The sequence below is a fragment of the Ipomoea triloba genome, chromosome 2, assembly GCF_003576645.1.
Source record: "Ipomoea triloba cultivar NCNSP0323 chromosome 2, ASM357664v1".
NCBI classification, from domain to species: Eukaryota; Viridiplantae; Streptophyta; class Magnoliopsida; order Solanales; family Convolvulaceae; genus Ipomoea; species Ipomoea triloba.
The window spans coordinates 8932245-9002982 of NC_044917.1; the positions used below are offsets into that span (position 1 = coordinate 8932245).

Consider the following 70738-nt stretch of genomic DNA (forward strand, 5'->3'; position numbering starts at 1 on the left):
GCTGTTTTTTTTTTTTTTTTTTTTTTNGTTTTTTTTTTTTTTTTTTTTTTACATATGGGTTGACTTGGTGGTTGACTTTGGAAAGGTTTGTGAATTGTGATGCAGGGCGATTAGGGATATGGTGGGTGTTTGTAAGCTGAGGATGATTGTGATTGCCTTTCTACAGCATTTTGTTCGTAGCGATGATTGGGTGAGTGCAGATTTTACCTGTATTATTAATTTTGAACTAATTAATTAAACTGCCCAAGCTTATCTTTGCTTGCCTGTGCAATAATACTTCTCCAGCACAATTTGTGATTTTTTCAACATGTTTTGTTCTGAATATCGCTGTTTATTTGAAGTAATTACAGTGTCTTTATGTTGGGCGGAGGCCCGTGAAGGCCAAGTCCAGCATTAAGTGGCTAGGGGATTGTTGGGTCGAAGTCTAAGGGCCAAGTCCAACATGAAGTTCCTGGAGATTGTTGGGTCGAGGCCTGAAGGGCCAAATCTAGCGCCCTGCCTCTCGAAAATGCGGCGATAGGTGTTTGAGAAACTGTTGGGCGGAAGCCGGTGAAGAACTAAGTCCAAGCACTCTGCCTCTCGAATATGTGACGGTATAAGGAAATGTGCTATTATTTCTTTTCCCAAATTACTGATTTAGTTTATAAGATTTGCTCCTGGATGCTCATAGACTCTGAAAAGTTCCTCAACTTTGTGAAGAAAGATGCAGTCACATAAACCATAAAGTGGATTTTGTCTTTGCTAGTGAAGATTTGTTACTAAACTTTTCTCAATTCTTTTTAACCTGATTTAGTAAAACAAGCATAAGTTGCCGCTCCTGCCTTGATTGATTGTTTACAAGTGTGTATATATTGAAAATTTGTTATTTATAGGTGAAATTTTACGGTGTGCTAGAAACGACTTTAACTACTCTCAGGAGGTAACAATCAAACATTTATGTATAGTTATTGCTGTTATTGTTGTAAGATTCACAGTGGGAGATCAGACAGTCTTATTCAATTTCTTTTTACTATATGGAAAGCTTTAAGTTTTATAGCAATTTTAGATGCTACTCATCATGTGTTTGCGTGTTTATTTACAACAAGAACAGCCATAACAGAGCTGCATCAAGAAGTTTACGATTGAAGTTCTCCCAAGAAATGCCTGGGGAGGTTTATACTGGAGAATGGATTGTTGCGAAAGGCGATGGGAGGTTAGAAGTAGCATTAGTTGATGGTGCTACGGGGGATACAGTCATACATGGACCTGGGACCTCGGGGAAAATTGAAATTGTTCCGGTTGAGGGAAATTTCAATCCCAGCTGTGAAGATTTCAACACCAATATTGTGGTAGGTGAAGATGGAAGAAAATCATTGCTCGGTAAAAACCCATACTTGGAAATGAAAGAAGGCAATGCACGTGTGTCTGGGATTAAATTCAAACACGCAGGGAAATGGATGAAAAAACGGAAGTTCAGGCTAGGAGCAAGGTTTGTTCATCAACCCAATGCCATTAGAATTCGAGAGGCGGTGTCAGAGCCCTTCGTTGTCAAGGATCAGCGTTTAAGTCAGTATTTTAGTTTATCCAAGAAATCTTTTAATATTTCTTATGTAGTTAGCATAGAAAAACTCTAGTCACAGTAAAGATATTTGCTAAGGATTAAGTAAGTAGTATGTGCTTGATTATGATTTAATTGCTTGCTTGCTTGCTTTTCTATGGTCTTTTGCATTGGCTTCCATTTGTAGAACCGAAGAAGCGTTATCCCCCATCACCAACTGATGAAGTATGGCGGCTAAAAAACATTGGCAAAGATGGTCCTTTCCACGAGTGTTTGGTTGAAAAGAAAATTCTCACTGTGGAGGATTTTCTAGTTGAATTCCAGAAGAATCGTGAAAGACTACGAGATGTAAGAATTATTAACTTATAGTTAAGAATTGAAACATATTAAAAAACTTTGCATGAGGTGTTTTGTTTTATTTTGCAATTTAAAGATGCTATAATCTTGTGAATGGCCACACATCTGAAGTGATGAAACAAGTGGTATTGGTATGTCTACAGGTACTTGGAAATATGTCGAATGCCAAGTGGAAAGCGACTTTAGATCATGCCCTGACATGCAAGCTGAATGCAAGTAAGTAGTTTTATACTCACGAGAGTTAACAGGAATTTACAGTGGTCTTTAATTCATTCCACTAAAGAAGTAATTTGGCGGGTTATATACAGGGAATAATTTTACTTGTATTGACAAAAACCTCTCCGAGCATCAACAGGTACACGATATGCTTGTATTTTCAATGTCATCATCTATCTGATCTATTTCCTTGCATTGCCTTTCTAACCTCTTATCCTACCTAACTGCAGGTTTTTGCAAATTGGGAAAATGTTTCAAAAACCTATGATGGTGCTTCGTGCTCTTCCATTAACCCTTGCCTCTTATCCCCATCTAATGATTTGGCTGCACTTTCCGTTGATTTTGGCAACTCCGGGCTGCAACATGACAAGAACAATGATGTCTTGAGCATTCTGACTTCTCAGCCCGATGACCTTTCCCAAGATATGCAATTGAGGGTTTTTGGTTCTGGTAATCAGCAGAGCCATGGGAGTGAATTGTCACCAACTAGTGCTGCAGATATTGTGTCTGATGCAATTGCTAGTTTAAAAGCTCTGAATCCATCTAATACTGATGATTTCTCTCGGCTTTTGAGTAAAATTTTTGAATTGTTAAGTTCTGATGATATCCTTGAGAACTCTGAGCAGAATTCACGTGTTGAACATGAACAGCAATTTGCTTCCCCCAATAACTCGGAAGCTCCACATTCTGCTGAATTCTGGTCTGATATGGTTAATGAATACATCAGATGCAATGGTATTCATTCCCTCACTCTTACTGATGCAGGTCCAAGTTCTTCGACTTGCCATCAGATGCAGCATAACGAAGATGTGAATTCTGACCCGGGAAACCTCATTAATGGTACGAAGGCTCCCAAAAATACTTTTTCTCGGAGTTATCAGCATGAGGAACTTGATATTGATGATGAGCTAAGTGCAGGAGTGACAAACAAGTCTCTTCGAGTTGCTGCTATTCCCAAATGCAGCATTGGTTGGGCAAAAATGTCTAGCTACGTAAGATGGTTCTTACTGATGAAGGCTATCACATTGCATGTTGCGAAGAAGCGAAGATTGTGCTAATTAATAAGCTTCCAAAAAAGGTCCGCTAGCTGTACTTTTCGTGTAAGTTAATTTCGCCTTTTAGCATGTTTTGCGACTTGTTAGATTGGAGGGAGCACTACCCCCCAAGTGTGGAAATTATATATATTGCTTCAAAGCACTATCTAGGTTGTGATATGTGTCTTGAAAGTCGAAACATACATTGTATTTTGTGGTTTCACTTCTCCTGTTTTGTATGATTACCCATCCATCCGATCAATCTACTGTTTATTGAATTGTGTGGTTCTGAAACGATATGATTGTTCTTAGAAATTAGATGGTAATTTGCAGCTAGCGTTCAATATGTTCGTTTTTATTTTCTTACTAGCTAGCATGTGCATCACCAGCAGTCTTGTGTTAAGTTATGTTGTCTGATAATAGTGCGGATACCGTATGTGTACTGCAAGGAAATTCCTTGTGATAAAAGGAGTTGAAACGATGCACTTGAGCGTTCCAACAACATCCCGTAAACAATGTACATTACGCATAAATTTGCTTTTGTTTGCGTTATATGCTTGTACATATGTTCCTTGAGTACCATGGCATGTAATGTTGGTTAAAAGGTTTGTGATTTGGGTCATTAACATGGGTGATAGTTCTCGGTTTTGCAGGCTCTGGATAGCTAGCTTTTTGTGTGCTAGCTTAATTGGATTAATGAACACACACAAATAGACAATGGGTGATTCCTTTAATTTGCACCAGATAATCAGTCAGGTTTTGGTATGCTTTCTTTTCCCCCCTTTAAACTTCAAATTTCCCATTGATAGCTTTTGTTGGGCGGAGGCCTGAAAAGTCAGTCCAGCACTTTGCTTTTCGAAAATGTGGCACTACCGCTATGCAGGTATAAGGAGATAAAGAAGCGATTGATCCTTAACAGTTTTTATAAGCACATTTACAGTGAGATACTGAGATCTTCAAAATTTGAGTTATTTGCTGTCATTCAAGTGCTTCCATTTGCAATGATTTTTTTTGGAGTTCTTTTTGTAGGGTCAATGTTGAGATGAAAGAAATAGAAGATCATGATGCTCTGATCTTCTGGTTCTTTTTTGAATAGAGCTAACTCTATTAGCTAGTCAATATCGCCTCCACCAAGGCTCGAACTCATGACCTCCCATATGGGAGAGTTACTACTCTGCCATTTGTCATCTGAACACAAGGTACTTGTCACTGAAGAACAACGACCTCTGGATGGGAGTAGCATGGAGCTCCAATATTTGATTATTTACAAAAGCAGATATTTGATTATTAATTATTTCTTTTGTTGCTTTAATGGGTTTTAATTTAAACATACATACCTAGCTAGAATGAGAAAGCCTAGCCTCCATGAGATTTGAATTTAATTGCTCCATTTTGCAGGATGATGATGAAAGTTCTTTTAACGAGGTTTTCTCCTCGCCCTGTGAAGTTTGTAGCAGGCCTGCATGTGTGGTAACAATGTGGCCTTTGGACTAAGGGATGCCAATGGGAAACATCCTAATTAAACATCACTCACCATACTTCATTAACATGCCAAATTATAATACCGACCGTAACGCGGTCTACATTGCAATGTAATCATTAATAAATGTTATTTATAATATATTGAATGTTCATTATTAATATATTATAAGTTTATTTTTAAATAATATACCAAAAAAATAAACTCTCAATATATTAAAAATTAACCTTAAAATAATGAACATTCAATTTACTAAAAATTAAACATTTATGTCAAAAGATGAACCCGGTATAATGATACCATTAACATACATCTCCACCTTAGCTAATATGATTACTATTAGGACTCTCTGAGTTTGAGTCACGTTAGGACTAACTATTCTACTCTACCTGAGACTCCCCTTGTATATATATCTCCTATTCCTCATCATTGTAATTGTTCAATTGAATCAATACAATATTCAGTTCTCATCTGGTATCAGCTAGCCTAGGTTTATTTTCCAATGGCTGACGACTCTGTTAATTCTTCCGAACGGAGCGTTTCTGATGCAGCTATTTCTTCTGCGGTTTCTTTAGCAGCCGCTTCTCTGTCTGCTGCGCATCACTATGTTAGCATTAAGCTAACGAACAAGAATTTCTTGTTTTGGAGGACACAGGTTATTCTGTTTCTTCGTGGGCACGACCTCATGGGTTTCGTTGATGGCACGAACTCTTGCCCTAATCGTTTTCTTCCCGTTTCTAAAGGCTCCTCCGCTGCTGCTGCTCTACCCAACCCGCTGCATGCTCCATGGGTGCGCCAAGATTAGGCGGTCCTTAGCATGTTAATCTCTTCACTTTCGTCGGAAGTCATGTACCTCGCAATTGGTTGCACTACGTCGTGTGATCTCTGGTTGGCGCTTGAGCAGGCTCTCGCCTCTTCCAGTCAAGCTCGGATTATGCATATTCTTGGACAGCTGCAAATAATACGCCAAGGTGATGCCTCCGTCGTCGACTACATTGCTCGTGCGCAAGTTATGGTGGAAGATCTAGCTCTTGCTGGCCGTGCGGTTCCTTTGGAGGATCAAAATATGTATATTTTCAGGGGTTTACGTCCAGAATATCACTCTGTCGTAGCCTCTTTGAGTGTTCGAGGTCAGCCGGTGCGTCTTCCCGAACTCGCCGATCTCTTTGGCTCGCATGAGTTCGCTACCGGTGATAGCTATGGCGGTGTTCCAGCCCCTGCAGCTGCGGCTTTTGTTGGCCAGCGTGGTAGTGGAGGTCGGTCGCGGTCTTGGCGAGGCGGATCGAATCATCGCGGTGGGACTCCGTCGCGTGGCGGTGCTGCTTTCGCCGACCAGCAGCAGCAGCAGGGCGGTGGTGTGCAGCGTGGACGTGGCTCGCATGGTGGTGGCAGGTCATGTGGGCGATGTGGTGGTAATTGGCAGCCTCAATTCCAATTATGTGGCAATTATGGCTATCTTGCACCAGCCTGCTTTTTTTTAATTGGCCGTGGACTCCAAGCTCATTTAACATATGCTGAGGATGCGCCGAATCTTGTGTCTGACTCGCATCTTTGGATTCCAGACACTGGGGCGACAAATCACGCGACCCCTGATATTGCTGCGCTCTCTACATCTGAAGAGTACACTAGTGGTGATGCTCTTCGAGTTGGTGATGGTACAGGTTTGCTTATTAGTCATACTGGTCATGCTTCTTTTTCTACCCCGTCTAAAGTATTTAGGATGTCTGATATTTTACATGTTCCTGGTTTGTCTTCCTCTCTTTTATCTGTGCAACGCTTTGCAAAAGATAATAAAGTCTTTTTTGAGTTTCATCCATCCTTTTTTGTTGTGAAGGATATAGCAACCAAGGCAATTCTTCTTCGCGGCAATAGTTGCGGTGGTCTCTACACGCTGCCCATTCCGAAAAACAGTCCTCGTGCGTTTATCTCGTCCCGTGCTTCCTCTTCCGTATGGCATGATCGTTTGGGACATCCTCATCAACGAGTCTTAGATCGTATTCTTCCTTTTTGTTCTGTTAGTGGTTCTAGTCGCAATAATCGTTGTACTTCTTCTTTGTGTTCTGCGTGTCAATTGGGCAAGTCTGCTCGTTTCCCTTTGCCACGTGTAGACTCTGTTAGTTCGAATATTCTTGATTTGATTTATACTGATATTTGGGGACCAGCTCCTGTTTTGTCTTCTTCTGGTTATCGTTATTTTGTTCTTTTTGTTGATGACCATTCTCGTTACACGTGGTATTATCCTATGAAATTGAAGTCTGACTTGTATGCCATTTTTGACAAGTTTCGTGCCTTAGTTGAACGGTCATTTAATCGCAAAATTAAGGCTATTCAGTCTGACTTAGGAGCTGAATACAAAAAGTTACATACTGTTCTTCTTCAGTTAGGGATTAATCATAGACAATCCTGTGCCTACACTCATGAACAGAATGGTCGTGTTGAGAGGAAGCACAGGCATATTGTCGAAACTGGTCTTACTCTTATAGCTCATGCGTCTGTTCCATCTCGTTTTTGGGACATTGCTTTTGAAACTGCTGTTTACTTGATTAATAGAATGCCATCTAATGTTTTGCAGAATTCTAGTCCTCATTTATTGTTGCATAAATCTTCTCCCTCATACTCTTTTCTTCATGTGTTTGGTTGTCTTTGTTATCCTCACTTGCGTCCTTATAATCGTCACAAAATGTCATATCGGTCATCTCCTTGTGTCTTCTTAGGTTATCCTGAGTCTTTTAGGGGGTACAGATGCATGGACTTAACGACTAATAAGATTTATATCTGCAGACATGTACACTTTGACGAGAATGTGTTTCCCTTTGTTAGTAGGGTTGCTGTGCCATCTCCTCCCTCTGTGCAGAAGCCGTGGGCTGAATCGGTTTTACAGGTATTGCCATCTTCTCTTGCTGATTCTGCTCAGGCTGATTCTCCTGTCACCACCACTGCTGCTCCTACTCGTCAAAGAGGATGACCCCGTGGCAAGTCCACACGTCCGACTGTTCGCTCCCATGCAATGGCTACGAGGAGTCGGTCTGTGGCTCCACTTTTGGCTCTCTCTGCTCAGGCATGTCCTACCGAGCCCACTTGCTACACTCAGGCAGTTAAATTTTCTGAATGGCGAAAGGCAATGGATCTGGAGTTCAATGCGCTTTTGCACAATCAGACTTGGGTTCTAGTTCCTCCTCGCCCAAGTATGAATGTGATTGGGTGTAAGTGGGTTTTTCGTACTAAACGTAAAGCTGATGGTTCAATAGAGAGGCATAAGGCGAGACTTGTGGCGAAAGGGTTTAATCAAGTTCCTGGTCAGGACTTTTTTGACACCTTTAGTCCGGTTGTGAAACCCACTACAGTCAGATTGCTTTTGAGTTTGGCTATTTCCTCAGGTTGGGTGGTTAGGCAGCTTGACGTACACAATGCATTTTTGAATGGTGATTTGGCTGAGACTGTTTATATGCGTCAACCACCCGGGTATGTTGATGCTCAATTGCCTGATCACGTTTGTCTGTTGAAGCGTTCCTTATATGGCTTAAAGCAAGTTCCACGAGCTTGGTTTAATCGGCTGCATACTTTTTTACTCTCTATTGGGTTTATAGCTTCAAAGACTGATGTGTCATTATTCTATTACTCTCGTGGTTCTGCATGTGTGTATCTTTTAGTATATGTTGATGACATTTTGGTAATATGGACTGATGAGCTACTAGTGTCTGATTTACTCTCTAAACTGTCTACTGCTTTCAAAATTAGAGATCTTGGTGAACCTGGTTTCTTTCTTGGAATTGAGCTAGTCAAAACTAGCAATGGTGTTATTCTTTCTCAGCAACGGTACATGTCAGACATCTTGAAACGGGCTGGAATGACTGATTGTAAACCTCTCGCAACTCCTATTTCTGCATCGAAAACTCCATCTCTTAATTCAGATTCATATGAAGATCCAACGAAATACAGGAGTTTGGCTGGTGCTCTCCAGTATCTCACAATTACACGGCCAGACTTATCCTTTGCGGTCAATCAATTGTGTCAACATATGCATGCTCCAACATTGTCTCACTGGGAGCAGCTAAAACGAGTGCTCAGGTATGTCAAAGGCACCCTCTCATTCGGCTTGCGTATAACTCAGTCAAATTCTAGAGAGCTTCATGCTTTCTCTGATTCTGACTAGGCTGGTTGTCCTGAGGACTGTAAATCTACTAGTGGGTATGCAGTGTTTCTTGGCACCAATCTTATCTCTTGGGTGTGCAAGAAACAGAAGACAGTTGCAATATTATCCACGGAAGCTGAGTATAAAGCCTTGGCTGATGTTTGTGCTGAGGTAATATGGATCATGTCCTTGCTGCGTGAGATCAAAATTGATGGCATCCCTACTCCCAAATTATGGTGTGACAATCTTGGTGCTACTTATATGTGTGCGAATCCAATTTTTCATGCAAGAACTAAGCACGTGGAGATTGACTACCACTTTGTTAGAGATAGGGTTGCCAATGGAGATATTCAGGTTAACTTTATTTCCACAAAAGATCAATTAGCTGATATCTTTACAAAAGCTTTGCTTAGTCCTATATTTTCTTTTCTTAGGGACAAGCTTCAGGTTAGTAGTTTACCCTGCGCTTGAGGGGGAGTATTAGGACTCTCTGAGTTTGAGTCACGTTAGGACTAGCTATTCTACTCTACCTGAGACTCCCCTGGTATATATATCTCCTATTCCTCATCATTGTAATTGTTCAATTGAATCAATACAATATTCAGTTCTCATCATTACCACTACCTTCTAATCATTGTAATTGTTTAATTTGGGTTATATTTTAGATTACATTACACAGTTTATTTAATCTCTCCGTATAAATAAATAAAAATACACATATATATTATTATTATTTTTTTTGGGTGTAACCCAGGGTGTCCATTGTCGGACACAGTGGCTAATTCCTCGCTGGATTGTAGGCACCTCTATTGGGTGGGACAGCTGGCCTGGAGATTTAAGGCTGCATATATTATTATTATTATTAGTATTTTCGCCCGTGCGTTGCACGGAATGGGTTTGTTATAATATTTAAAGAATATTTGGATCAATATACAATTATATATATTATAACATCGAATATTATATAGCGCAATTGATGAAATTGATTGGATCGATTATGTTTTCTGATGTTTTCCTTTGAATTAGAACAAATAATTGTCCAATTACCCGGGCGTGGATACATTTTTTTTTTATTATACATTGAGATAATAAAAATAAAGATGAAATTATAAAAAATTCTAATATTGAACGTGTATATTTATTTGATTATAAGATTAGTACAAAAATATTACTCAATTAATTGAATAATATATGACTTGTTTGTCTAAAATTATCTTTAAAAAATCTATAAGTAATATGACTTATATAATTATATTATGACTTATATAATTATATTATTACTAAAATAAATATGAGAAAATGAGAAATAAATTAATTGTAATTATTATAAAAATAAATTTAACGACCAATGCTTAACTTAATTATCATAATAATTATTAGGTAATTATTATTAGTCAATTACACTAATATATGTGTAATTATACTTTTATACTTTAAGTATATTCATTTTCCCCATATTGCATTTAGTTTTATCTTCCTCCTCCATATTTGAATGAATTAATTTTGATTATTATAAAAATCTAACAACCCATGTTCAATTAATTTTTTTAAAGTTTAAATAACTTAGAGTTTTCAAAAGGAAAGTATAATTAACTATTAAAGTTTTTAAATAATTTTCAGTCAATTAGTAATATCCTTTTCTTTCCCGATAAATGATTTTACTTTTATTAATATTGTTGATACGTGAGTATACATATTATCAATTTATAGATATTAGTTAATTTCTATTTTACATTTTCTTAACAAATAAGCTTTATTAATTATTTGACCAATAAAATATTTCATTAATTGACTACAAAAGTTTAGGCGGGGAATGAAATAGGAGGATTTTACTTTTATATATAGTATAGAATATAGATTACGATCTTTTTATATTTTAAATCAATTAGTAATATCATTTTTCTCGTAATAATGGTCAAATAAACCATTGAACTACACACAAAACTGCAATTAGGCCATCGAACTCAAAAAGAATGCAATTGGATTCCTGAACTATATAAACTCATGCAATTAAGTACAAATTGACATGTTTTCAAAAAAAAAAAAAAGTCCAAATTGACCTGTTTGCCTACAATTGTGATGACATGGTGGTTACTAATTTTAAAATAAATTTTTTAAATAATTTTAATTAAAATAATTAAATAATAATAATAATAATAAAATTAAAAAAAAACAGACGTCACCGGCAGTTCTTCTATATTTTTAATTTTTTTTTAATTATTAGTGCCGATTGTTATGTGTAAATTAATATCAGGCAACCTTATCTAGGAAAAATGAAAAGAATTACGTAGTAATATTTACCTAATTTTCGTTCCATTTTTAATTGATGATGTAGAATATTATTATTGAAATATTTCCGTTTCATTTTTAATTTCCGTTCCTTTTTTAATTTATCTTTAATATTGTTTATAATATGCATTTTTTATTTATGATGTAGAATGTTTTCCTTTTTTAATTAAATTGCAATGATATGACCATTTCCTTTTTCATTTTAGTTAATTATGGATATTTTTTTTATTTACAGTCAATTATTAATATTCATTTCCTTTTATATATTCAATCAATTAGTAACATCAGATTCATTTTTAGTCGATTTTTTTTTTATTTTCAGTTAATTAGTCAATTAGAATAATAGATCCACTGGTATTTTTACCTAATTTCTGTTCTATTTTTAATTAATGATGTAGAATATTATTATTGAAATATTTTCATTCTATTTTTAATTTACCTTTACTATTTACTATTGTTTAAAATTTAAAATATGCCTTTACTATTCTTATGTTTTTATATATAGTATAGATTAATATTATGCTAATTATGACGTTTATGTATTATGAATAAGTATAGTAATTAAGGAGTATATATTATAATTAAAAAATAATGTATATTTTAATTTCGTTTAATTATGGACGTAATATGTGTATGTTTAATTTTCTTTAATTTTATCTGTAATATATATGTGTATGTTTAATTTTCTTTAATTATGTCCGTAATATGTGTACCATTAATTTCTTTAATTGATTAGATAAAATTACGGCAAGTATAAAAAACCGTTTAATAAAAGTATAATGTTTGAACTAATTTCTCAATGACCATAATTATTAAGATTTTATTCCAAAGTAACCATTAGCATAATTTTATATTTGTAATAATTTGTGAATTGAAATAATTTACATAATTGTATGGACGTAATAATATGTGAATTAGCATAATAATACGTGAATTGAAATAATTATCATAGTTTTGTTAATCTCCTCTTATTATGGATGTAATATGTGTATTATCAATTTCGTTAACTGATTTGATAAAATTTATATTACGAACAACAATATTAATTCATTAGTTGTCATAATTTTTAAGATTTTATTCAAAAGTAATCAAATGAAATGCACGGGTAATTGACATTATCTGAAGTAAAAATATATAAAATTATCGTAAGAATGAAATCTCTATGTTTAACGACCATAATAAATTTAGATGTTAAATATAGTGTAATTACCACGGATTATTTAGATGGTAAATAGTATATGGTAATTACCTATATAGATTAGCATATTAAACGGATTAACATATGGAACAATGTTATAAAAAAGGAAAGAAGCCTTTTAGATAAAATATATTAGGAATAATATCAATTAAATAAAATATCATAGGAATTTCTCAATTCTATATTGATATTACCTTTATAAACAGATTTAATAGGAAAATTTAGTTACAAACTTATATTAAGAGTTATGGATTATTATTATTATATTATTATTATTATTAGGAAAATTATATTAAGAATTTTAGATTATTGTTACTACGGAGTATTATATTATTATTATTATTATTATTATTATTATTATTATATTAACATAATAGATTTTAAATTGAGGTTACAAAATTTAATATTATTATTTCATTTATTCAAGTATAGTAATCACCATTTTTTAACTAATAAGTGTGAATTAGTATTGTGCAATTAATGATAAAGATTAATAATAATTGGAATCAACAATCAATGATACAATGACCCATGTTTAGCTTCCAATGCACCATTTTTTATAAAATGAAGAATTGGAATGGTAAAATGAACAATTGGAATGAATAATTGAGGATTTATTCAAGTATAGTAACCATCATTTTTACCAAATTACATAAGCATCCGTAAATGGAGAAGATCACGATTGCAAATTCTACAATATATAGATGAGCATCCGTAGATTGCTAGTTATTTTGCACAGTACAACTAAAAAGATAGATAGTTAAATAAGGTATTATCATTCAAAATCTTGTAATACAAAGTTACAATACAATGTTTTTCCATTAGAAATTACCAATCAAAGTAATGTGATTAAAATATATAATTATAGAAAACATTTGATTGTTCACTACAATCACTCTGAAAATTGTAATTTTACATGCGTGATACGCCCATGGCAAAATTGGCCTAGCTACTTGAAACCTTATCAGCAAAAATTAAAGCATATTGAGCTGTTAAAATCAAACTAAATCACAATAGTACAAAATACTCTATGGAATGCAGACTACACCATAAGGATCTCCAACATGCAGAATGAATCAACTAAAAATTAAATCATACCGCATACCATAACAATTCTACGCGTGTTAAAGTTCGATCTTCGACTTCATAGAATTACATATTATAGATCTCTAACTAATAGTGAGAGCACATATATTGGTATGTTGTGAGAGAAGAGTCATTTCTCATCATTATATAGTGGAGGATAAACATAATATGGAAGATTTTTCAAAAGGAAAGTATAATTAATTTTAATTTTATGTAAATATAGATGATTGACATGTAAAAATTTTACTACAATATTATATAATTTTTCATTCTAATATAGTTAATTACATGTCAATTATATAAATATATATAGATATATAGATATAGATATAGATTATCATATCACTAATCACCAATCACCAATTAATTAATTAATATTAATATATAACAATATTACCATATCACTAATCGCCAATCACCAATTAATTAATTAATATTAATATATAACAATATTACCATATCACTAATCACCAATCACCAATTAATTAATTAATATTAATATATAACAATATTACCATATCACTAATCACCAATTAATTATTCTTTTTTAAAATAATCACCAATTAATTTTATATTAGTACCAATCACCCATCACTCATTAATATTAACAATATTACCATATTATCATATTATCATTATCATATATTACCATAATAATATTATAGGATGGATAATTAATAAAATAATAAAATAATAAATAAATAAAATAAATGATTTTACCAAAATACCCCTAAGTTTTGGGGGGAAAATTTGGGAGGAGGAAATTGTTTTTATATATAGTATAGATTATTATTATTATTATTATTATTATTATTATTATTATTATTATTATTATTATTATTATTATTATTATAGTATAAATCGTGAAGACGCTTGAACCAGGCCCGAGGCGCTTGTTTCAACCCATATAAAGACCGCTTTAAATGACAAACGTGGTCAGGATGAAGTGGATCTTCGTAGCCAGGTGGCTGCTTCATATACACGGTTTCGGCCAAATGTCCATTCAAGAATGCAATGAACGTCTAGTTGGCGGAGAGTCTAGGAGTTAGAGACTGCAAGTGAAAAAAGCAGCCGAACTGTTGTTGGCTTGACTACTAGACTGAACGTGTCGAAAAAGTCCTCTCCGGCAACCTGATTATACCCTTTCGCGACGAGGCGTGCTTTGTAACGCTCTACTGAACCATCTGCTTTGCGCTTAGTGCGAAAAACCCACTTACATCCGACAATGTTCATAGAGGGAGTAGCCGGTATTAAGTTCCAAGTGTTGTTGTGTAAAAGCGCATTGAATTCTTGGTCCATGGCGTCACGCCAATGTGGATGACCAACTGCTTGGGAATAACAGGTAGGATCGGTGGTGGTATTGAGAGCATAGAATTGCTCCCCCGTGCCTTTCGTCTTGCGCCGGGTCCTCATAGTATGTCCTCCTCCTTGGACTCTTCCTGTGTCGAATTGAGTCTGTGAGGATGTGGACGTGTTAGCCCTAGTGGTGGCTTGGGCCGGAGAACCGAATGAGGGTGGCGGCTCAATAAGTAGCGGATCAGGTTCCACAGCTAGCGGTGGAGCTGTGGGCAGCGGAACAGGCTGTGAGTTAACAGGCGCAACAACCCATGGTAAGTGTGCCGGTGAGAGAGTATCCTGTGTAGCAGTCTGCAAAGCAAAAGGAAAAATACTTTCGTCAAACCGCACATGACGGCAGATAAAGACCTTCCCCGTGTCAAGGTCCAAACATCAGTATCCCCTATAAGAAACTGGGTAACCTAAGAAGACACAAAGTGTTGATTTGTATTCAATTTTATGACGATTGTATGATCTTAGGTAAGGGAAACACCGACACCCGAAGACCCGGAAAAAGGTATAAGGTGGGTGACTGCGATGCACACGATAGTATGGCGTGTCAAAGTTAATAGCGGACGAGGGTAGGCAATTTATTAAATACGTGGCTGACTCAAAGGCAAAGTCCCAATATTTTAGGGGAGTGGAACTTGTGGCTAGAAGGGCAAGACCCGTTTCAACTACGTGCCTATTTCGGCGTTCTACCCTCCCATTTTGCTCGTGGGTATAGGCGCACGACTGACGGTGAATAATACCAAGGGACTCAATGGTGCTATGCAGGCGGCGGTATTCGCCTCCTAAGTCGGACTGAATGGCTTTGATAGAACGTGAAAATTGCCGTTCTACCATCGCCCGAAAAACATCAAAAGTTTTATATATATATATATGATTTTAACCTTAATGGATAAAACCAGCAAAAACGTGAGTAGTCATCTACAAATAAAACAAAATAACGACTACCAGAAACTGAAACAATTGGTGACGGACCCCAAATATCCGTATAGATTAAATCTAATACATTATTGCTACTGCGAGAAACCCTATCTAAAGGAAATCGGGCCGATTTGGCCATTTGACAAGCAGTACAAAGATGAGCTGGATTGACTTTATTTGAGGTGACTGGACAGTGTTTGAGGACCCGATCCAAAGCTTGAGTGTGCGGGTGGCCTAGACGCTGATGCCATACACTAGAGGATGCTCTCGCGGAAAGAAAAGCGGAGTGAGTACGAGGGACGAGAAGCTTGTATAGACCTCCCGCAGTAGACCCTTTAAGAAGAACCGCCTGCGTTTTGGAATCCTTCACAAGAAACAAACTCTTATGAAACTCAAAAAACACATCGTTTTCATTTGTGAATTTGTAAACGGACAGTAATGGTAACGACAATTGAGGCACACATAGAATATTAGACATTTTTAATTGATGGGAATTAGAATAGATAACCGATCGGCCCACACGGGAAACGTCCAAACCTGCGCCGTTGCCAACCTTCAAGACGTCACCACCGGAATAGGCGGTCGAATGATCCACCATCTGATCATCAGGAGTTGTGTGTGACGTCGCCCCAGTGTCCGGGTACCACGCATCAACGCCGGTCTGAGCTGCACCATCAGTGGAGTACGCCACATTGGCATGGGGTTCAGGCCGATCAGTGTAACGCCTGAAGCAGGTCACGGCAGTGTGACCGTGTGATCTGCATATTTGACATCGGGGATTGCCGCCTCGTCCACGGCCCTGGCCACCTCCATTTCGACCTCGACCATGCCTGCCGCGACCATTAGAGGAATTCCGACCGCCATTGCTGCTTCGACCACGGCCAGCGAAGAACGCCTGCGAACCTGTCGTTGCCGATGTGTCTCCAGGCAGCAGCTCGTCGGAGTAAATGAACTCCTGAGACTGCAGATGATCGACAAGCTGAGGAATCGTCACCGGAGTACCAGCGACGGTGAGGGATCCGGCCATCTGTCTGTACTCCGGTCGAAGGCCGCGCAGCACATACAGTATCTGCTCCTCCGCCGACAACGGCCGCCCGGCGAGAGACAAGGCCTCGACTAGCATCTGGGCTTTGCCCAGGTATTCCGACGGCGTGGTGTTGCCCTGACGCAGCGTTTGGAATTGCCCTAGAAGGCTGAGGCAGCGCGATCGAGTGGAGGCGGTAATGGATTCCCATACCTCACGCGACGTTTCGCGCCCTACCGCTAAGTACATAACCTCATCGGACAATGAGGAAACTATCAGCGATAAAATGAGCTGATCTTGCTGAATCCAAGCGTGGTACGCGGGATTCGTGGGAGCAGTCATCAGAGCGACGGAGGTGCCCGTCGGCGTCGGCGATCCGAGGTTGGCCGGCGGACACGGCAAGCTGCCATCTAGGTAGCCCAAAAGACCCTGACCTTTAAGAAAGGGATAGATTTGGGTACGCCAGTAGAGGTAGTTGCGGGAATTCAATCGTTGAGAGACAAGATGGTGGCCGGCCGTGAGGGGGTTTGGGGTGGCCAGAGGTGGCGCTGCGGTGGAAACTGTAACAGCGGTGGTGGTGGGAGGATTAGCCATTGGTTTAGGAAGATTTTGAGAGAAAATCGCCTAACACTGCTGATACCAGATGAACGAATGATTTCTGATTCAACTGACAAAGAGAGAGATACAGTCCTATAAGAAGGAGGACACAAAACTCTCCTATTCTATAGCTGTTACAATATTGACTGAGTACTAATATAATAATAAAACTATACACAATATTATAAAGAGTACTTAGACTATGGTTAATATCTCCAAATGATGAATTGCAATGGGGTACCCCCCATGAATTGCAATTCGGTGGAGAGGAGGGGCAATTGTGTTGGTATAAAGACAATTTTGCATCTCCTCCCATACCCTTTGTATTTTTTTTAAATTAAAAAAAAATTACAACCTCCGTTCCATTTTGTTTGTCTGATTCGATTAACGAGGCTTGACTGAAGTTATTTTTAATTCAAATTTTCCTAATATTACGTTTAGTATTAGTATATAAAATTTATATATTTAGAAACTACATTAAAAGTACTATTAAAAACAAAAAATCAAATTTAAAAATAATTAAAAATTATTAAAGAAAATAAGCAATGAAGAAAGAGTTGGTTTGACTAATGAATAGTAAACATGACAGGTAAAATGGGACAGAGGGAGTATTATTCTTTTTTTTTTAAATAATAATAATAATTATTATTATTATTATTATTTTTGAAAGAATTATTATTATTATTATTATTATTATTATTATTATTACTACTACTACTACTACTAGTACTACAACATATACTACAACATAAGGACATTTTAGTCATTTTATGCTTCTTACATTTCAATTCCCTGTACTCCTATTCTTGCATACCAAACACTGTAATTTCAATTCCTACTTTATTCATCGAATTGCAATTCCACCGAATTACCATTCTTTTCCCCCTTAATTCCTTCCTCTCAACCAAAAGCCCCGTAAAAGTTTTATATGAGGTAGGAGTTGTGTTAACTAAGTAGTGGGAGGATTTTGAAAAATTTTATACAGATATCCTATCAATATAGATAACACAATATTGCTTAGTTATGTTGACCAAATTCTTATTACTTAAAACCTAGTCAAATGTTGCATCAGATAAATATTTAATATAATTATAACCATAAACATAATGATATATAATATATATAGGGAAAACATTATAGATGGTTGCTACAAGCGAGGGTCTAACAAAGCCACTTGTGGTAAACTCATGATGATACATGACAAATTGGCTAAGGCATAAGCAGAACAGAAGCCTAGGCTCATGTTTTTCATGGAATTCATACGGCCTTGAGTAGCAGCTTTTACCAAGTCATCCGCCTAGCTAGTTTTTCTCGAGTCATCGTCGTTGAGAGTGATTTAGAAGTAATCATTCGGTGTATGAGAGGAACCAAAATTCTCAAAGGAGTTGCAACTTGCAAGTAATATAATATTACCGAAGCATGCAAAAGAGAGAGAGAGAGATTTATGAATTTTCAACTCTCCCATGTGTTAAAGGAGCAAAATAAATTCTTGTCACGAGCTGGACTTGAACTAGTGAACTACCTTTGAATCCATTTAATACTGATGATTCTTCTCAGCTTTTGAGTGAAAATTTAAGTTGTTAAGTTCTAATGATATCTTTGAGAATGAACTTTAAGCAGATTTCACATGTTGAAGGAGCAAAATAAATTATTTTTCATGAGTTGGACTTGAACAGAGAACTACCTCACATTTCATTTTGATCGTGATAGAGCACTATTTGATTAACTTCTCTCTTCACCATATTCGGGATGTCTAGATTCTTGAGCACCCCATATTGCCTTTTAGTGCAGCCTAGAGGCTGTTTGGCTCAGGATCCCAAAATTGCGTCACGTCTAATTGTACGGGTGCTCTCCCATCATTTTCCATCAAAAAAAAATTATACTTTTAAAATGAATAATGTTATATCGTAGTTCTCATAAAAAAATGTTATAACGTAGTAATACGAAACACTTAGTAAGCAGTAGAGTGATAATAGCGGAGTTTTGACTTGAAAATCAACTAATCATATGTTAGTTTGATGATTTGATTAGTTACTCATTCTATCCCATTTTATGTGTCTGGTTCGATTAACGAGCTAAGAGTTGATTGAAGTTATTTTTAATCTAAATTTTCCTAATATCAAGTTTAATATTAATATACAAAATTTATATATTTAGAAACTACACTAAAATACTATTAAACACACAAAAAATCAAATTTAAATATAAGTAAAAATACTAAAGAAAAAAATAGTTGAGTTGAAGTATGATAGATAAAATAGGAGAGAGTGAGAGTATCAGTTTTATTGAAAATCAACGAATCATCTGTTAGTTTAATTAGTTACTCCGTATTAGTTATCAACAAATGATGTAGTAGCACAGAGGCCACATGAGGTGGACAACCACACGAGTAGTGTTGAAATGTACAAATTGTCTTCCCAAAAATGTGTACAGAACAGTGAGAACACGCATTGGCGTGGGACCGATCTACACTATAAAACAACGAAGCCGAGGAATGCGTCTCCATATCTTTGCAGTTAGTTTGCTTTCAAAATCTTTGCTTTTTGTCTCAGTTCCACAACTAAAATCTTTGCTTTTGTCTCAGTTCCACAACTAACTAACTGCGCCAAAAAAGGCTTCAATTCGCTACCGGTCACCATGTCCAGCGTTATGCAGTCGGAGGAACTCGCGAACTTTGGATCACTGGCACAAACCGGCGGCTCAGATGATGGTGGACTTTTGAATATAGCTAAGTAAGTCAACCCCCACCCTTCCCCATAAGATTTTTTTTTTATCCTCACATTTCTTTCTGTTTGGTTCAATCTCTTTGTAAGCAGTCTAGAAAGGGTTATTGAAGTGTTGGTGATTCGCACCATTAACCGCGTTTTGGAGCCGACCATGGCGGACTTGTTCCGTAGAGTTGTAAGTCTACTATACATTACATTTTGCCAACCACAAATTTTGTAACATAGTTTTAGTTCATGTACTGTTGTTATATCTTCAATTTGTGGTTGTTCTGGGATAGGCAAGTTTCATCCCTTTGGTGATAGATGGAGATTTGTGTTAATTACACTATTTGCTCAAGAGTGTCTTGTGATTTCTGGGAGGAAATATATCTCCCATTTTTGCTATTCAGATGATTAATTACTTGTGTGATTTGTCACTTGAGAAAACCACAATTGTCACTGCCTTTCAGATTCACTAATTCTTGCTCAGCATATGATTATATAATTTGCCTAGGGAAAGTTATGAATTTTAGGAATTGTTTGAATACAAAAATGATTGTGTATCAATTGCTTTAGTTTGATCAATTCCAATACATGTGAGATCCTTTTTATATATCTTGTAATTTTAGTTCTTCAACTTTTTTTGAGTGACAAGGGAAACTCGCAATCACTACCAAAGGTGTGCAATGAATAAAATCTGACTTGTGACCCTAGCTGATAAAGGACCCCTGTAAACCAGCTTAGGTTGCACCTAGCTGATCTGCTCAAATCAAGAAGCCCAATAGGCTGCTCCTACTGGGAGTTTAACTTGTAATCTCGTGGTTATCAAGTCAATAGCCCAATCAACTTGGCTGGGGTTTCCCTCATAATTCATGAACTTTGATAGGTTTGCTGTCAAACACTCAAACTCCATGTTTATGGAACCAGACACCAAGTTAGAACATTGTTCGTATGTTTGTTGCATATGAGACTTGAAGCTAACCTATATCAACTCACCCCCACTTAATGTTGATACCCTAAATACTGGTCCTTGGTATACTGTGGATCTTGTGCACGAGGTTACTTGGTGTACCTTTGATTTGAGTGAACATTTGCACCCCAAGGCAATGAACATTTATTCCAAACTAATGAGTCATGAGTGTTGCTGCTCACAACCCAAAGCATAGTGGACTAGGGAGGGTCCGCTATATTATTCGCTAACTATTCAGTCTACTGGTTGTATTGTTTTTCCAGGTAAGAAAGGAACTTGAGGAGGCACAGTTGAAGCTTATGGGTAGTTTTAAAGGGTAATGACACTCTGGGCTGGGCTGACTAGGATTTCATATCATTATTGAGCTTTCTCTCAAACCATTAGATGAATTTTTGGTCTCAGGAATCCAGAGAATGAAAATCACACTTCCAATCCAATTCCAAGGTGCCTGAAGCTAAAGTTCCTGCAAACAGTTTCTGATCTTGTCCTCACAGGCAAGGAAATCAAGGGTGAAGGAGGCTGTGTTCTAAAGGTGGCTTTACTCGATGACCTTACTGAAGAGGTCATTGAAACTGGGAGTGAGGCCTCTGCCGAGATAGAAATTGTTGCTCTTCAAAGGGAGTTGGATGATGCTGTCGAAGATAACTGGACATCTCAAGTGTTCAACGAATCTATCATAACAGTGAATCGTGCTAACAAATCTCTTCTTCAAGGAAACGTGCGCTTGAAGCTGAATAAAGGCATTGGAATTTTGCAAAACTTTAAGTTCAGGCAGTGCTCAGGTTGGACGAGCAACTGCAAGTACATGCTGGGAGCAAGAGTTGTTGGCGGTGCATCCAGTGGAACCGTAGTAAAAGAAGCAAAAACGAAATCCTTCACAGTGAAGGATAGCCGTGCCCAATGTAAGTAGTCTGCAACTATACAATACCTCTTCTGGTGAGAAACAATCTAGAAATAAATTGCTGATTTACTCATATGAACCTGAAAGCTACTTGAAACTGTGAAATAAAAATAGTATACAGAATAGTACGTGACTCTAACATCTCTGTTCGTTCTTGCCTGAATTGAACAAGATAAACGCAAGAAGATCAGGATAGCTAATTAATGTGATTTAAAGGTAACTATTGCTTGTTTATTGCAGTGTACAAGAAGCATGAGTTCCCAGATTTATCTGATGATGTATGGCGATTAAAAAATATTGACAGAAAGGGCAAAATTTATGATCGCTTAAAGAGGGAACAAGTTGAAACTGTTGAGAAGTTCCTTGTTCGACTCCTCAGTGACTCTGAGCACCTTAAAGAAGTAATTGCTTTCTTCTCATTCTTTTGAGCTCACTCTGTTAAAATGCTTTTTCATATATGAACATGTTTTTTTATAGCTCAAAGGAATATATAATCTGCTTCTAACAATTTGCTGAATCAATGGATGGTGATATTATGCTCATGTGTTTTAGTATACATGGTAAGCGACAATAGGTATATCTGTAATGGAAAAACATCAGTACATCCCTTTTCTGTTTTCTTTGTCCTTAAGTTTTTCTGTTTTGAAATTTTCCAACTTTTACTGGAAAATGAAGATTCCATGCCTCATTAATTTAGAGTTCAAAACCACAAGGTATGTTTCAGACAATAAGAAAGTTAATGTTGTCCAAAATAGTAACCAGGTGTTGGAAGTCTTGAATTTTTTATGTTTCTCCCTGCTTACAGTCCTAAGCCGTCAAACTGCTGCAATATCTGCAGATACTTCACATGCCACCAAAATGTTGGACGGAGACGGTGAGCCATGCTCGAAGATGCAAAATTGATGAAAGGTTGTATTGCTATGCTGATTCTCAAGATACCCGGGTGGTTTTTGACCTTTTTGGAGAAGTGCTTGGACTTGTTCTGCAAGGCCAGTACAGAAGAACAGAAGTGTTATCCCCGGATGATAAGGCATGCTATTCTACTTGTTATGAATTCCTTCTTTTCTTTCTGTGCTATATTTGACTGTTTGCACTTGGCAATCAGTACAGGATAATGCTCTCAAGTTGAAGGAATCTGCATGCAGACACTGGAACGATATAGTCAGATACAGTGATGAGAAAGAATTCATTCAACAACTGAACCCTTCAGATTCTATGGACATGGAGTGTCATAATGATAGGGAAGTAATAAATGAAAGTAGTTACTGTCCACGCGAAGCCACTTGTCTGAGCATTGGACGTAGTGGGCAAGATTTTGGTTCAATGAGCCCTATTAATGAAGATTTCTCTTATTATCCAATTCATAGTCCTTCTTGGAGCAGTTGGGGGATGTCGAACAACTTCATGCTTGGACACGCCCCTTTTGAGTTAGTTGATAATCAGCAAAGTTATGGAAACAGTTCCACGTCCATACCCCCACTGGATGGTTCTTTAACAGAAGGGCACGCACTGAAGCACGCACTGAAGCGTTTGAGAATGGTGTTTCTTAAAGTGCATGCACTGAAGCGTTTAAGAATGGTGTACCGTAAAGAGCATGCATTGAAGCATTGGAGAATGGCGTTCAGTGTTGTGAAGTCGTCTAAAAGAAAAGGAGGTGAACCTTTGGGATTGCCAAATATTCATGCTCAGAAGAGGCTAAAAATCTTTTGATCAAGATCATGCCATGAAATGACTCCATGGGTAAAACCAAACTTGGCTTCTCACTTCTCAGCCCATTGGTGATTGGACGTTACGCACTTGATTGTCTGAAATTGGTACATCGCTACTCTGCTCCTGATCTGATGGTCCTGTCTGTATGTTCACATATTACCCTGATTATTCCTCAACAATGCATTGGTATTTACCTACTGGATATCACTCTTTCTGCCATCGATTTGCTTTGTGGTTATATCAAGTTTCAATCCAGATTCCAATCTTCGCACTAATGAGAAACTTGATCTGTGTCAATTACTGCATTTGATCAAAAACATTTCTTGGTGATTCTACAAGAGGTGTTTAAGCATGCAATTCAAGAGGAGAAGATGGCTTCGCGTTTGAACATGGGTTCAAGCAAGGATTGTTGAAACCATGACAGGAGGATGCTGAAAACATGGCTTAGCTTGTCAGTGTAATTCTACTCGTTTCGTGAACCAACCTTAGGTGTGGTTTAAATGCGAAAAACTCCATGTTGTGTTCCTGGGGCTCTGTAAATAATATGTATGATTCTCTTTCTCTTCTTGTTTATCAAATGTGAATTTAGCCATTGTATGTCTGTATTGTTGCTGGTGGAAATAAGGTTAATAAAAAATAAATCATTTGTTAGTCTTTAAGACACAGAAAGATCATATATTTTCTCAAATATTCAGTCTGTAACCATATGTACATTATTACATGTAATTTCTGCTAAAGGTACCGAGAAAAAGAAAGCGTGGTATCTTGTACATTGGGGCACATTCTACACATGAAATGCAGGTAAAAACATAAGACTTTAATTTTCTGCAGTTCAGCATGCCTGAAATGTTTACATCTTGCAGCTCTTGCTGTCCTTACATAGTTCCTCCTGTTGTGATAGAGATGAACAGTGGTTTTTTATGTTCTGCAACTTACTTTGTACCTAAGAACACATAATGATCAATGAAAATTTTAAGTGCAGTTGTGTTTTCTTACCTTCTTCCTCCGCGCCTCCAAAACTTCCTCTAGAGGTGGTCGACCTGTAATGAGAGATAATTAAGTGAATGCAGATCAAAACGCATACACTTCTGTAGTGTTGTAAAAATCGGCCTAGGTAGCTCCCTAGGTGTCAACTAGGTGCTAGGCTCCCCTAGGCCGAGGGGATTTCACCCCAAGGCGCCTTTTAGTCAGCCGGCCGACTAGTCGGCTAACTAGGTGCCCGGCTCGGCCAAGTGTTTTTTTTAAGGGTTTAGGGTGGGTACATCTTATTATTATTGTTATTTTATTCACCGCCTAGGCGCTAGGTGACCCCAGTTGCCTGACTAGTGTCTAGCACATTCTGCAACCTTGCACTTCTATATAGAAACACGCCTACCCGTCTTTATGCGAGATAAAAATATTGTTTCTTGAAGCATATGTAGAACAGTCATATTTCAGACCAGCATCAAATCCAGGAATTATTTGATCAATTAGGAAAATCATTCCTTTAAATATCCAATAATGTTAGACAATGATACATAACCTAATAGTCTAATGTGATAAGTTGAAGACAATGTCCAAACATTGGAATGAACTTAATGGAGCTTAAGACATTCGAAAAGAAACTAGTATAGGTGGACCTGTAATTTGAAGGCGATATTTAGCCCAAACGCCATAAACAGCATCTGCAATGGTTGCAACCTGCCAAATGCCAATAATCAGCATCTCAATGAAAATCAGTAAGCCATTCTTACATCGAACCAAACATTGTAATGACTTACAGGCTCGTATTTGGTAATTGCGTAGACCCATCCTAAATCAACTGCTTCATAGAGTTTTCTAAATGCCTAAAACATTGCCAATGGTGTCGAACGTTATTCTAAATTGTGAAACTTTAGGTATGTAACTGTCAAGTATAAACAACTCACGTATAATTTCACATGTATCTCGAAATTGTTATGTAGGAAAAGGAACTTGAGTATCTTAAAAGGACATACCTCAATATCTGTAACAACAGTGCCGTCAGATAAAATCGCATGTATTCTTCCCATAACCTGAAACAGTTGGTACCAAAATATCATTTCTGCTACCAGGCACTGGTCCTCCCACCTAATGGGCCGCTAAATCACCCTGATTTTCCCCTCCACTATCCTGTTAGAGCGGGTGTGGGAGCCTGAGGGCGAGGAAATTTTGTCTTTTCTAGGCAAAATATTGTTTTTGCTCAACAAGATGCAACAAGAAATAAAAATGCTACTCTTAGCTAGTCATTGAAACGTGATGAGTTTGACATTACAATCATACTAAAGATACTAGCTTTGATTAGTTCCATTTTCCCATTTTGTTGCTATGAAATTTGGTGCAATGCCAATGCCCAATGCATAAACAGGTGAAGCTGAAAGATGTTCTGATGCAAAATAAAAAATAAAAAATTCTGGATAAGTCCTTAGCAGGAACTTTCTAAACTGCAATGAAGTTTTGTATATAGCTTCAATTGTTCAGAAACTTCATTTCTATGACACCATGAAACTTTTCAGATATAGCGAGGAACATACTGTTTTATAATCAAGGCCTTGATTATCCTCTGGGAGGTATTCATCTGAGCTTATATCAACAAATTTGATTGTTCCATAACTTGTGTTTCTCTCTCTAAGCATATCAACCTAACAACACCATCGTATGAAACATGAGTTTCGTTTCGCCCATCAGCTAACAAATCAACCAAGAAACAGAACAGAACATTTACATAGGAAGGAAAAACAAAATTGAAAAACAGGGAATTGTACATAGAGAGAGAGACCTCACGCATACAAAGGGGGCACTCCCCATCATAGAGCATCTTAATTTTCCAATTCTTTGAAGATTGATCTTCATTCTCCTTCTTGGGAGCCACAGCACCCACAGTTGTTCCACTTGTAGCCCTAACTGAAAATCTTGATTCTGAAATTACATTACAACTATCATCAATGTAATACTCTTTGGCCTTTTTGGTATCATAGTTAGATTATCAGCCAATTTTAACTTGTCCGACCATTATTAGCTGTTTGACTTGGTTAAACAGCCAATATGAGTGTTTGATAAATTAGCTTTTTGTAACAGCTTATTGTTCCAAAAACGCTAAAATTCAAAAATATCAGTTTTTTGAAAAAATCATTTTGTATATAATTACCTATAAACTGACATCTAATTTACCAATCAACTAATGCTATATAATTACCTATAAACTGACATCTAATTTACCAATCAACTAATGCTATCAACTAGTGAAACTCACTGACCCAATCCACTAACAGCTATTTACCAAGCATCCATTTATGATTTTCAGAAACAGGAAACATTCTATTCAGAGTTTAGTCCACAAGTTGTTTGGCCATTGATGAAATACAAAGAGACCCAGAATATGAAAACAGAAAATTGTTCATTTACAAATCATAAATATCGCTACGTTAATAGAATGAGAGGGATAAAAGAGTACCAGGAAGATAATGGATTGTTGGGATTGGGGAGTGAAGAGGAAGAAACCCAAAGCCAAGGGCAGCATGAGATCTAAATCTGGTTCTTGGTGTAACAGAGAGAAGAGCGCCTGCTTGCCTTCCAACACCCAACCTCAGAGCCATTGTTTTCTTTTGCGTTTGATTCAGTTTACGATTGTTCGTTCGTTAGTCCTAAGAATGTTCTTTAGTTTTTCCATGTTTACGTGGCGCCAGCGTTTTCATCAAAATGGCTCGGCTTTTTGTGGTTTGTGAACCGATTCAAAACGGTGACGTTTCTGCTCACCAAATCTAGTCCCAAACCAATGGGGTTAAGGTGAAATGTATAAAACATTAGATAAAGTGTTAAATAGGAGACTGGACTTTTTGATTTTGTGCTGAACTTAAAAAATATGTCGTCGAGCCATCAAATAAGCAAAATATGTGTAATTGAAATATATTTGTATTTTTTCTCAGTAGAATTTGGTCATATTGCTTATATTGTAAGTATTAAGAGTTGTCTTTCTTTCTACCATACATGTTGAGAATAAAAATTAAAATATTTTTAACTTAAATTGCGTTAAAAGAAATTAGAAAAAAATGTTTCAATTGCACATATTTTTATTGTTTGATAGTTCGATTACATACTTTTTAGCTTATTTAACATAACTCAGTGGGGTAGCTCAAGTGGCAAGTGAGCTCTCTTTGTGGGGAGGAATTTCCGGAGAACTCGGGTTCAATTCCCACAAGTGACGAGAGGAATTTCCGGAGAACCCGGGTTCAATTCCCACAAGTGACGATTCCCCCTGGACCAGCTCCCGTGCCTCCCGTCCCGGAGCGAACGTGGGTACGGACGGAGCTGTAAATTTACCAAAAAAAAAATGACTTATTTAACATTTTTCCATAAAATATTTGTAAAACTCTTTAAAATAGTGACATCTCTAATGACCGAAACTAGTCCAAAATCAATGGGGGTTAAAGTGAAATGTATAAATATTTGGGGCGATTTTATAAAACATTTCTGAAACTCTTCAAAACGACGACGTTGCTGATCACCGAATCCAAAATCAACGGGGGTTAAAGTGAAATGTATAGAAAATTTGGGGCGAGTTTATAAAACATGTGAACATTCAACTCTCTCTTTCTCGTCTTTTTTTTTTTTTTTTTTTCAGTTTTTCTTTGTGCTCGCCACACTCTCTACGAAAATCATTTCTGTCAAGGGTTTTGGTTTGTTCGGAAAAGATGGCGTTCTCCGTCGGCAAATCGGCTCTCTCTCAGCTCCGACTTTACTCACAGGTTCTCTCTTTGCGTATGTGTATACGTATAGACAATTAGTCTCGTAGCTGAGTCTTTGATGTTTTGATTGAATGTGAATTTTCTTCGTCTTTCTACGAAAATCATACTGCAGAAGGCTGATGATTCATCATCGGTGGCACCTAGACGTGGATTGCATATCGAACCTGGTGCTCGCGAGAAGGCTGTGAGTAACTACCTCCCTCTTCCCAGACTTTGCATTGATTATGATGTTATTTCAAAAGGATCTGATTTACTCTTGATAGCAGCTGTTTGACATGTCATAAATTTGGAGATCATAAGCTAAAGTTTAAATATATTGATATGTTATAAATGGCAGATCTTAATTAATAAATTTAATGCTATTTGCTTAAATACAGAGGAAAGATCTGGAGATGAATCTTGGATGGTCAATAGATGCTTTTACCCTAATCCTTTTATTTTATTTTATTAATTTTTTTACAAATTTTTTTGGTGGAGGTGTTGAGCTGGCTGCGGGCTCTAGTTGATGGAACAAGGCCTGTGTTTATTTGAGTATTAGGCTAGTTAATCTGAGAATAGCTTATGGATCTTAAGAGAGATTTTTAGTGAAAGATTGGAGGTGAACTCTGTTTAGTCTTCAGCAATTGTTCTTATTTCTTTTCTGTTCATCTCTTGTAAGAATATAGTTCACTATTTCTTATTGCTTATATTTTATATCTTGTAAGAATATACTTCACTAGTTAATCTTCTCTCCCGAACAAAGGTACAATGAAATCAACTTTTTTTTCAGTTTCTTAAAGACTTATTTGTTGGTTTAGATTGAGAAGCAATGTGTTACATGCTGCAGCATAACTAGTTCCTGTATTTTGGGTAAGATAATGCTTTGGAAATGTGAATGTCAAGTTTCACTAACTATGAGTCTCTTTATAGAATTAGTCTGAATTGTGGAGTTTTAAAGCACTTCCCACTTAGCGGGAGTTCTTGGGAGTGTGCTTAGTTCAATTTTTATTTCAGATCTAGATTTTTTTGGGCAGTGGAGAAGGAAGGGGGAGGAGGAAATCTCTCTCTCTCTCTCTCTTCTCCCATTTGTGTTTTGTGTATTGATAAACATATGCAAGTAATTTAGTCATTTGGTTTTCATGATATACAAGATAGTATCATGCAGAATGAATGATTGTTTCTATTAAGGTGATTGTATAGTCCTCTATTTAATTAACATTCTGTAATCTAATTGATGGTGTATAATAGTAGATTGATGAAGCGTGGGCTTCTTGTTTTATATTAAAACCATTTTCATTCTTTCAATCATTATGATAGTTTTCATTGCTTTTTCCACATAAGTGTACCAAGGGCTGTTCTTTTATTAGCACTTGTTATCGTTCACATGCATTTGTGCCATTGCTTTTCCTGTTAAGAAATTTAGAAAAGGATTTGTTAGCAACTCAGCAAATGCTATACTCCAACCTCTTCTTAGCCTTTTGAGATGTTCAGGGTCTTTCATAAATCACTGGGTTGATTTACCATTGTATTTGATAATTTGGAAAAAGTTAAATAAAATAATCAAGTCCTTTTGCTGGAATGGATAATTTGGTAAAACTCTATATGTATCGTATTTTTTACTTTTCTTTAGTTATTTCCTCCCAAACCAAGTAACAACTCCTTTTCTATAAGTTTGGAATAGTTTGGCTCCATTATAACTTTGTTTTTCAAGGATAACTTGTGTTATTAAAGGCTTCTATATAGGTTGAGGGAGATTGACCTCATTGACATAGAAACTTAGTAAATCTAAGTGCTTTGAAATTTTAGTTATGAAATGAAAATAGAAGTGATGCATTTCTGGAGTGAATGGTAATGCTTTTCTAGTTTCTGTTAACCTAGAAATAACATAAGAATGGTAGCAGAAGGATGTTAAATGGCATTATACACTAAAAAGACATGACCTTGTCCATGGAGGTTTTCCATCTATAGGCAAGCACCAAAAGCATTTTTGCATACATTTCATGAAAAGCATTTATTTAATTCTTTTAAAGATAAACTCAGTATTAGTAATTTGCCTTTGGAGTTCATCCATCCAAAGCGTTGATATCCTTTTTTTATACATGACATATTTCTCACGTGTGATTGTGGGCCTTTTAGTTTGGACACTTAGATTTCATTTGCTTGAGCAATTCTAGTCTTTGCATTAGAATTGTTTGCTTCCCCTTCATATTGCACCTAGTAATGCTATTTATTGATTGTTGCCTGCTGCAATTGGAGGCATGTATTGGATGACAGTCTAAAAGGAGCATTTTCCTCTGCTGAGTTGTATAATTTCATCTCATTTGTTCTGGAATCATTAATCAAAATTATTATTTGGCAGCTACTAGCAGACGACTCGTCACTGAGACGCTTTAAATCAAATACAAAGAGTGTACGAACCCTCAAGAGGGTGGGAGATGTTCTCACTGTTGTTGTTGTAGCAGGTACTTCATTGTCTTTGCCTTTAATTGGTTGATTTCTTTTTATTTTATTTTCCTGTTGGCTAAAATTCTATTGAATCAGTTTGTAAAAGTTAGAGGATTAGATATAAGATATTTTCCTGATGATTTTCTTCTAAAATCACACAAGTGTTTGTTATCCAGCTAATATTTTTTTTCTCTGGATATATTGACTTCAAGATTTGGGATTGTTGTTTACTGATGACTTTACTATGAAGTATGAACCCTATAAAATGTACTTGAAATCCCCATCGTATTTGTCATTACATATTTGTGTAATGATCACAACAGTAGAAAGTATGTCTGGTCTTCTGCTCTTAGTTACACATAAAGAGCATTAAGTTCTGAGGCTATTTTGTTACAAGTTGTACTCCATGAGTTCTTGGACACTAGTTGCCCAGCTCTGTATTATGAAAACCTTTTGTTGATTATAGTTGATACTCTTAATGTCTTTCACGGGCATTTGTTGATCAAGTTTTCTTGATTGAATACTTTCAGGATGTTGTTATGAAATTTATGTGAAAGCCGTTATGAGGGAAGAAGCTAGGAAGAAGGCAAGTGGAAGCACCTAGTGGTGGCTCATGATTCTATTCTGCATATTTGCAATCCCTTCATTCTCTGAAGCGTATAGGGAATAAGTCAAGGGAACAGCTGTTTGAATATTTAGTGCAAGAAACTCATGGCTTAAGGCCCCGCTGTATGCTCATAGCAAAGCTGAGAACTTGATGCACCAATTTTTCCTTTTAAGAAACTCATGTTTTAAGTAGGTGAAAATAGAAATAAGGTTGGGTGGCTCTTTGAACCCAAAAAGCCTAAATGTGATTCCATTTGTTTTATAGTTTGCTGATACTTATGATTGAGTTTTGCCTTTGTATTCTGTTGATAGCCCCAGTGTGGTTCGGGCCTCTGGCACTATTTGAAAAGAGCTAATTTCACTTAAAAAGGTTTTGAAAGTGAGAATCACTTGTCTTAACCCAACTTTTCTAGTCTAGCTTAATAAGATTTGGCAATACCTTACCTTTTCAATTGATGTTGAGTTCTTGCAAACATGCTTCAATCTTTGCTGCTCGTCCAATTTAGCAGAAAGTTGACCAAAACAAAACTATAAATTCTGTGCCTAGCTTAACCATCTAGGAACTAGATGTCAATACCTCATCAGCTGCTCTTTAATTTGTGAGGTCGTGTAAAGGGAAATAATAATTCTAAATAATGTTTTCCAAAGATATAATCACACAAAATTCAAGCCTTTATCATAAACAACTTCTTTAAAACTGATTTCCTTCCTCTCGAGAATGCTAGGAACATTAAAACGTCAACTTCTCATGATACAATAGATTATCTATATATTTAAGCTCTCAAATATATAATTTTACCCGTTGATCAAACCAATTAACACAATCAACCAACAATTAACTGTTAACACAATCAACTAATTGCTAATTGTTAACAACTAGGGGTAATTGCCAAACAAGGCTCAAGTATGGTGAAATACTGAAATGGAACTTGGTTATATTACCATTTCACTCAATTGCATTACAAATTATAGGTAAAACCGAATTTGGTAATTGCTTTTGAAGATCCTGTTTCGTAGTTAATTAATAAAAAAGCTTGTTTTGGTCGTAGACAATTTTAATTTTTTAATACATTAATTCCTTTCAAAATTGAACTATTGTTGAATTCTATTTGAAGAGTTTCTCAACATTTGTTGTATAAGATTTGAACATGAGGCATTACGTGAGATAAATTAAATTCTTTTCACATGGATTACAAGTTATTGTGGTAAAGTTAATTTGTGCTTTAAATAACAAGCATTTTTCAATAAATCAAAAATAGTTTATAAATATTCGTCATTTAAATTAATATTTAAACAATTATTTTCAATTTATTCTAATAAAGTTTTCAAATTAGACTTTTTTTTTTTGAAAGGCAAATTAGACTTCAATCTTAAGTATTTTTTAAAAGTTTGGGTGGAAATGTCAAATAAACAATCAAACTAGTAACAATAGTGTAGTTAGCCAGTAGTTATACCATGGACCCGTCACAATTTACATACTAAATTTTCATAATTAAATGTTCACAATTTGAATTGTCGCGACCGGAGTCCATAGAATAATTTGCCACTATTAGCCTCCTAAATTTGAAAAAGCTAGTACATTTGAATTTTTATTTTTATTTTTTGAATTCATTAGTCTAATTGCATTTTTGTTATTAGTTTGAGAATTTATTTGACTATTTTTTCCTATAATTTTTTTAAAAATAATCCTATCATATTGAATTTTTTTTTTTATAATTGGTATTCTTTAGGGTGTTGATGTGTACAAAATTTTAGCTCAAAATATCTTGAGGAGTTAAGAACCAATTTTATGTTTTCTTTCTCAATCTTTAATTCATTTGAGTTTTAACGAAATGAGGTAATTTATTTTATAGCTACAAATGATTATTTGAGTAATGTTAATTGTTGAATATTGATTGTGATTGATTAGTACTTTAATTAATTCATATACTATAAGAATATTTTGTTGAAATAAAATATGACGAATTAATATAATTTTTTAAACAAATTAATCATTTAATTATCAATTATGGAACTATAGTAGTTTACTATTTATTTTGATTATATAATTTTATTTATATTTTTTTCATTGAAAATTTATTTAATTATGCAATGTGCTTCATTTACATTTGTAAAAATATAGGGAAAAAAAGTTGAAAAATATGTTATCATCAATGGACCCATTCCGCCTCCCTTGTGAGTTGTGAGCCCCCACACTAAAACTCCAAAGCCACCTTTTAATTTTTGAAAAAGAAAAGAAAAAATTTGGCTTTTCTTTTATTAGTTAATGTGGATTTAAAAAAAAAACATACACACACACAAAAGAGAAGACATATCATATATAAAAATGCTACGATCTATTTTGTGAGTAAGAGTGATTAAAGTCATGCAAGGATCGACAAATGAGAAAAATATAGTGATATTTTGATAAATATTACAAAAAAAAAATATACAACTAAAGTGCACTAAACAAATTTATAAAGTGTACTCAATGAAATATAGATTTACACTCAACATTTGTGGCTGTAAAAATGAATTCGATGAAATATAAAAGTATCCTTAAAACGGGGTTATACGGGTGTGCACTGGGTAAATCACGTCTTGTGAGTTGTGACCTTAATTGTTAAAGGATCACAAGAAATTGACCAGCTTAAACTAAGAAGGTCAATACGCCGCTCCCCGTTGAAGGTAAGATTTGAGCTTGTAACCTTGTGGTTATCAAATCAATCGTCTGACCAACATTGTTGGGTTGCCCTTATACTTTAATATATCATTGTGTGCACTTTACATTTTAAAATGCTTTTCAAAATGTCACCAATTTTATTTTTTTTTAATTTTCAAGTCATTGATCATTACAAATTGACAACTAGCATTATTATTATTATTATTATTATTATTATTATTATTATTTTATAGAGATTTGTTTTCACTTGAATTTTTTCAAACACATACTGATGGATTTAATTAATCGGGGTGTCCCGAATTATTAAATCCAATAATTAAGAACGAATAACTGATATGAAAATGTAATAGCAAAATGATAATACCATAAGTCATGGAGACAAATTATATTGATAATTCGTGTTAGGACGATAATTGTTTAGACAGGGTACGATGAAGGTGTCTTGTAATGCTAAGACAATGGCCTTTTATACAAGGAAATCCCAACCAAATTGGGCTAAATTCGCGGAGGGCCACAAGACTAAGTCGAGGCCCATGTAGTGGGCTCACGAGACTAAGTCAAGGCCCATCATTGTGGGCCTCGAGTTATGCACTTCCGAACCCCGGGTCTCTATTATATTGGGCCATTTCTAATATCCATCATCAGTCCCCCACTCTCTAAGCTGCGAGAAGTCGTCAGCGAAAGAGAGTAAACATCCGGCCCAATCGAAGCCACTCGGGGCGCTATGCTTGGATGAATGCTTCCGGTCAACTTGAACGAAAGCACTTTGTTTGCTTACAGACCTTTTAAGCCTACACCACCAGCCTTGCGATCTAAGTCCTCTCCGTCCGAGCAACGCGGGGTTGCTTAGATTTTTGCTCGCATAATGTTGTATATATATTTTTGTTTTTTGTTTTGTGTTTGTATTTTCTTTCTTTTGCTTTTTCTTATTGTTTGCTTTTTCGCGTTGGCGTTAGACCAAGGTACCTCAACCCTCAGCCCTTAGCACACCCGTTCGATGGTAGGCGAGATTAATCCTCGGAGGTTAAATACCGTACCCTCACTAGGGTGTAAGTTGTTCTAAGTCGAGACCATTTCGTCTTACGCCTAGAGACTCTTCTGTTCGGCAATAGCGAGGTCGGGCCCCGTATCGCCCCTAGGGTGTTTAGTCGTCCTAAGTCGAGGCCATTTGGCCTTGCGTCTAAGGACTCTTCCATTCGGCAATAGTCAAGGTCGGACCTCGTATCGCCCCTAGAGAGTTTAGTCATTTTAAGCTGAAACCTTTGGCTTATAGACTTAAAGACTTGCCCGTTCGGCGATAGGCGAGGTCGGACCTCGTATCGCCCTTAGGGAATTAGCCGCTTAAATGATGTGGGCTAAGAATCGTGATCGCCGAGAGGTCGGCCTTCGAGTTTTTATTGAGAATTCGGCTACGGAGCCTATTGGAGGATCAACCAATCTTGGTCTCTCTCCCCCTCCCTTGAATAATAGCAAAATGAGTACATAACGAAATTTGCTACTTTATTATGAAGTGAAACTCAAGGGGCCGGACCACCTTATGTGCAATAAGCCAATAATAGACTTTTCCGTTAAGTAGTGAGTGGGGGCAGACCCTGTACCACCACTAGAGAATGCCAAGGTCAGGGCCGGCGCGCATGACCATGACCATGGATTGATTATTCTGCCTAGAGTTCGGTGGTGAGGTCGGACCTCACAACGTCACCAGGGAGAACCAATAATAATAATAATAATAAAATGTAGTAAACTCCTACGTGACAAGATGAGAAGATCTATCAGATGTACACCGATTCTTTCTAACGCATCTTCCCCTGGATATAAGACATTCTCACGGTCAAATGCACGTCCCCGCCGCTGCCGATCTGATTCATCAATCTTCAATATACTTTCTGGTGGAAGTATTTTGTTGCTGCTATATCCCTTTGGGTATGATAATCTATCCAAAAATGGGTTCATAGTCAGGTTAAAAACTGCTAGGGAATTATCACGGTGATCCATTAAAAATGCTTCGCATCATCTCCTTTGCCTCAAAAATCTGTCACAGGCATTACAAGTTCCCCATGAACAGACCCAATAACATTGTTAAGAACCACTGCACGATCTCCACAGTTGTATTTGTCACAATGGTAGACATTGCTGCCATTCTGATTTATTCCAACTAGTGCCTGCGATTACGCCGGAGCTTCCGTGGAGAACCTTGGCTCAGTCTAATTGCCTCCCCCGCCGCGGGCGCCGTCGCAGCGTCTCGCCATCTTCACGGTGCCACTTTGGAAGAGCGATCTGGTTGGCTCCTCTTCTTGTTGTGGCGACGGTTATATGAATAATAACAATGCTTCATCGCCCTTCTGCCGAAGCCGTGGACGCTATGTTTGAAGTAACATAATTCATCCTCTTCCTTCGCGTAAAAATCTCCCCGCCGGATTAAACCTGGTCGATCGCCGTTAGAGTGAACGGCGGCGACTTCTACGGGAGCGGAACTGAATACGAAATCAAGTCGAGGCTTTTAGTTAATTCGATCGGCTTCCGATGCACCGTACTCGGATCCGAATCTGGTGGCATCATTTTGTGTGCCGGAATCTCCGTGCGACCGAAGAGCTTGGATGATCAAACCATGGGATTGAGCACAGAAGCGATCCTTAGGTTAATCTGGATACCGTTTGAATATTTTCATGACATACAGAAGCTAACCCTTGGATTTAGCACAATTTAGGTAGCCAACAATGTTGGAAATCTGATCTCTTTCAATCAGAATTTCTCAACACATGCGTGCATGCTTGTGATTAAGCATGCCTAATGTAAATGCCCCACCAAAACCCCAACACTGTACCGTCAAAGGTTTTTGTGTGATAGATATATGGTTGATTTAGTTGGAGATGTTGTTTAGGAGCATGCTCGAGCTTGTATGTCGAGCTCTCAACGAAAGCACCAATGATGGATTTAATTAACAACTAATATGAAAATGATAATACCATAAGTCACGGAAACAAATTATATTGATAATTCGTGTTAGGATGATAATTGTTTAGACATGGTATGATGAAGGTGTCTTGTAATGCTAAGACAATGGCCTTTTATACAAGGAAATCCCAACCAAATTGGGCTAAATTCGCGGAGGGCCATAAGACTAAGTCGAGGCCCATATAGTGGGCCCACGAGACTAAGTCAAGGCCCATCATTGTGGGGCCTCAAGTTATGCACTTCTGAACCCCGGGTCTCTATTATATTGGGTCATTTCTAATATATCCATCACATACATACATACATATTACATACACACACATATATATACATCTAAATTTTACTCCCTTATTTTTATTCGTTGATGTTGTAAGTAATGACAAATTATATTTAAAACTGATCCAAAATGTTATATTAAAAATTTAAATGAGGTTGTAAAAATTGAGAGTTTAATTGGAAGTAGTATTATACTGTTATCCATATATAAAACAAGTGATAAAATTTGAATGCGAAAAGAATAATTGAGGGATGAGTTGTATATGGTGCGTGAGTCACCGACTAGGCGACTATCCAGACCCATATGGGCCCCTTAGCTTATTTTATATGTCATGACAAAAAAATAATTCAAAACAAAAAGCAAATCATTCTTTATTGGTCAATTTACGTTTTGGCCTTTTACCTATATTTGACATATGCTTTCTGCATTTTTACAGACAAACATACTTTTCTATTTTATTACTTTAATTAATTAATTAATTAATTAATAATAATACTTAATATATTCAATTTTTAAATAAATATATTTTTCAACTTGTCACCGTTATTTCACTCATTGTACGTATTTACATTATCATTATCATCATTATTTTTTCACTAACTGATTATGTTATTATATATTATATCACGTTATTAAATAATAAGAATTCAATTTACGGAAATAATAACTTGTATTACATTTTAACTTTAAGTACAAAAAGAATAATTTTGTCTCATGGGACTAGTTTAGTTTATTGACTTTATTTGACTGATTACCTTAGAAGAGGTGTTTGGTAAATAAATGTTAGCTGATTGAATTAGTAAATTTGAATAGTTGATAGCAGTAGTTTATTGTATAAATATATTTGATAAATTAATTATTAGCTGATAATTAATTATATGAAAAATAACTTTTTAAAAAAGTTGATTGAATAAATTACTTTTGAATAAATTTTTTTAATTTTTAATATTTTGAGACATTAAGATGTTAAAAAAAACTAATTAATCAACCACTTAAAAAAAAAAAAAAGTGAATTTGATTTGCAGAAGCGGCTAAAGATGCAAAAGGAGCAGACAATAATATCTCCGAATCCCAATACTAAATACTCCCTTGTCCAATTTACCGCCCTCTACTTTTGGCTGTAATACCGCAAGCCCTCTCTATCCGACACGTGTAATTCAAAGCTCACTATTAATCATTAAAGACTAATAACGTATGTCTATATGAGTTGTTACGAACTTCCATGGTGAATAAATATTGTCTCGTAAAAAATTATAAGTATTTGAATTATATTCTGAATTCTGAGTCAGAAGTATGAGATAAATTTAGATAATTTAATTTTGAAATTCAATAGTAAATTACATATTTATACATACAAGAATAATAAAACGGCCCTGCAAGAATCACATTTCATTCGTAGTAGGGATCGAATCCTCGTTATATCGTCAAAAGCAAGTCTTAAGAGACTTTTTAACTACGGTTACAGAATACTAGATTATTGTTACGAGGGTATATTTTAAAATTATTTACAAATCATTAATGCGGTATCTATTCATAACTACGTTCATATCCCACTGAGGCTCAAACTCACCACCTCCCATATAAAGAGAAGAGTTTGATGCCACTGGACTACAAGGTCCTTGGTAAATTGATATACTTAGTTTTATATTATTTTTAAAAGTTTAGGTGCATATAATAATTGTAAAATACGACATCATTGTAAATTTGATGATATCCATCTGGCGGAACACAAATATACTCTTATTATAGTGAAAACATTTTAAAAAGGAAAATTATGTTAATTATATTTCGAGAAATAAATAGTGTGTACAAATTTGTAACCAACTATTATAAGAATAAGAAGTAGATTCATATAATAGCATTGCTTATGTTATAAAGCATCATTAACTGCCAGTTTTACCGAATTACCCCTACATTTGGAAGCTAACCGTTGCCGCATATCCTCGTTCACACCTGTCAGAGTGAATATAACGCCCGCACTTCCCTTCTCATTAGCTGTAAAACAATCAAAACATTTTTCAAACATATTCAAAGATTACTAGAAAAGATTGAGAGGAGAGATAGAGAGAGAGAGAGATTGAGAGGAGAGATGGCAACGTTTGCAGGGACAACCCAGAAATGTAAAGCTTGTGAAAAGACAGTATACTTGGTGGATCAGCTCAGAGCAGACAATAAGGTCTACCACAAGGCATGCTTCAGATGCTTCCATTGCAAGGGCACTCTCAAGGTTTTCATCATTTCCCACTTCTTGTTGTTGCTTTTTCAGTGGATGTGATGTTTTAGTTTGGTTGCTTTGTACAGACATGTGTTTGGATTTGTGTGTTTAAGCAAGAATTGAATTTCTTGCCATTTTTGGACTGTTTTAGCTCTCTTCCTTTAGTGATCTGATTGTTTGGGAGATTGGTTTTGCTGTTCTTTGAATGTTATGGGTCACAGGATTTGATATTATTTCATTCCAGTTAATCTGATGGTTCTGATCATAAGAAAATATGGGATTATTTTGATTGTTTTTTTCATAGGAATTCAATAGGGTTTCCTAAGGAAGCACAACTTACCCAATGAAGGTAAAAAAAAAAAAAAATCAGAAATTGGAATGGATTTATGATTTGATTCAAATGGAGCTTAGCTTCTTGATGTAAAGGGAATTTAACAGTGGACTTTGTTGTTCTCTGTTGAGTCTCTGGAAGTTTCTTCCTTGTTTGAGTAATTAATCCTTGTGCTCAATCCATTTGGACTTTATTGTTCTGGGATCTATTGCTGTTTTTCCAGCTGTCACATTTTTCTTTGGCTTCACTTTGTATGAGTTGTAGATGACCAAATTCGATTCCCGAGGTGTTGCATTGATTTAGATATTGAGTGAAGAAGATTTAGCATTTACACAGTTTTGTACAAGTGTTAAAATTTCAACCATGAATCTTGCTATTATTACATGCTGGCTTCCCTTGAACATCTCATGAATTTTTGTCTTAAATCTTCATTATAGTTTAGAAATTCATATAGATAATGTTGCCATGTAGGGATGCTTCTGAGTAAATTAGGGCTAATGTATTTCTGTGGTTTCCCAGTTTGTGTCTAGTATGGCAATATGAAGCACACAAATAGAAATATTTTTATTGTTTTATGTGTTTGATAGATGCACGCATTATAGCTAACTTTTGTTGGTAGCCAAAAAAGAAAGAAAAGAAAAACAGAGAGAAAAAAAGGGTAAAGTGAAGAATTTGTGCTGTTATAATTGAAGCTTGTATACTGCCAATTCATTTCTCTGACAGATTATTTTCCACCACATGGACCTTCTTTTGTACATAACTTATCTCTGCTGTTGTGATCGTGGGGCCTTTAAGCTTTGGACTCGTCAGATTTAATTGGCTTGATTGTTTCTGGTGTCTTTGCATTAAAATCGCTTGCTTCCCCTTCATGTTGCACCTACTACGCTAGTAATGCTATTTGTCGACTCGTGCCTGCTGCAATCGCACACATGGTGTGTCTATCGTTAGCATTTTCTTCCTTTGAGTTGGATATTACCTGTCCAAACTCATTGTCAGTCAATCGCGGGATTTAATGATCTCCATCCAAAATATGATCAAATAAGCTTAATAATCAAATTGTAGATTGTTTAATCTGATCAAATAAGCTTTATTTAAAAAAAAAAAGTTTCTTCTTAGCAGCTTAGCAATTTCTTAGATATTTGTTTGCTGGTCTTATTCTTTGCAGCTCAGCAATTACAACTCCTTCGAAGGAGTTTTATATTGCAAACCGCACTTTGATCAACTTTTCAAAATGACTGGTAGCTTGGATAAGAGTTTTGAAGGTAAAAGCAATTATCGAGTTCCATTTCACCTATAATAAGTCTTGTTTGTACCTCGAAGCTTATTCTCTATCCCTTTCACCACCTTGTGCAGGGGCTCCAAAGACAGTGAGGGAAAGAGCTGCAGATCAGGTACTAACATCTAGTTTCTAGATGGTTAAGGCACAGCGATATTTTTGTTTTTTGCACAATTTGTTGTGTTGTTTTGATCAAATTTCTGATAGTACTAATCATGAGCTAAATCGGACAGGGACACACAAGCAGCAAAGTTTCAAGCATGTTTGCGGGAACTCAAGATAAATGTGTTGCTTGCAAGAAAACAGTTTACCCCATTGAAAAGGTAAGATATTGCTAAATGTTATTAAGCTGGAAACCCGCAGCCACTACCTGACGGTGTGGGGCAAACCCCGCATTGTGACCCTAGCCGGCAAAGGATCACAAGGAGCTAAACCAGTTAGCTGACTGCTAACTGGCTCAAACCAAGAAGGCTGGGATTCAAACTCGTGATCTTGTGATTACAAGTCTATATCCTTAGCCATCTTGGCTGGGGTAAGGTTACCCCTTTCCTACCTGATTCTTGTGTGTGCAAAATGGAGCACAAATGTATAGGTACATGAACCGATTTCAATCGAAGATCCTAATCCACATTGGATGTTGTTTCTATAGGTAGCGGTTGATGGAACATCATACCACAGGCCTTGCTTCAAGTGCAGTTACGGGGGCTGTGTGATCAGTCCATCAAATTATGTAGCACACGAGCATAAGCTGTATTGCAGGCACCACCACACTCAGCTGTTTAAGGAAAAGGGAAACTTCAGCCAGTTGGATACGAGCGAGAAATCCAAGGAGGTGACTGAGAATGGCAAGGCCTGATCTGATCGCTTAACGTTTATATATGTTCCTTCGATATATCATGGTTTGAGATCAGTTTCCATGATGAAGTCTAAACATACATGTCAGCATTCCTCAATGCATTTTCAAGTGGTAACACTTGAGAGAGTTTTTCTGTAAGAATTCCATTTTGTTGCTGAATCAATCCTTGACAGTGGTTTTTTTAAGTCTTTTCTTTAAATCATTTCATATGGGCATTGCTGTTTTTGCCCTTATGTGTGCCAGAAAAATTTTATGTGATATTTTTATAATGAATGAGTCTTGTGTGATTGATTCTTGTTGTCATTCTTTCTTCTTTTATTTTTTCCCCTTTAGCCATAGTCAACCCTCATTAATTTTGTTTCTCCTATTGGAAAAGTGAGACTTCATCTAAGATATTTACAATTTAAGTTCATATTAAAAGTTATTAGTGAAGAAGACATGCAAATAAACATAGAGAGTAAATAGAATATAAAAACAAAATATGAATTAAAAGCATAAGGGAATTCCCTTATAATGTTGAATGTTAAAAGTAATGATTACTATAAAATAACACATTTAGGGGTGTATTCAATCATGACTTTTGTAGATTTTTAAAAACTTTTAAAATGATAGATTTTAATAAACTTTTATTGATTTTCATAGAGTCGTTCAAAACTTTTTAAAACTTTGTAAAACTCTATAAAAGTCTGTATAAAAAACTTGCATAAACTTTTATCAACTTTTTTATTTTTAAAAGTCTACAAAAATCATTAAAATTCTAAATTGAATACATCCTTACAAACTTTCATAAGTAATTCATAACAATATTAAACACTAAAATTTATAGTTATAGAATTGTTCAAATAAAATATTTAAAAATATAATTACTTTTTCTTGAGAAATTAATATTTAAAAAAATATAATTACTAGTTGCATAAAATTAAAAAATTAATAATATATATAAAAATTATATTTGATATACTGCTAGGTATCAAGCAAAGAGCTATTATTTGCAATAACAATATGGTACTACTAACAACAACAAGGTGCTTCTCTTTGTAGCCTCAAATTGCTATTGCGAACAATAGTTCACTATTCGTAATAGCATGTTGTTAAAAAGAAAAAAGAAAAAATATATTACGAATAAACATCTGAATATTATGAAACATATAGTAAAAATTGACGGTGATAGATAAAAAAAATTTACTCTGTTCATGTATTTAGGAGAAAAAGTTTAGAAGTTATGGATAAAAAGTTCATAGAAAAAAATCAAAATATACAAGCAACAATGAAATAAAAATAATATTATTTTGAATTTTTAGAAGAAGATTGTAAAGTTTAGGAGAGAGAAAAAAATTGGTAAAGTTTAGGTATGTAGAAAATATAGGATAATGAAGAAAAAATAATTTATTGAATTTAGGTATATACGTATAGTATAAGGTTTATAAGGTTAAAATTTTAAATAAGGAGAAAAAAATAGAGTTTAAATAGAGAGAGAGAGAGAAAAAAAAAACCCTTCGGTGAAAGAAAATTTTGAAATCTTGGGGTTGGGGGTTGGATTTCAACTATTTATATTTGAGAAGGAAAAGTATATAAAAGTCTACAGAAGTTATAAAATTAAAAAGTCCTTACAAATTCATAACCTTTTGAATACCACATGACTTTTAAAGATTTTTTAAAAGTTTTAATTGAATACCACATGACTTTTAAAAACTCTTTAAAAATCTTGATCGAATACCGCATGACTTTTAAATACTCTCTAAAAGTTTGAATTGAATACCTCCAAACTTTTAAAGCTTATAAAAGTCTTTAAAATTCTATGAAAGTCATGATTGAATACACCCCCCTTAGTTCTTTAGTTGTGACTCTAAATTAGACTTTCAGTATTAATAATGTAAATTTAGTTTCCAAGTTTATAGTGAAGTGACAAAGTTAATCTATTAAATTATGGTTTTGTTAAAGTTTTGGGACCAAATTTGCTATTTTTACCTAGAAGTTGGGGACTATAGTTATACATTGCACATGATTGAGATATTAAATCCATAATTACATTGCAAATAATTGAGAATTGAGAGATTAACGGTTTGAAAACTGGGAAACGACTTTTGGAAGTCATTTTTCTAATTTCATAGTGGTTGGCTATAAGTGGTCCTGGAAAATGAAGTCACCAAGGAATACACATTCTAGAATAATCGGTTTTGGCATAAAATGTCTTCCAAGACTTTTACTTGAAAGTCATTTTTCATAATCTTATCTCATGCTCAATTCTCTTTCGTTCCATCTAAGTGGTGTCAAATGAGCAAGTTGACTTACCATTTGTATGGTTATTATTATTATTATTATTTTGGATAAATGGAAGGGCGGAGCCCCGGAAAGCAAAAAGCAAAAATCAATCCCCACGGGCACAAGGCACCCCTACAATATCATTTTGGATAAGCAAATCCAGCTCTCTATGAGGGCAAGCCGGCAACAATACCAATTCAGGATCCATTCAACTATTCATCGCAAGCCAATGGGTAACTTGATTTTGTTCTCGCAACACGTGGTAGCAATTCACCTCCCAGTTTTTCATCATCCAATTCTTACATTCAGATAAATTGTTGTTCATGGAGCCTCCACCAGTGGTGTCAAAATTGAAGTCATTGATCCACCTGACAATATTCGCCGAGTTACTTTGGATAGTGATCTTATTCCGATTAGTTAAAATATGATTTTAATCGAACTAGGCAAATGAATAAAAGTCTTGGTCCAACCCGTACAAGTCTATAATACAAAAGATTAAAAAAACATCCAAGTCTTTTTTTTTTTTAACTTTAATTTCCTTATACATATCACATTTATAACTTCCCAATTAAAATATGAATTAGACTAGGCCGGACTAAACAATAAAAATCTTGACGGGCCTACAACCCCATAAAGTAAATAAAAAAATTAATTTTTTTTTTCAATTTCTCTAGTTCAGATTTCAGAACTATTTTAGTGTTAAATAACCGTTAAATCAGGGCCAAATTTGTAATTTTGTTATAGTCAAGGGACCATTTTGGTAATTAATTTTTTGATTGAAATGGTCCCTTGACTGTAATAAAATTACCAGTTTGATCACGATTTAACGGATATCAAACAGTAAAATAAACGGAGGACCAAAATTGTTAAATTTTCAAAAGTCGAAGACTTAATTGGACAAAAAAAAATTATCAAGGACCAAATTAATAATTTCACAATAATCGAGGGACGGCAATAAACTTTTTTTTCTACCTCTCCAATTTTCTATTATTGTGAAAAGTCCTCCATTTCTCGGTAAACAAGTAAACAACCCCATAACCTCTTTACATTCCCCTCGCTCCCTCCCCAATATTTTATCATCGCTCTTTCCTGTGTTGTAAGTTGCTAGGCAGTTGGCACACTCCCATGCGGGGACTATCAAGAACCAGAGCCCTACTTTTCCCTAAACCTTCCAACTTTTCTTCATCTACTTCGATTCCCGCCATTCCCATTCTTGATAATGCAAACTCAAATTTCCATCCAACTGTAAAATCACTCTCTCAGCTGCTAATCCAACGCCCACCCATATCTCAGCTCAAGCAAATTCATGCCCAAATTCTCACTTTATCACTCTCTTCACACCCTTCTTTAACCAACTCTCTTATCCACTGCTATCACTTCGCCCACGACCTTTCCTCTGCTAAACTTTTGTTCAACAAATACCCTTTGCCCACACCGCCAATCTTGATATGGAATCTCATGATCCAAGCATACTCTAAGCTTCAGAATTCTCCTGAACCCATCAATATTTTTCGCAAAATGCTAGCTTTAGACCACCCCTTTCGGGTTATTCCTGATAAGTACACATTCACTTTCCTCATCACATCATGTGCCCACCAAATGTCGTTGGTGCATGGCGTAATTGCACATGGGCTAGTGATGAAAATTGGGTATGCGACGAATTTGTATGTGGCCAATTCGTTGGTTAATATGTATGGCATTTTCAAGAGAACAGATGACGCTTGCATGGTGTTTGATGAAATGCCTGAGAGAGATGTGTTCTCATGGACTAGTTTAGTATGTGGGTACGCAAAGAATGGAGAGATGTGCCAAGCACTTGAAGCCTTTGGTAAAATGCCAGTGCGCAATGATGTTTCTTGGGCTGTAATGGTTTCTGGTTTTGTTGGAAGTGGGAGGTACATGGAAGCTCTAAGATGTTTTCGTGAAATGTTGTCTGGCAGTGAGAATAAGGTAAAGCCTAATGAGGCTGTTCTTGTTTGTGCTCTCTCTGCTTGTGCTCATCTAGGAGCCTTGGAACAGGGTAATTGGATTCACACTTATATTGACAAAAGTGGAATTCCATATACTTCAAATGTATTCACTGCTCTTGTTGATATGTATGCAAAATGTGGGAGAATAGATTGTGCAGAATTAGTATTTGATAAAATAACAAGACCAGATGTTCACAACTTTACGAGTATGATATCTGGGCTGTCTATTCATGGACTTGGTAAAGATGCCTTCGCTGTGTTTAATCGGATGTTAGATGAAAAAATCAGTCCAAACGAAGTGACAATTTTAGGAGTTCTAAATGGTTGTAGCCATTCAGGTCTTGTGGAAGAGGGTTCCTCAGTCTTCTATAATATGGAGAGGTCATGGGGGATTGAACCCAAGATTGAGCACTATGGCTGTTATGTTGATTTACTTGGCCGTGCTGGTTACTTGGAGAAGGCATTTGAAGTAGTCCAAAGCATGCCACTGGAACCCGATATTATTTTATGGAGGGCTTTGCTCAGTGCATGTAGAATTCATCGTAATGCTGATCTTGGAGAGAGCATTATAAACTATATTAAGGGCCTTGGATCTTGTGGATCTAGTGGAGGTGAGGTACTTCTTTCTAATTTGTATGCTTCTCTAGGGAGATGGGAGAAAGTTATTGAACTGAGGAAGGCAATGGGTGAGAGGAAAACTCAACCTGATATTGGTTGTAGCTGGATTGAGGTGAATGGTGTTGTTCATGAGTTTCGTGTTGCTGAAAAGTTGCACCCACAGATTTTACAAATTCAGGAAAAATTAAAAGAAGTATTGAACAAGGCTCGTGAAGCAGGTTATGTTGCTAATACCATGCATGTGTCATTTGATCTTATTGAAGAGGAGAAGGAGCATGCCGTGGCATGGCATAGTGAGAAGCTAGCTGTTGCTTATGGACTGCTAAGTACTATGTCTGGGACTACTATCCGCATTGTTAAAAATTTGAGAACTTGTGAGGATTGTCATTCTGCTCTGAAGGCCATTTCAAAAGTTTATAAAAGAGAAATTATTGTGAGAGATCGCTCTCGTTTCCACACTTTCAGAGGAGGAAATTGTTTATGCAATGACTATTGGTAGTTTTTTACTTTGCAGTGTTGAAAGCATTTGGTACAAATAAAGAATGATCGAGACCAATGTTATTAACAGGATACTATAGAGTATTGTAGTTCAAGCTTTGCATTTTTAGAATGAACTGTATACAATGCAATCAAGCAATATTGAATATGGAGTTAAAGCTTTGCACTCAGATATAAGCTGTTACGACAATTTCTGATTTTCCAATTTTGGTGGATGCCATCTTTTGTAGCACATTTCACTTTCCACTTCAGCATTATCTGAGCTTCTTGCCAGGTACTAGTATTAGTCAAGTTCTTCTTAACTTAATGATTCTGGTGATATTCTTTTGCAGTGTTGTGTGTATCGTTCAACTATTAAATTTCTTATATAAATTCCAGCCATGACTTGTTACTTTTGAAAAATAAGTAGAATAAAATACTCAAGAACCCCATACAAGCTATCAACTAAAAAGTTCAGGAGGAACATAGCTGTATAGTTGTGTATTGCCAGATGCCTTGGGGCTCCAAAGCTGAATCACTCCTTTTTTTTATGATTTTAAGATACTAATTAGCAATTTCTTGGTAAAAACAGATGTTTTTCTTCTTTCTTTCTGTTGAAATCCAGAGTTAGTCTAGTCAATAGAAATGGAAGAACCTTGATCAAATAAGGAGCAAATTTGCTCCATTTCATTTGACTTATAATGTTATCAGATCAACCTTCTTGATCTGTCAGGGTTCATGAACAGAGTGTTGGTAGGTTTCATATGTGCTTCCCTTTTTCTCTGCCTTCTCTTTCAATCAATGAATCTTTAGATATTTTATTTTTTGGGTGATGAGGGAAACCCACAGCCACAACCTGAGGGTGTGAACTGGGTAAATTCCGCCTTGTAACCCTATCCGGCAAAGGATCACAAGGAGGTAAACCAACCTAGGTTGCCCATAGCTGACCGGCTCAAACCAATAAGGCCAATAGGCCACTCCCGAGAGTCGAACTTGTAACCTTGTAGTTAGCAAGTCAACAGCCTGACCAACTTGATTGTGGTTGCCCCTAGCAGTCAAATTTGTGTAGCCCAATGTTATATGAAATGGTGAATCTTAAGAAAATGGTCCTTTATCTCTGACTTCTGGAGTAAATCTCTACATACAATTATTAAAGAAAGCAATACTGTAAGCTACACATATACTGCCATGCTTAAAAGCTCATAAAGAAAATTCCTAACTCATTCCTTTTTTTTTTTCCTATGCCAGAATCTGGAGCTGACAAGAATTCAAGTAGGTTTCATCCAGAATACTTCTGAATGATTCCCAAATCTTGGCAATAAGGCCCAAAAGTCTACCACCTGGTTGAATTAAACACATTTACAGCTGAGGCACTGAGACCTTGCCAGATTTAATTGGCCCAAATGGGAGGGATAGGAACCGCTTTTTCTGGTGAAGATTGTTGTGCAACAAACTTTTATTCAATTAAAATTATTCTTCTACACCATGAAAACATTATTGTAATGGTTTGAGGCCTCCGAAAGTTTAGGTGGAGATGCAATTATTACTGGTTAGTTACAAGTTCTTTCACCTATCTGAATAGAGTAGTGCGAATTAAATGAAGCTCCCATCACCAGAGATGATATGCCTGCTTTATGAAGCTGGACCACCATTACATTAATGGTCAGATTTGGGTTTGATTGATTACAACTTCCATCCTCAAGTAGTAAACAAGCTGTAAGTTTCCTCTACATCAAGTGTACCTGTTACTGCCCTAGCTCCTCTACTTTATAGGACCACTTTACTCTTTTCGATTTCTAGTAAAATATGTTTATCTGGGATTTGATTTTTATGTTCTTGGAGATCAAGTTTATCAATAGAGATTCAATTTGTATATGCTAATCTTGTTCAGTATATTATACAGTTGCAAAAATGGGACAGAAAAAGAAGAGAAAAGCTACTTTTTATTTTATTCTTGAAGGGCATATCAGAAAAAGGGAAAGAAGGATCTAATGGAAACTAGGAGGAGAAATGATTCCACTTCTCCCAATGCAACAGAGTTGGCTGATATGATTGCTCAAAGTCAAAAATGTACAAAGCATGATGATCACAAAGTATTCTCTAAAGCTTTGCTCAGCTCTCTATTCATTCTTTCATATATACAAAATTGTCTTTGTTTTTTGAATTACCGAGTCAGAATGAGTACGGATACAAACTCGTAACCACAAGGTCACGAGTTTGAATCCCAACCCTCTTGGTTTGAACCTGTTAGCTATGGGCAACTTAAGTTGGTTTATCTCCTTGTGGTCGTTTGCCGGCTAAGATCACAAGGTGGGGTTTACCCAATCCACAAGATAGTGGCCTACGGGTTTTGCTCGTCACCCAAAAAAAATTGTCTTTGTTTTTGCCTGAAATCAGGTCTTATGATTAAGCAGATACCTTTCCAACTTTAATTGGCATCTGAGAAAGTATAGTCTACTGCAGGGTGGGGTTATGAGGTCTGCAATACAAGGGAGGAAGCTGGACCATTTGTCATTTACTATTTAGAATGTGGACTGGTTCAACTCCAGGTCTAATGACCCACCTATTAAAATGCTTGATTGAGGTTTATGCTGTAGTTATTGGGGTTGCTTTTGCTAGTGGGCTCATTGAAGGAATCTTTATGAGGGTTTTTTCTTTTAAAGGAAAAAAAAAATATTTGGGAAGATATTCAATCATAAAATCTGGTGCATTGGATTTTATATAGACTATAAATAAATATATGTTGTGTTAGAAGGTTGGTGTAATGGTGTGGGTGCATTAATAATACAGTCCTCCCCTTGGATGCTAGGCCATGGGTTCAAGTTTTGAAAATAATGTCTGTAAAATAGTGAAACTGTGCAGGTGTATTTGCAGACCTAACATAATGTGTAAATTTTACATACAGAAATGTGATGTTTAAATATATTTTTGTACCAGTGGCATCAAACCCTTCCCTTTATACGGGAGGTGGTGGGTTCGAGTCTCAGTGGAGACAATACTGACTATTGTGCTTCAATGGAGATACTGCATTGTAATAGATTAGTAGTATTCAAAATATATATATATATATATATATATATATTTTTGTACCTAAGATTCTTTAATGCATTATAAAGTAAGATATTTATGAAAGTAGATATGGGCCTCTAAATTCCATTAAAGCATTCCTTCCAATCTTTTTGAGGATTTGTTATGCCTCTCTAATTTGTACTCTTTTTTTTTTTGGAGACGTGGAGATTAGGTTTAGCCCCATCCTCTCTAATTTACACACATACACAATAAATAAATATAGAATTATGCTAGTCACTCCTAAAAAAATTCTTCATTATTTTCCCTCTTAACATGAAATTATTTGATTGGTTACTTTACTTTTTTTTTTTTTTTATTAAAAGTTAGTGGGGGCATCTAATTCATGACACCCAATAATTACAAGTCATGTCATGGATGGAACTGACAAATTATACTATGGACCAGGGTTTACCTTACATTATGGACCTTAGTCTAAAATAACATTTAGAATATATCAACTGTAGGCACATAATTTTTAGACTAAGGTCTATAATGCAAGATGAACTTGGTTCATGGTATAATAATTGTTTGTAACCATCCATGATCCATAGTGGTTTTATATCCACATTATTGCATATTTCAAAGCTTGTATCCGTAGTACAAGTTCAAGAAAATTTTGAGATATTTTCATAACTTGTTCTTCTTTTGTTGAATTACTTTGTTATAACATGAGTAATTTGTCAATTTCTTGTATCTCATAATTTTGATCATTATCAAAGTGTCACTGCATTTTTTTCCTTTTTTCCCCTTTGCTTTAAAATGGCTGATATTCCCTAATTGACGATTAGGATGCGTTCTCAATTTTCTCCTAGCACCAATACTTATGTGTCCCATACCAAAGGAATGATAAAAAGTTAAATAAAATTGATGTAATAGGTGTAAGAATTCTGCATTTTATTCTTGACCAATTTCATAAACCAAAAGTGTGGTTATAGATTTCAAAAACATAAAATTAAAGAGGAGAGGTTTATCCCAAATAAGTCCAATTTTGAAGGAGAGGGATGTGGCAATGGTGGTGGAGGGAAGGCGATGGAGATGTGAATGGTTATGGAGGCAATTTTTATTTTATTTATAAAAATTGTATTTTTGAGTACTATTGACTCTATTACAAAGTAGTATCTGTTCTATATTTTCTCTATCTATTGCAACTCAAATAATTCATACTCCACTACCGGGATTCAATCATGTGACATTTCCTCAAGAAGAATTATAGATGCGTCATCTGAGTACAAAGTACTTGTCGTAGAAATTGTATTTAATACAACATAGTAATTAAATTATATTGAAAAATAAAATCAAATCGTTGTAGATTTGTAGGGGCATTAGTGATTGAAGCAAGCATATATCACAGGCAGATATTGCACTACGTATAGTTTTCTATCAACGCATAATTAACCACATATGTGTTGAGCATATAATATATAAACATAAATGTGCAATCCAACTATCAGCTGAGGCTTTTAGTTGGATGGAGCAGATTCAATTGTATGAATGAATATATGATGCTCAATAATGCAGATAGATAAGCTTTTGACTAGGTGAGCCCCATCCATTATATTGTTTGAATTAACAACTATGTGTTTGCACGCATGCAAATGATGCTTTTTGCCTTGTGCCTCTTGTTGTTTTCCTTTTGTCCTTAAGATTAACTTTCAGTTCCAAATATCTTGTCCTCTCCTCGATCTCACTTCAATTCATTTCTTCTGCATTCGTGTGTACCCTTCAATTCTGTACTGTCCCCCCCCATAACTTGTAAATAAAGCACTCACATTTTGAATAGTCCATTCATCAACTTGTTGGTCTCTGGTAGGTGAAACTCAAATCAAATCCAATCCAATCCCTTTATTTATGTGAACCAGAGCGAGATGCCCATCCCCATCCAGTTTTTATAACAACAAAGTCGATGACTAGATTGACAACAATATGTATGTGTAGTACTAGTGTTATTGAAATGTTAGTAGTGTGGTATATTTATTCCAGGGCATGTTCTAATTTCCAAGTGAGGCACATTACATACCCTATAAAAAGCTGGAACTGGGCCCCACAAGGCTAATTCAAGTGGTAGACCGCCTAACCTAGAGCTAAAACTCTTCGTAACTCTTTAGAATGGAGATGGATCCTTTATGTGTAGACTCACAGAGACAACCACATGGACTTATTGGGAGGCTACATAGCTGACCCATAATTTACCTCATGGGGACTGGAATTCTGGAGATTTAAGATTAGTCTAACCTAAGCTAGGAAACTGAACCTGAATTAAATGATGCAATAAGAATATGATTAGAGTTTTGCTATACATTTTTTTGGATGTGATTTCTGCATCTCTGAATCACTAGAAACAAAACCAATTAAAAACTAGCCATTTCCTGAACTCACAAAGTACACCAGATCAGAATCTCATACACAGTAACATACATATATATGTGTATATAAAGCAATGAATATCAGCTTGCAGCTTCAGAGATGCTGTTCAAAGATGGTTGCCATGCTTTGCATTTCACTGCTCCTGCTGCTGATGAGTTCCCCCCTGACCTATGTTTTATCTGCACATATATACATCTTTATTAGATTATAATAATAATTGGAAATTAAAGCATTTAAGAAAAAAATGTTTATATTAACCTGATTACAGTGCTCCTTATTTTCAGATCTTGCAATAAGTCCTGTCTTGGAATCTGAAGTTGGTTTTGGTCTCATCTTTTGTTGCTTCTCTATTGGCTCCGCTTGCTGTTTCATCTTCCCATTCTTTTTAGCCCACAACCCTTTCATTACCTCTGAACAACAAACACAAAAATCCAAAAACTCGTCACTAAAACCATAATCAAAACAGAATCTACTCTAATCTAATCTATTCAACAGATCCTCTGATCTCTTCTAATCTTCCTGCTGGTGTCGGTTACACATATTTCTCCTCCATTCAAAACCTTGAAAGAGAAATAGGGATCGGAGAAGAAACTTAATTAACACCAACTAACCTTGAGTGGTGATTAGTCTGTAAACATGGCCGAGAAGGAGAGTATCTGTGGGCTTGAGAAGCTTAATGCGGGTAATGCGAACGGGGATGTTGTTCTTGTTGTCGTTTGTAGCGCCGGCGGCGGCGGCGGCGGGGTTGAAAGTGGTGGTCGTGAGGAGGAGGGCGACGTAGTGGCCGGGATTCATCTTCATGATGTCGCTCGCCGGAACCGGCCAGTAAAGCTTGTCAACTCGCCCGCCGCCGGGATGTTGGATTAGCAGAGTTGCATTGTCCACTGCTTGGCAATTTCCCATCTCTCTCTCTCTCTCTCTTAAGAGGAGTGGAAACCTAGGTTGCAGAGAGTGAAAATGAGGTTTAGGGAACTGGGGAGGAGGAATTGAAGAAGGAGAATCAACGCAGCTGCTCTCTCTCTCTCTATATCTCTCTCTCTATATATATCTCTATATACACCATTGCCACACCAACCCTTATATATATATATATTGGGGATTGGTTTTGATAAATATTTGTGTGGATACCAATACTTTTTAATCTTTTCCAAAAAAAATAATTAAAGTTGTTTCATTTTTATTTTTTTTTAAATAAAAATTGAAAGTGTATATAAAAATAAATATTTTCTATAAAATGTTTGGCATATATATAGTGTCATTGATAGATCAGATCACCATAGAAATACCAACAAAAAAGAATTGTTTTTTTACCTGGACTAGTAGTTTACTTAAGATTCTGTGTTTTGTGTGCCAGGTTTTTCAAACTTTAATAATTTCAATTCTAATTTCATTTTCACTTTTTGTCTCACGAATTCTATAATCTAACCAATTCTAATTTTATATTCTAATAATTTCGCCTCAGACCTGCTTTTTAATTTTTCTTTCTCTTTTTCCTTTTTCTCTCTCATCTCTCTTCCAATTGGCATCTCAAAAATCAAAAAGAAATTACTACTATTGAGGATGCTTACACATTGTGTCATTAATGTATTCATTTTTTATATTTAATTATTATACATGTACTATTTATTAATTCGTATGATAGCCAGTTAATGAAGTAATAAATAAATATTTTTCTAAAAAAAGTATAAATAATGTCACATGGAAATGAATATTAGGTGGTAATTTTAATTGAAAAAAAATAGCATTATTCTAAATATATTCTTAGAAGTGTTATGCAGACAAGAATTTGATAAATGACATGATAAAGTGTTTGCACGAGGGGTCAATTAACTATATGAATAACATGGTTTGGACGGATCCATTCTTGAAAAGAGTAATTAGACTAAAAATTTTATGTTTGAATATGTGAGCATAAATATAATATATATGTGCAGTACAATTATCAGATTAGGTTTTTAGTTGAGATGAAGCACATGCTTTAATTTGGTATCAGAACTATGCAAAAGGTCATGGGTTTGAACCTCTGCGTCATTCAATTTAATCTTTTCTTCCCGTCTCCTTTCTATACGTATATTTCTTTATAAAAATTTTTTATATGGAGTAACAATTTTTCTATTTATTTCATAAATGAATCTTAACGGTGATAAGAAAAAAATAAAAAACGTTTTAAAAACTATTTTTCCAATATAATATATTAATATAAGTATATCTTATTATACTAAATACTATTAGTATTGATGCTTATAATATTTGCTATAATTACAATTAGGGAGATCTATATAATTGTATCATGTATAATCTGGTACGGGTGTAAATATATTTTGTATAATTTTTTTTTATATAATTATAAGTAACGTGGTTACTTATGATAATGTAAAACTCTTTGAAATTAAATAATTAAAACTCTTTGAAATTAAATAATTAACTTTTTTGCTTAGTTTTTATTTTGTTTTCCTTTAAAAAAAAATTGTTTGTGGTAATAGTGTGTGACAACGTTATTAGAATGTACTTTGGTTAAGCAAATGTAATGATGGGGAGACGTTACAGAGATTAATGAGTGAGTAAACTCATTATGACCACGTGTTTTTATCATCTCTTCTCCTCTATATCCCCCACAGCCCCACTCCTACGTTACATTCCACTTCACGCGTCTTGTCCCTTTACAAAATTAATCTTGTGACAAATTCCAAACTCTTTCGTATTCTGACCTGACATGATTGAAAAACGGTAAGTTATTTTGTTTAGAGTCACTATGAAAATGATAAATCATAGTGATTCAACTAATTAATAAATGTAAGATTTTTTTTTTCAATGTACACAATAACTTTTTTCTTTTTGAGAGGTAACTCTCACATTGCTACTGATAAGACTCGATCTGCTTTTATGATAAATTTTATTTATATGACTAATTAAGGGGCAATAATTTTACCAAACAACTTGTACTCAAATGACACTTTTGTGACTCTCACTGAAAGAATATTACAAGATCAAATTTCGATAATGAAGTATTGATTTTTTGTACTATAACAAATAAAAATATAATTATATTGTAATAAAATTAATAGTACTAAAAAAAGAGACAATAATTTGATTAAGTTTGAGGTAGACGCAGTAGAAGTGAGGATGGGGATTGGGGGATTAGAAGGGACAGCAAAGGCGTGAAATTCAGTGGGAAAAGAGAGAGCGGGGGGCCATCGGAAAACGCACATCCCTCACTCACGCGCAAAGCGTGCCTTCTCCCCCTCCCGCGGCCTCTCCCTAATCACTGCTTTGTTTCTCTCCCCCCACACACTTCTCATCATTTTTCTTACAATCTTTTTGTCCCATTTTGCCATAATATATGCACCAAATTTTATTTTTTTTAAATGTGATATTTTATTAAGAAAAAAACATTAGTTTTAGTCTCTTTTCAGTAATATTGACTCTGGTATAATATAGTATAAATGAGGCTTAAACCAACCCCTCCCACATGGAGGTACAACCGGGTGTTACTAGACCACAAGGTCATTGGCTTAGTTTTAGTCTCTCAGTTATACATATATTCGTAATGTAAAACCAGTTTATAAGCTATTGTAAGTGTAAAATAATAATGTTTAACTTAAGAATAAGAGTCAAATAAGTTATCCAATTACACACCAAGTTAAAATTAGGTCACTCAACTCAAAAAATTACAATGGGTCCCTGAACAACGCAAGTTAATGCAATTACACCTAAAATGACTTGACATGTCGATTCTTTTATTTAAAAATAATTTTTAAAATTTTATTTTAATAATTTTAAATAAAATAATTATTCTGAAATTAAAAAAGGCCGCAACTTTTTTTTTAAATAACTTCAAAATAATTATTTTATTTAAAATTATTAAAATAAAATTTAAAAATTACTTTTAAATAAAGGAATCGTCATGCCAACGGTAAACAAGTCATTATAGGTGTAATTGCATAAAATTGCGTTGTTCAATGACTTAATTGTAATTTTTTTAGTTTAATGACCTAACTGCAGTTTAGTGTGTAATTGAATGACTAATTTAACCTATATTTCTTTAATTTATATGAGCTTAGACATTATTTTAAGATAAACTAAATATGAAAGTAGGATAAAATGAAATAATATTAAGGAACGTGCTAAATGATGTAACGAGCATTTCCAAATGGGAAAAAAGGAGTCATTTCCATTGTTGGTCCTATTGTTATTGTGGCATTGCCAATTTTAGTCTACTTCATTAATTTTTGTCACATTACAGTCAGTCTTATTTAGTCATTGCCACTTTTAGTCCACCGTTAAAATTTTCGTCAAATGGCCGTCCAAAATAGGGATATTTTTGGTCTTTTCATGCTTTAGTCATCTCCTAGACCATGAACTTATTTTAAATTGGACCTTGACCAACTGGTATAATCCGATCCTGGTCTACACTCGACCCCATTTTTTCAAGCAGGTTCAGGATTAGTTCAATCCTGAATTGATCTGTGGCCACCTATACGAAGTATTAGTGGTGTTTGATTAGAATTATTAAGGGAGGAAAGCAGGCCTAGAATTTGCCATATTACCACACCCCTATGTCAAAGTCTCGATGCTGACTAGTCAAATTAAAAATAAATTATTCAATTATATATATATATATATTTTTTTTTTTTTTTGAATTCTACTGACTCGGTTACATTCACAATGTAGTATCTGTCCATAGTTACTTTCTCAACCTACTGAAGCACAAAGAGTCAACAGATGCCTCTACTGACACGATAAATAAAATATTCAGCTAGAGCTGCTCCTGTATAAGGAGCGAGGTATTGTAATGTAGCAGGGGAATCCGTGGTTTCGGCTACCACAATAGTGTATTCCATCGCCCCCCTTTCCTGTAAGGTAGTAACTACCTGAGCCACAGAAGATGTTTTTCGCTCAATAGCTACATAAACACATATTACATTTTGACCTTGTTGATTGAGAATCGTATCCGTGGCTACTGATGTTTTACCGGTTTGTCTGTCCCCAATAATTAATTCTCGCTGACCACGTCCTATAGGGATCATCGAATCGATAGCAATAAGCCCGGTTTGAAGAGGCTCATATACGGAACGACGTGAAATAATAGTTAAACAAACATTAATAATTCAAATATTCAATAAAATTTTAAATTCAATAACTTATCCATATAATCTAAACAAAAATTAATATAAAATCTAATAATAATTCCCAACATACATAAAGTGTTTGAAAAATTAAAGTTCATCAAACATTACAATATTTTATCATATTCTTATTTTTATCTTATTAAGGAATTTAAGATTTAGTCATTGCAATCACATTATAATCAACATTAGTTTTACATTTTAAAAAATAATAAAAATTACTAGCTGAAGTTCATAACGAGACAGTTGATATATATGTATATATATATATATGTAAAAGGCAGCTTTATCCAACATCGTGACGTCTTCATCATATCCGAAAAGGGCTTTTTGCCTTCACAATCGTATTCCATATTTATCTCCACATTCAAGTGTTCAACACACTATTGTTGTTTCCCAGCAAAGTAACACAAACATTAGAATCAAAACTACTTTATTTTATTTTCTCATCATTTCTTTTAAGCTGCCTACATCTCTTTTTGTCTAAGCGTGGAACAACTCTTCAATTATTGTTACTTACTTTTTACATTATTTCAGTGTAATACTGTCTATTTTAAATCTCGTTTGTACAAATTTATTTTTTTACACTTACACCGTACAGAACCTTGATATTAATAGAATATTATCCACACTTATACTGTAATATATCTTCCTTTTTTTTTCTTTTTTTCTTTTTTTAAATTTGTGGGTAAGAAATTAAATGGCCAACCCCGGCCCAACACTTTGTTTATCTTAATTAAAATTGAACATTGTATTCCATTTCAGCTAAAAACATGATAGTACTATACATAGTCTCTTTTTTGCATTGGCTTAAGATTAGCTCTGATATCAAATTAAATGATATGTTTTATCTTAATTAAAAGGCTCAATGGTCAATTATATTACTCGGTAAATATATATATATATATATATATATATATATATATATATATATATATATATATTTTACAACTTCCTAGAAAAATAATAATAATAGAATTAGTCCTATTGTTGCTTCCCCTTTAATTTATCTTTTTCCTATGCTCCACAACTAGTACTACACAAAAGAGGAGTAGATATAGTCAAAGAGGACATGATTATGAAATGGGCAGCAAAGTGGTAATTGGTCAAATAATTAAGTCTTCCATATACATGCCTCCTATTTTAAGCTTGGGTGGAGAAGATATATATGCAATTATATGTTTTTTTTTTGTCAGACCACGAGACGTATCCAGACTAACCTCTGTTTGCACCGGTCCGCCCTAATTAAGGGACAAAGTGCTGGTCAGACTATTGGTGTTTTCATGCGAGATACTGGGTTCAAACTCCCGACCTCTCTTAAGAGATGAGAGTGCACGACAACTCATGCCAACCAAGTTGGTTATATGCAATTATATTTTGCAAATGATATGATACCGAGTTTTGACAAATTAAAAGGAATTGTAAGTACATGAAATAATAATAATAATACATGGGATTGCTTCAATTATGACTCATGCACCATCATCTTCATGCTTTGGTCCTCAAAATTGAGATCATGCTATAATTACTTGTTCCATTTCAATTATACTCATTTTGACAAATTAATATTGGCTTTAAGCCTTTAACTACTAAAGTCAATAGTGGATGACCACAATCCAATTATAACTCATTCATGCATGCAGTATTCCAAACAGTGATGACATGCATTGTTAGATACTAAATTATTGAATTTTTTTTTAAATATTACTATTATTAATGGCTTATTGAACAAAATCCATCACAAAACTGGATAATTAGGGGTAAAATTGGCAAGAAACATGACTAACTCTTAGATAGGATGTTGAAAGAAATGACTTGTAAAATTATATTTTTGAAATCATATCCAAAAATGTTTATTTATATTAAAAGGTTATTGCTAAAAAAAGGTTCATACATACATACATACATATATATATATATATATATATATATATATATATATATATATATATATATATATATATATATATATATATATATATATATATATTGTAATTAATTATTATAGATTTATATCCGGAAATCTAAAATTTGGTAATTTAATATAAAATTTTGCCTCCTGTGACATCAAATAATTATATATATTCAATTAACACTTAATTTTATGCTTTTATTTCAATATAATGACTTCTTCTCTTCTTCTATCTTCTTCTTTTTTTGACAATAATGTAACAAAATTTCTACTTTATCAGTAGGGTATGGTTAAGTCAAGTTTTTTTTTTTTTTTTTTTTTTTTTTTTGTTGTAAAGATCTAATAGTATAATTAAATTTAATTATTACAAAAATTAAACGTGGTATTAAATTATCAAAACTTAAAGATTCGAATATAATTATCATAAGTTACGTACAAAGATTTTTTTTTTTTCATCAAGACATTCATCTATCTTTATGAGACATGAGATGAAATTAAAGGTTTTATTTCACCAATTTATTTTTGTACTCCATAAAAATAAGGGTGTGTTTGGTTCGCACATGGGAATTAGAATTGGAATGGGTATCACATACTTAGTAATGGTAATGGATATTGATAGATGAAAGTATTTTACATGTTTGGTAATTGATAGTAAGGCGGAATGTGAATGATTATTAATAATTGGAGAAACGCTTGAGGAGGAAAGAAATGAAACTCTTATTTTATTAGGCTTATTTTATTAGAGAATGAATTTTGCAATTAAGAGGTAATCAAAGCACATAGTAGTGTTCTAAAAACCTCGACCAAACAATTTTGATACTCATTCCTCATAGCTAAACCTATCAACCAAACACACCCTAAGTTACTCATTATATTTCTTGGTCGGCAAGTGAGGCTAATATATCTTCCAAGTGAAAAAGAAATTTTATTACAATGTAGTATTTGAGCACAAAGAGACAGCAACACCTCCATTGAGGCTCGAATCCACCCTCTCTCATATGGAGATGCAGCTGGGTGCCACTAGACCACAAAGTAATTGCCATTTTAACTGTGATGTTAATTGTTTTATTGACACTATCAATTGATTAAGCGAGAATATCAAGTATAGTTTTACTTTTAATCAACTTTACCATATTAAATTTTTTTTTAATATTGATGATTTTTTATTGATCGAGCCCATCATAAAATTGAACTAATATTGAAAAATATGTGCTAAGATAATATTGGATTAATACGTAGAATGGTACATATTTTAGTACATGTTTTCTAATATGTGTAAATAGTGTGTGTTTATAATCCTACATGACGCACGTTGTTGTGCATTTTAATACATAGAATGATGCGTTTTATTACGTATGTTGATGAATTTTAAGTGAATAGGTGCATTTGGTTATAGTGTGAAATGGTATGTTTTATCTGTCCTCTCTGGTGCATTTTAGTACGTAGAATGGTGTGTATTATTACCACATATATATATTGTGCGTTGATTTGATGACTTGATGTAATCTAATGGCTGAAAAAAGGCTGCACCGCCACACCTAAGGAACATGCCACACTTGAACTCAACTATATATATATACAGTGTTGCAAAAATCCCGCCTAGGCGTCTATTAATCCCCGCCTAGGCGCTAGGCGCTGGTCGACCGCCTAGCGTATCACCTTAAATGGTGGTCTAGGCGGCTGGCCGGCTAGCGACCGCCTAAGCTCCGCCTAGGCCGCTTAGACACTGTCTGCCTATGCTTCCTAGGCGCCGACTAGACCTTCTAGGCACCGACTAAGCCGCCTAGTCGGCGGATTAACTATTGTTCTTTTCTTTTTTTAATGGGTTATTTCACTCAAAACAACATCATTTTGAGCAAAATAACCCTAAATTGCACAAACTGTAGATATTTTTTAGGTTAATATTTAATATTTTAGAATTAACTATTAAAGTATTATATAATTTCTAATTATTAGTCTTTAAAAAATTTAAAATACTTAAACAAATTTTTTAAAAATAAAAAATAGAATAAAAAATACACGGGCGCCTAGGCGCCAATTAATCCCCGGCTAGGCGTCTTAGGCGCTAGGCGCTCCCCGAGCGCCCGAGGAGCGCTTAGCGATTTTTTCAACCATGTATATATATATATATATATATATATATATATATATAGACAGACTAAAAAATATGCAATGTGAATCAAATTGACTCTTCTCTTCTCTTTTCTTTTTTCTTTTTCTTTTCTTTTCTTTTCATATATGAAGTTTATTAAAAGGTAAGATTAATATTTGAACTTGAGGCTTATTATGTTAATTATTTGAATGCAAAGCTTAATCTATATTATTATATCAATTACAAAACAACTTTCAATGTGTATGTGAGTGTACAAAATACATCATGTAGGGGAAGCTAAGCTAGCCAATCAAAAAGTTTGAATGTTTGATAATTGGGGAGGGATGTACTTGGGAAAAAAACAACAACTACAGATCAAATGGTTTCCTTTCCAACCTCAAAATATATATAGGACAAACCTCAGTATCAAATTTAAAATGTTGGTCGAATATCATCTGAGAGGATTTCTGTCTTCGAATCCGACGAATGGCAATGTATTGTGCTCTCATTTCCATTTGATCTGCACTACCACCGGCCTCCAAATAATTAAGCTACATGATTCACCTGTCCATATATATATGATGTGTGAAAATTTTATTAGACGAGATACATCATATAATTGGATAATTCAGGGCTAATTGGTAACAAGCATGAATAATTGCAATTGTTATACCATGAACCAAGGTTCATATTGCATTGAGAACCCTGATACAAAAATTATGTACTTTTAGTTAACATATTTTGTACTTACAATTAACAGTTTCTGTAAATGTAAACAAATAACTTGATAATTGTTGACACATAATATGATAGTTACATATACATAAATTGTCAATTGCATATACAGAATGTTTCAACTACAGATAGAGAATCTGAAGGTTATTTTTGAACCATGGTCTACAATGCTGTAGCGTAGACTATGGGTTGTAAGTGCCTTTATGATCCATAATAATTAATACGGAGTACTATGCAATTGGGCTCAGGAAAGCAAGCCTGTCGCACAAGTCTAGAGCCGTCGATACGTGCTGACGGGGCGGGGCAGGCCTAAGCAAGGCGGGTAAAAAAAAAAAAAAAAAAGCCCGCTCCTTGGCGGGCCTGGGTTTTGCTGACCCGGACCGCCCTGCCTTAGGCCCGCGGGTTAGGCGGGCCCCGCCAAATTTTTTTTTGCTAGTTTATTGCTTTTCTAAATTTTATCATTTGTACACACAAAAATAATTAAAATAACGTATACATAACTCACAGAAAACATAATTAAAGCAACCTAAACATAACTCACATAATTCATCATAATTGATCATACATAAGTAATATAACAATAATTCAAAGTCCATAGTTCATCAAACTCACTAGTCACAACTCACAAGTCCAAAGCCCACTTGCGACTCATGTATTAAAAAAAAAAAAAGAAGAAGAAGAAGAAGAAGTTGCCGGCGACCAGAGGCTTGGTCGCCAACTTTAAAAAAAAAAAAAATACATGAGACGTAAGTGGGACTTGCGTCTCATGTATTTTATACCTGAAACGCAAGTCTAACTTGCATCTGTGGTCAACATTTCGAAAAGAAAAACAAAATACAAACGCAAGTGGGACATGCGTTTTTTACCTCAAACGCATGTCCCAAAATATCTTTTCTTATTTAGTATGCATTTTAAAATCGTCTTATTTTTGTCCATGCATAATAAAAGTGTAACATTCTAATTTTTTGTTTCCTTAACATCTAACCCCAAAGCTACTTTCCGGTCCAATTTAGTGATTTACCATCCAAATCTATTGGGTCCATGTTCCAAGATTTCATCACGAGTCCCCACTTCTTTTGGTTATTATAGAGGCAACTAAGGAAGTGAGTGAATCGAGCCTATGACTTTGCGGACACCAATTAAGCATTTCCTGGATTTTGAAATAATATCCTAGCGTGCTCATTCAAATATTTTGAAACCCCTACCAATAGCCATGCATCTCGATCGGTGAAACATGGCAATGCATGCAAACAAAACCAATAGCAGTATGGTAGTGTTAACCTGGATATCAGCCAACCTTCACATATACACCTCCTGGGCCACGTAACAGCACAATAAAACATGAGAAATTGATTCAGAATATAATCCTAGCCGCATATATAATATAATGGATAATGGATGGGCAAGAAATATCAAATATATGACTATGCACTCCTTTTTCCCTTAACCATCTTTGTAGGTAAAATCCCATCCCATCCCATCCCATCCCATGCAGATTATTGCAGGTTCCTCAGCTCCAAATTAAAGAACAAGTTTCACCTTGGCCGGCACCAAGGTTCCAGACAGAATTCCAATCCCACATCATCAAAGTATGTTGGAGCTGCTCGCTCAGTAAGTAGTCTATATCCAACCTCCTTTCACTGCAACCGCTGATAACTATATAGATCATGTTAAAATGAACCCGTCAGAACTCGCAGCCTAATATGATATATTCATCTAATTAAAATCATCAATTGTCTAAAAAAAAATACAAAGTTCAATTTCATAAATTTTGAAAGTTTGAAATATGGAGTATTTATAAAACTGATCCCGTATTTTTCTTTTCAACTTTTTTCCTTATTTGGTCATTAAACATGATACTATATATATATATAATATTAGTGGACTAATCTACACTTATAATAAGAGCCAATAATGTTAGACCATTAATTGGAACTAAAAAAATGTTGGTGTAATAGTCTGTTATAACATATTGTACTTTGTGTTCTTCTTATTGTGCAACCTCCAATTAAATTCCTAATATATCCTAATCTTTTATAATTTTACCAAATTTTCCGTTAAATATAACGAAAGTTTAACATTAAATTCTTTAGGCAATTTGTTTCTTTATTGCAGTTTTCAAACAAATTGGCAATATTCTATAATACAATTCTATATAGATTCCTAACTTAAAATTAGAATATTGAAATCTTAATAAGATTCTATAATACAGTTTTGTATAGATTTCTAACTAAACCTTTATTCTACGCAAAACAACAGTATATAAACCCCTCTCATTCTCACCCAAAACTAAACCTAACATATTCTGCAACACACCATACTTGACATTCTATAGGTATGATTGTTAAAATATTATCATGCTAATTCTATTATTTGTATTTGTACTCATAATGATTACAGTTTTTTTTTTTTTTGAAAAAATCAATGATGGTATACTCTTTAATTAGTATAACTTCAATATTGTTATGTAAATATATCTATTATATAATCTGTTCATCTATACTTGTATCCTTGTATGTAATGTTGTGGTTATCATTATATTCCTCTATAATCTACGTACACATTTTAGTTACTCCTAACTCCCTAATCTATGGTTTTTGAATTTATGTTGTGGTTCCCATTATATTATTTCATAACATCCTTTATGAACATATTTTCCATGACACAAGGATATTAGTAATGACAAATGTAGCAAAGTTAATTGATATTGACACGCAAACTGTGGGCTGGAGTTGTACAGTTCATGTCATTAAGAAAAACAAACCAAAAAATGCTATTGGAACGCCTGAGAAAAAGTATATGCTCATCGTACTTGAGAATGAAACAGTAAGTAAATAGTAAAATTTTTCTCCCTTTATCATTATTATTATTATTATTATTATTATTATATTTTTATCATTATTAGTATTATTATTATTATGAATATGCTCACATTCACCACCAACATCATTGTAAATGCTATATCTAAATGCAAGGAACTCGGGTTCAATCAATAGTGTTTGATAATGACATTGGAATGTATGATTTCACTTTACAAACCAACAAATGGTACATCATCTCAAATGTCATTGTCAAACCTGTTCGAACGAACTATAAAGTACTTGATCTCAAATACAATTACACATGGATTTTAAATGGTCGGACTGGTGTCCAAACAAGTGACAATGATGACACGCCATTTGCTCCCATGTAAGTGGTTTATTTAATTTGTTTCTACTTATTTTAGTTGCAATTTAGCTATTTACAATTTCGTTTTGTTTTATTAAAATATATAAGCATCGAGATTATTTCTTTGACTTTTATTAATTTAGCATTTTTTTCTCTCTCATTATTATATGACTACTTTAACCAATTAAGGAACACTAATTTAAAAATACGCATTGGGCATTGGTTTAATCGCGCAACGCACCTGTGATAACTAGTATTATATAAAACTAATCCCGTATAGTATTTTTCTTTTCAACTCTATATAATAAATGGAGCGTCAAATTCATCCTCTTTTGGTGGCCCATCAGCTGCAATCGCATTGGTCGGTAGTTGGGTTTTGTCCAATTACACTTCACCAATGGTTGACTAACTTCATCACAAACAATACAGATTCAACGGTTGTCAGATATATAGAGAGGCAAAAAAAAAAAAAAAAAAAAAAAAAATCAAAACCAGTAGGCATTGGAGAATGTTGTTGAGAGTTATTTATCATTATGATTATGACATCTGATCTACTGAGCTATAATCTTTCCAGATCTCCACCCTCCACCTACATATTTTACACTCTTCTTCATTCTCCTCTCACCCAATAAATGCATTATTCCTCCTCTCATCAATCAATCAATATATATATATATATATATATATATATATATATATATATATATATNAAAAAAAAAAAAAAAAAAAAAAAAAAAATCAAAACCAGTAGGCATTGGAGAATGTTGTTGAGAGTTATTTATCATTATGATTATGACATCTGATCTACTGAGCTATAATCTTTCCAGATCTCCACCCTCCACCTACATATTTTACACTCTTCTTCATTCTCCTCTCACCCAATAAATGCATTATTCCTCCTCTCATCAATCAATCAATATATATATATATATATATATATATATATATATATATATATATATGTATATGATTGCATTCAAATGAGAATGGTGCGTCCATGAGAGAACTGAGAACGAATCGTAATGCACCACGTGTCCATATGTAGTTGCAACTAAGGTTATAACTAGGTACACTTAGGTGCATAAATGTTAACAAGGTAAATTACTTGCATTTGTAAGTGAAAATAGGTGCGCAATTGCACAAGTGCATGTAAAATGCATTACATGTGCAAGTAAAATGTACATTGAGCATCAATCCTAAGTGCACCTAACGTTATAACTAGTTGCACTTAGGTGCACGAATGTTAACAAAGTAAATTACTTGCACTTGTAAGTGAAAATAGGTGCACATGTAAGTGATTTTACTTGCACTTTTTATTTGCAAATGTGCGCCAACACTTGCACTTATAACACATTTACTTGCACCAAAGTTCGAGTTATTTACGAAAATGCCACCACGTCGTTTTTTTTTTAAATCACATCTGATTCGTTGATCAGGACACGTGGACGACTGTGGATCGTTCTTATTTCTCTCCTGGGCACCCGTTCTCATTAAAGCGCACCCCTATATATATATAGAGTTAGGATCATATGAGATCACTTGCTTAGGTAAGATCGTGAGATAAGACCTTGTGCATCAATGCAATAATTTAATGGTCTAGATTGATTTAAGATTCTAAGTTGAAGTGTGTGCGAACGGTGATAAAATGTGTGTGAACGGTGATTAAGTGTGTGCGAATGGTGATTAAATGTGTGCATACGGTGATTAAATGTGTCCAAACGGTGATTAAATGTGTGTGAGCGGTGATTAAGTGTGTGTGAATGGTGATTAAATGTGTGCGTATGGGGTGGTGTGTGAAACAATCTAGACCGTTAAAATTTTTTAGATTGATGTACAAGATTTGATCTCAAAATATTTTAATGTTCTAGATTGATTAAGATTCCAAGTTAAAGTGTCTGCGAATGGTGACTAAATGTGTGCGAATTGAGTGTGTGTATCAATCAATCTAGACCATTAAAAAATATTACATGGATGCACAAGATCTTATATATATATATATATATATATATATATATATATATATATATATATATATATATATGCTATGTTTGGCAAACCTAGCTTAAAAGGTAGCTGAAAGCTGAAAAGTAGCTGAAAACTGAAAAGCTATAAGTTCGAAGCTGAAATCTGAAGAATTGTTTTTTTTTTTTTTTGGTGAAAAACAACCAAACCAATCCATTAATCTCGTAAAAAGTTCATGTCAACTACAAATCTAAAGAGTTGTTAAGCTAGCTGTTATGCTTAAAAGTGTTTGGTAATTAACTTTTTGATAAGGTGATAAATGTAAAAAGACTAAAAATGACATCTTTATACAATTTAAATAATTTTAAATTTAAATAGGTTTGTTTATATATTAAAATATAAAATAATGAAATAAATATATTTAAATAAAATATAAAGTGAGAACATATATTTGAAAATATATAAAGTAAAAAAAAATGTTTATAATTCATAAGATTAGTTCATACAAAAATTAATGTTCAAACACAAATGTCAAACTGAAATTACTACTAAACATAATGAAAAGAAAATGTCAGAAGGGTTTTAATTGAGAGGAATAAAGGATGTCATTTATTTAAAATAATAAGGATAAAGATAGAAAAAAAAAAGTTAAAAAGCTATTAGCTTATTTTTGAAAAGCTACCCCAAGTAACGTTTCAAAATAAGCTCTTATTTTAAGCTACTAGCTTATTTTGAGAACATTACCAAACAGAACTTATAGCTCATTAGTAGCTTAAAGTAAGCTATAAGCTCCTAAATAAGTGCCAAACAGAGCCATAATATGGCTCAAATAGACCATTGTTATATATATATTTGCGCACTCATTTTTATTCTAATCTTTGTTTACTTCAATCCATACATAATAGTAGATCCAGTTCAGAATAATGCTAGTTTCATTAGTAAAAAAAATATCAAATAATTTCATTCATCATCTAAGTTGATTAAGGATTAATTTTAATAATAATAATAATAATGTGACATTCTGGTATTTATTACAGTAAACTAGGCAAAGCTTTCGTATATATAAAAATTCAAGTTTTGGGTGAAGCATGTTTAATTTGACCCCATTCATGGAAGATGCAGAGAGATGTCACGTGTAATTTGTTTGTTCAGAAAATGCGTCTCAATATTAAGGTCGAGATTGAAGAACGAAGCTGCAGGTATATATGTAGCATGCATCTTTTCAGTCTTCTATCAAAGCATTTAGTAGTTGGTGAACAAGTTCAATTCTTGCACTATTGTGATTTAAATGCTCAACTAGTGGGTATACTACTATACATACTATTCCATTTCATCGTCAACTATTTAAAGTCGATGGAAGCAACATTTTTTTGTAGGTCCAATTTCATCACCACTATAGGCCACATTTTCACATTCTATCTAGACACGATAATTTCTCTTCGATCTTGCAAGCATCTCTATCCTCGATCTATATATATGAATTTAGTAGTTTAAAATAAGTATTTAATATTTAATTTTTTTTACTTAAATATTTAAAATAGTACTAAATTACTTGTTTGACTATAGAGTTGATCTGGGCGGAGACTTCCATCTCCAAAAACGAAGATGGGAAGAAGTTTATATTTCCTAACAAGGACGAGACATGGATGGGGAGCAAGGTACGGTAATGGAGACAGGAACGAGGAATAGGGGAGCAGGGTACGGTAATGGAAATGGGAACGAGGAATATACTCCTCATCCCGTTGTCATCCTTTATATCCACAATGCTAGCTACTAAAAATTTTTATAATGATATTTTGTGAAAATTATAGTTATTGGTATTTTTAAAAAAAAAAATTATATCTAGACGATCTAATGGATAGGCTCCTAGGAGAGTTATCAATCATATCGTATATATGGTAGGGTTCAGGTGAAAACAAGCTCCCCGAGATTAAAAGTGAGAACAGATTTTATTTATTTATAACATAAATGTAATACTTTATAACAAAACTGTAATAAATAGCTTACTGGATTTGATATTACTAAACTCAAACTCATATAAGACCCAAATTCTCATAACTCAATCTATCTCACGAATTTCACAAGAGAATTTGCCAAGTATAATAACTAGTTCTTAATTTCCATAATAGTTAACTAAATTTCACTATTGAAACTAAACCAAAAAACACAGGCACAAGAAATAAGCAACATCACTCCATTATAACCAACAAATTTACAACAACAAATATAATAAAATGCTCTAAGCAGTCAGACTATACTGCAGTATAAAGAAACACATAGGAGAATGAAAATTGTTGCATCTTTAGTGCCTCGAAACATGATGGTTTCGAGGAACGCAAATGCTGCAAGGATTGACGATGAGAATCGCTATCACTTTCCCTTCCTTGATCATACCGATGGGAAATACTTGTTGAGGTTGAAAGGGAGGGAGTAGAATTCCTCGCTTCGGGTATCAGTCTTGAAAGACCTGAACTTGTCCCACCAATGCTTGCCTCGGTCCCTCCTTATGTGATGATCCTTGTGCATCGTGTTGTCTAAGAAATACGCCAGAATCCCCGCCACAAAAGCCTCCGATGAGAATGGCACGTTCACAATGTCGTTGAACTGAAACGAATAATTCATTAGTGTGACAAAATAGCCAAAACCGAATTGTAGGCGGGGAATAATCACAGGACGGTTTTTATGTGCATACCCATCTCCCGCTTGTGTGGACGGGTCCATAGCCAGCGATGACTGTGTACTCGTTGAAGTATTGAGGGACAGATAAACCGAGAAAGATTGAAAAGCCTAGTATGAACTTGGTTCGGAAACTATTCAGATTGCAAAACTGAAGGAAGCTTAAGCCCCCCGCACCTGAGCACACGTAATGATCATGAGAACTTCAAAAACGTTTGAATCGGGGATATTAAAAGTACATACACGCCTAGTAATACACACGTACCGACATAACCGAAGAACAAACAATATAACGCGCCTACTATTGGTGCTGGTATCGAAGCAAAGATGGCTCCAAATTTCCCTGATGATCACAATTTGGTCAGAAAACTAAAACACCGGGATTCTGTAAATCACAGAAACCATAACCGTGTATAATTTACCAAGAATAGAAAAGAAAATCATGAACCCAGCAGATATCTG

At 34.8% G+C, this 70738-nt stretch overlaps 8 protein-coding genes across 15 annotated transcripts in view; 5 read left to right on the plus strand and 3 right to left on the minus strand.

Moving 5' to 3' along the window:
- The window catches only part of LOC116010809 (calmodulin-binding protein 60 A-like), a 4976-nt gene extending 282 nt beyond the window's left edge, over positions 1–4694 (plus strand). The window contains exons 2-10 of one of the 4 annotated variants that reach the window (XR_004096955.1): positions 106–190; positions 873–919; positions 1091–1545; positions 1725–1885; positions 2038–2110; positions 2203–2249; positions 2341–3210; positions 3798–4343; positions 4543–4694. Coding sequence is in view for 2 of the 4 variants with exons in the window: in XM_031250315.1 (XP_031106175.1) it covers positions 106–190; positions 873–919; positions 1091–1545; positions 1725–1885; positions 2038–2110; positions 2203–2249; positions 2341–3168 (1696 nt within the window). In the remaining 2 variants the exon portion in view is untranslated. Of the gene's footprint in view, positions 1–105; positions 191–872; positions 920–1090; positions 1546–1724; positions 1886–2037; positions 2111–2202; positions 2250–2340; positions 3211–3797; positions 4368–4542 lie in introns of those variants that run through there. The other 3 variants (XR_004096954.1, XM_031250315.1, XM_031250316.1) reach the window with 3 other exon arrangements.
- Positions 4695–19720: 15026 nt separating this feature from the next.
- LOC116010223 (calmodulin-binding protein 60 A-like) lies at positions 19721–24160 on the plus strand. Of its 2 annotated transcripts, none has more exons than XM_031249536.1 (7): positions 19721–19947; positions 20032–20116; positions 21154–21206; positions 21293–21792; positions 22032–22192; positions 22630–22821; positions 22897–23073. In XM_031249536.1, the coding sequence occupies exons 1-7, from the start codon at positions 19853–19855 to the stop codon at positions 22918–22920; spliced, it is 1110 nt and encodes a 369-aa protein (XP_031105396.1). In that variant the 5' UTR covers positions 19721–19852; the 3' UTR covers positions 22921–23073. The 2 variants fall into 2 exon arrangements, with proteins under 2 accessions (XP_031105396.1, XP_031105395.1); XM_031249535.1 differs by having other exon boundaries at positions 19722–19947; positions 22902–24160.
- Positions 24161–24162: 2 nt separating this feature from the next.
- Positions 24163–27157, minus strand: LOC116010224 (uncharacterized protein At5g50100, chloroplastic). Its single transcript, XM_031249537.1, has 8 exons — positions 26953–27157; positions 26278–26417; positions 26033–26140; positions 25478–25534; positions 25262–25327; positions 25121–25181; positions 24498–24541; positions 24163–24390 (listed from the first exon to the last, which is right to left on the minus strand). The coding sequence occupies exons 1-8, from the start codon at positions 27092–27094 to the stop codon at positions 24352–24354; spliced, it is 657 nt and encodes a 218-aa protein (XP_031105397.1). The 5' UTR covers positions 27095–27157; the 3' UTR covers positions 24163–24351.
- A 931-nt stretch (positions 27158–28088) lies between these two features.
- LOC116003728 (succinate dehydrogenase subunit 7A, mitochondrial-like) lies at positions 28089–31652 on the plus strand. The gene is made up of 4 exons (XM_031243644.1): positions 28089–28243; positions 28356–28427; positions 30582–30684; positions 31198–31652. The coding sequence occupies exons 1-4, from the start codon at positions 28190–28192 to the stop codon at positions 31269–31271; spliced, it is 303 nt and encodes a 100-aa protein (XP_031099504.1). The 5' UTR covers positions 28089–28189; the 3' UTR covers positions 31272–31652.
- Positions 31653–39160: 7508 nt separating this feature from the next.
- On the plus strand, positions 39161–42148 carry LOC116005650 (LIM domain-containing protein WLIM1-like). The gene is made up of 5 exons (XM_031245898.1): positions 39161–39394; positions 40879–40975; positions 41067–41104; positions 41223–41312; positions 41639–42148. Exons 1-5 carry the CDS (start codon positions 39257–39259, stop codon positions 41843–41845), a joined length of 570 nt encoding a protein of 189 aa, XP_031101758.1. The 5' UTR covers positions 39161–39256; the 3' UTR covers positions 41846–42148.
- A 3080-nt stretch (positions 42149–45228) lies between these two features.
- Positions 45229–48571, plus strand: LOC116011057 (pentatricopeptide repeat-containing protein At5g66520-like). The gene is made up of 2 exons (XM_031250563.1): positions 45229–47467; positions 48421–48571. The coding sequence occupies exon 1, from the start codon at positions 45233–45235 to the stop codon at positions 47192–47194; it is 1962 nt and encodes a 653-aa protein (XP_031106423.1). The 5' UTR covers positions 45229–45232; the 3' UTR covers positions 47195–47467; positions 48421–48571.
- A 3908-nt stretch (positions 48572–52479) lies between these two features.
- On the minus strand, positions 52480–53659 carry LOC116009710. The gene is made up of 3 exons (XM_031248831.1): positions 53217–53659; positions 52864–53015; positions 52480–52784 (listed from the first exon to the last, which is right to left on the minus strand). The coding sequence occupies exons 1-3, from the start codon at positions 53506–53508 to the stop codon at positions 52686–52688; spliced, it is 543 nt and encodes a 180-aa protein (XP_031104691.1). The 5' UTR covers positions 53509–53659; the 3' UTR covers positions 52480–52685.
- A 16087-nt stretch (positions 53660–69746) lies between these two features.
- LOC116010649 (nucleobase-ascorbate transporter 6) overlaps positions 69747–70738 on the minus strand; it is a 4870-nt gene continuing 3878 nt past the window's right edge. For 3 of the 4 annotated variants that reach the window (XM_031250136.1, XM_031250135.1, XM_031250137.1), the window contains exons 12-15: positions 70699–70738; positions 70542–70619; positions 70293–70453; positions 69989–70204 (exon numbers count right to left, since the gene is read on the minus strand). The exon at positions 70699–70738 is cut by the window's right edge and continues 52 nt beyond it. In XM_031250136.1, coding sequence (XP_031105996.1) covers positions 69989–70204; positions 70293–70453; positions 70542–70619; positions 70699–70738 — 495 coding nt within the window. Of the gene's footprint in view, positions 70205–70292; positions 70454–70541; positions 70620–70698 lie in introns of all 4 variants that reach the window. The other variant, XM_031250138.1, reaches the window with a different exon arrangement.

What these genes read in the sequence shown, in the direction of transcription:
- LOC116010223 (XM_031249535.1), top strand. Translation starts at nt 19,853, where the DNA reads ATGTCCAGCGTTATGCAGTCGGAGGAACTCGCGAACTTTGGATCACTG. An exon ending in ACTCTGAGCACCTTAAAGAA is followed by an intron (nt 22,193 to 22,629) that starts GTAATTGCTTTC and finishes CAATATCTGCAG; the next exon opens with ATACTTCACATGCCACCAAA. An exon ending in TGTTATCCCCGGATGATAAG is followed by an intron (nt 22,822 to 22,901) that starts GCATGCTATTCT and finishes CAATCAGTACAG; the next exon opens with GATAATGCTCTCAAGTTGAA.
- LOC116010224 (XM_031249537.1), bottom strand. Translation starts at nt 27,094, where the DNA reads ATGGCTCTGAGGTTGGGTGTTGGAAGGCAAGCAGGCGCTCTTCTCTCT. An exon ending in CTGTTGTTACAGATATTGAG is followed by an intron (nt 25,328 to 25,477) that starts GTATGTCCTTTT and finishes GCAATGTTTTAG; the next exon opens with GCATTTAGAAAACTCTATGA. An exon ending in TGGAGGCGCGGAGGAAGAAG is followed by an intron (nt 24,391 to 24,497) that starts GTAAGAAAACAC and finishes CTATCACAACAG; the next exon opens with GAGGAACTATGTAAGGACAG.
- LOC116003728 (XM_031243644.1), top strand. Translation starts at nt 28,190, where the DNA reads ATGGCGTTCTCCGTCGGCAAATCGGCTCTCTCTCAGCTCCGACTTTAC. An exon ending in CTGGTGCTCGCGAGAAGGCT is followed by an intron (nt 28,428 to 30,581) that starts GTGAGTAACTAC and finishes ATTATTTGGCAG; the next exon opens with CTACTAGCAGACGACTCGTC. An exon ending in CACTGTTGTTGTTGTAGCAG is followed by an intron (nt 30,685 to 31,197) that starts GTACTTCATTGT and finishes GAATACTTTCAG; the next exon opens with GATGTTGTTATGAAATTTAT.
- LOC116005650 (XM_031245898.1), top strand. Translation starts at nt 39,257, where the DNA reads ATGGCAACGTTTGCAGGGACAACCCAGAAATGTAAAGCTTGTGAAAAG. An exon ending in ATTGCAAGGGCACTCTCAAG is followed by an intron (nt 39,395 to 40,878) that starts GTTTTCATCATT and finishes TATTCTTTGCAG; the next exon opens with CTCAGCAATTACAACTCCTT. An exon ending in CTTGGATAAGAGTTTTGAAG is followed by an intron (nt 40,976 to 41,066) that starts GTAAAAGCAATT and finishes CACCTTGTGCAG; the next exon opens with GGGCTCCAAAGACAGTGAGG.
- LOC116011057 (XM_031250563.1), top strand. Translation starts at nt 45,233, where the DNA reads ATGCGGGGACTATCAAGAACCAGAGCCCTACTTTTCCCTAAACCTTCC.
- LOC116009710 (XM_031248831.1), bottom strand. Translation starts at nt 53,508, where the DNA reads ATGGGAAATTGCCAAGCAGTGGACAATGCAACTCTGCTAATCCAACAT. An exon ending in CAGACTAATCACCACTCAAG is followed by an intron (nt 53,016 to 53,216) that starts GTTAGTTGGTGT and finishes TTTGTTGTTCAG; the next exon opens with AGGTAATGAAAGGGTTGTGG. An exon ending in ATAAGGAGCACTGTAATCAG is followed by an intron (nt 52,785 to 52,863) that starts GTTAATATAAAC and finishes ATATATGTGCAG; the next exon opens with ATAAAACATAGGTCAGGGGG.